Consider the following 72,089-nt stretch of genomic DNA (forward strand, 5'->3'; position numbering starts at 1 on the left):
TAACCACTACACCATGGAACTCCTTGCTTTAATGCTCTCATGGGATGGTAAATATTTATTGGTAAATCCTAATAAGACCAGATTCAGAATACCTTAAAATAACGCCCTCGGGTTATCTCGCAAAATCTCGAACTTCCAAAACGATGCATTCACTTGTAAGAGAACAATCCAAATGTCAGAACTTAGCCTGGAGGATTTACATTGTTTAAAACGTCAAAGAATTAAAAGAAAACTTCAATCTGTTTAGCGTCAGCAGACAAATGGCTATGATAGTGTCGCGTACGTACACCCTAATTTGCAGGAAAAGTATGCATCATAGTTGTAAAAAAGAATGATTTTATTTTAAATTAAAACAATAAAAAAAATTGAATAAATTGACTTTAAATTAAACGAACAAAGCTATAGAATATTGTAGTTTCTTTAAATTAACTTCCAATACAATAGAATAATATTATACCGAAACTATCCAATAATGTTAAGTTAATTAAAATACCAAAAAACAATCGAATACTGTTTTAAAATTTAAATGTCAAAACTAAAGGAAAATTTTTTTTTAAAATTAAAATTGTTTAGATAATTGTCAGACTTAGATCCAGGATACTGAAAATCGGTTTATGTAGACATTTTCAGGGTTTTGAAACTAACATTATTACATTGGAGACTAGTAGATATCACTAAAGACGAAAGTTGGTCTTAGTCCAGTGGGACTAAGGGGAAATTGGATATTAATTTAAGTTCAACAGAAAGGGTGGGAGGTGAGGTCTGCTGTCTTCTGAATTTGCAAGAAGTGTTTTTTTTTCCCACTGCATTTAGTTAAAGTTTATTTAAATTCCATACCTGAAACATTGCTTTGATAGCAAAACTGTCTATACCTCTAAACATGCATTAATAGCTAAATTGTATATGCCACTAAACACGCTTGATAGATAAACTGTATATATCTCTAAAAGATGATTTGATGCATATTACTAAAGCTTCAAAGAGCTTGTTTAATTGGCTTGGTGCAAAAGAAGATAAAATACATTCTTAAAAATTTTTTTCAGTATAAAATCAATTTCAATGAGATATTTTTATTTTGCTTGTCTATGCATGTTATTTTTTATAAATCTACTGGGGGAAATAGCATTGACGCCCGCAAAAAGGGGAAATTGTCCCCACTCCCTGGATTTCATCGCGAAAGAAGATTTGGCCTACATCCGTAAAACTTAATTGCTGATCACTATAAGTTTGCCTCCTCACCCAAAAAATAATTCTGCGATCGCCCTTGCATGAATATTATTGTTATTATTTATTATTATTATTATCATTATTATTATTATTATTTTGAATGCTCATATTTTTTATCAACATTAAAGTACATGTACACGATTTCATGATATTATTCAGACTTTCCAACTCCGATCTCCACTTCCAAGTAAATATATAGAACATTCATCAAGCAGTGATAGTCCCGTTTTGAGTTTTAGCGTCCGATATCAGGAGCGGCAACTTGTCCGTAAAGGGTATTGTGAAAGGGGTCCATTGTAAATTCAGATTTGTTAAATTTCTCATTAAAGAGTAGCAGAATCCAAAGCTACTACAACTTTCTAACATCAAATGTAAATACGTCACTGCATTACAGTTGAAAATTTTATCAAGGCAATCACACGCACTTTCTTCTGACTGGTTTCGTCTCAGGTACCGTTATACACATCCTCTGTATGATGAACTTAAAATAGTGTCTCCGTCTGGAGGCGATGTTTGTCGGAAAGCGGACAAGGAAATAGCCAAGATGGATTTGAAGAAAAGAAACAATTTTAAAACATTTTTTACATTATATTTTAAGTTATCAAACTCACAATAAACACAACATCGATCAGTTAGGAATTTTGTTCATAAAATTGTTCAATTTTGGTGTTATTTGCCTCATTTTCTAACAGTCATACAATTTCACAGCCTGGAGCTCAAAATACAAATTCTTCTTAGCCTAGTACCTTAGCGTCCTATGATGCTCCGATAAGGCAATTTCAGTACAACTCTACGGGAAAATGATATTTATTTTCAATGGAATTTTCACGTAATATTTTGTATGACGTATATTTTTTTGTCTGTATTGGACATGTAAGGCACGAGTTTATCTTGAGTTTCCCAACACTATTGAATTCCATGCATGAAATATTAATAGAAATACAACAAGCCGTTATATGCAGCGGCTTTTCTTTTTTAATTTAGTTATGATATTGATAGCGTGCTACCTTGGCCTCCCATAATGTTCCGCTCACGAGGTCAGGCACGCACAGATGAATGGCTGATAAAAGTGGAAAAATTCAAGATGGCGAAAGTAACACGTAAAAGTGCTGGCAATAAAGGAATAACAATGAGACGGTTATTTCCAGCTATATCGCCACCAGCTTTCTCGTTGTATTAGTCACAGCTATACCAGTTAAAGTAATACTGAGTGTTTGATGAGTCACTATGGAGTACTGTCATTTTTAGCCATTATGTGTGAGTTGATGGGGAATTGGTATGGTGAGAAATTCCGGAAATATATGGATGTACTTTTTGCGCGCCTGTGTGTGAAGAATAGAAGCCTTATTTAAATGAAAGTTTCGTGGATTATGTCTTACCTTTATTTTACATAATGTTTCAATATTTTCTAATTTACCGAATGTTTTGGTCATGAAGCATTCTTGTATTTTGAAATGCAATGATAGAACAGATAATGGGGTCGGCCTGGGTAGGATTTGTTTGGTAATGAAGTAGATACCCATTTATGGAATGCAATTTTTGGAGCTTTACACTTTTGACGTTTCTATCTATCCTGCTTAGAATATTAATAGTTTGCTATTTACGATATGATAGCCACGACTGGGAATCTGTATATGTCAAATATTAATATTGGTTCTATTTGAAAAATATGCTCAGAAAATAGATTTATATCTGAAATCGCTGAATAATTTGACATAGGAATCATTAGATTTATGAAGCGTTTACTTGAGCAATGTTATCATGAAAAGGTGTGCTCTCTTCTAAGGTAGATGCTAGGTTTTCCTGGTCGCTGTTAAACATTGACGATCTAAAGAGATTTTTTTCCTCACATAACTCATCTCGGATATCAAAAATATTTTCCTTCCTAATTTAGTCAGGCATTTATGACATATTTGCCTCAGATTATAGATTACTTGTTGTAAAGCATTATTAACAATTTTAACCTTCTGTTTAATTGTACATTGAAATGTGTAACTGGTCAAATATGAAGGAATCTTACAGTTGCCTATGACCTATCAGAACTGCTGCTGTAAGTGTGACAATGAAAGGCTGTTTCACAATGGTACTCGTGCAGCTCTAAGAATTTTTAAAGACGTACAACTAGTATCTAACGCTCAGTTTACTGGCTTGGATGTGGCCTATTGCTGTTAGAATATTGAGCTTGTCGTTTTGGAGCTATTGCTAAACACACACACACACACACACACACACACACATACACACACACACACACACACACACATATATGATGCCTGTCAATGAATCATTCCTGACAAATTGATTATTTTATCGTCATAGTGATTTTGAAGTTTCAGTTTAAGATTATCTAAATCAATTTAGATGAATCAATTGCACAGTTTGAAGATGAGATAATTCACCTGTTTAAACAGATTGGCTTCCGTTGTGTTATGATGCAGTGCAAAAGATTCGAAGAAAGTAATCTCTAAAAATGTTTGCGAATCAGCGACAGGAGAAAATCTCAGTGACCATAGGGACCACAAGTTATTAATTGATGAACACCAAAAGCACACATAAATTAATACTGTACATGTATGCGTTGACACATTTTGCTTTCATAACCATTGTATTTAGCGTTATTTGAGAATACAGTACATGGTACCGATCATGCGTTAGAGAATGCATGTATGTATGTATGTATGTATGTATGTATGTATGTATGAATGGATGTATGGATGTATGTATGTATGTATGTATGTATGTATGTATACACCATCTATATCCTAATATACCATAATATATATTAAGATTTTGTGCCTACTTTTAGCGATAAATACAGACATATTTAGTGTGCGCTTTTGAGTCAGTATAATGTATCGGCTTAAATTCCAATAATCACGCACCTTTCATGTATTGATCGTGTTTATGTCACAGATTGACGATACGAAAGACATTCATGCCGTTGTGTGTGTGTGTGTGTGTGTGTGTGTGTGTGTGTGTGTGTGTGTGTGTGTGTGTGTACATAGTCTGCACTGATGAATATTTCTCAGAGTATGTGTATCAACTCCGTTAAATACAACTAAAATGTTACATTTATCTCTGATCACTTTAGGTATTTGTGTATATCGTTGAGTGACATAAATTTTATCCGTATTTTTATGTCTGCCTCTGGAAAATATTCTAGCTGGACTTGATTGTTTATCCAGCATCACATCACCGAGATTATTATCAAATCAATCTAATTCATCAATTGTCAACACTCAGTGCTTCATCAATATCGGTTATAAAATTAATAATGTCGTCACCATCTTCATTTAACAATTTTGCATTTTCATTAAAATCTTTAAGTACATCATAACATCTCTTATCATCGACTAATGGTGCAACTAAATACAACTTGTCCCACTTTAACCATCTCATTATAAGATTAAGCAGTCATTGCGTTTTACCGGACCCAGATGGACCTATTATAATCATTCTGATAGAATAAGGTAATGCTGAAATATGTTTTACTGGCTCTTGCTTTCGTGTCGCTGAGAATCAATTACATCCATATTATAAATATACGTGAATCTATATTGTTTACGTTGTAGTGTTAAAACTCCAACCACTGATTTGGCCACTGTTACAACAAAAAAATGGAAAAAATAGAATATGGTAGAAAATGTGCAATAAGTAACAGAATATTTTTTTCGTTTTTACCTAAAATTCAACGTAAGGATAATAATAAATAATAATAATGAGGACTTTGTATAGCGCCTAATCTTTAGAAGCTCTAAGCGCTTTACAACATTAGACAACACCTATAAGATAAAAAACATATAATAATATTATTACAAAAACAAACACCGTGAAATTAGAAAAACATTAAAAAATCAAAAACATGCTGAGAATATTTCAAGTAGTAAACATTATTAGGTCTTTAAGTTTGTTCTTGCAGTCGAAATAAGTGAGTTTTGAGAGCCCTCTTGAATGTGATCACTGTGTCTTTGTGTCTAAGTTCAGTGGGCAATAAATTCCACGTTGCTGGGCCCTGGTATGCAAAAGAACGCTGTCCATATGACTTTGTTTTCATAGTGGGAATAATGAGTATACGATTGTCAGAAAAGGAACGTAAGTATCTTGCTGGTGTGTACACATGGGTGAGGGCGGATAGGTATGTTGTACTAGAGTCCGACAGTGAAACGTAGCACAGAGAACAAATTTTGTGTTTGGTTCTGGATCGAATGGATAGCCAGTTTAGGGTACAGAGCAGCGGGGAGGTGTGCTCTGATCGTGATACTCTAAGTATGATCCGAGCAGCTGTGTTTTGAACTTTTTGAAGTTTCTGGAGTAGATATTGAGATGAACCAGACAGAATTGAGTTCCAATAGTCCAGTATTGAAAGTACTAATGAACACACAAGTGTTTTAGTGGCATCAACTGAAAGATATTTGCGAACTGAGCTGATGCGTCTCAACTCAAGATATGCAGCCTTGCATATGTTCATGACATGTTGGTGCAATGTGAGAGTACTGTCCAGAGTAACACCTAGGTTTCGTACTGATTGTGTGAATTTAATGTTGGCCTTGCTGATATTTATTGTTTGAGGTCAAGGATGTAAATGAGAAAGTCTTTTTATTGTGATCAGAATGGCCTCAGTTTTATCATCATTCATCTGCAGCTTGTTACATGTCATCCATGATTTCACATCAGAAATGCACTTCTCTATACCTTGGATGGTAGCATCAACTTCAGTTGGATGGCTAGATTTGTACATTTTGGTGTCATCAGCGTACAATTGGAGAGACACTGGATGATGATCTATGACACTTGAGAGCGACTGAGTGTACAGAATGAAGAGAACAGGTCCAAGAACAGACCAATGTGGAACACCACAACATAGATCAACTGGGCTGGAGTGTATCCCATTTGCAGATACAATTTGTGTCCTGTTGACCAAGTATGAATTGAACCACGGTAAGGCTGTATCATGAATGCCAAATGCATGCTGGAGACGGTGAAGTAATATAGCATGGTCTATTGTGTCAAATGCTGCAGACAAATCAAGGAGGGTGAGGACTGTAATCTTTCCGCTATCCAAAGCAGAGAGAATGTCATTAACCACTTTTAGAAGAGTAGTTTCAGTACTGTGGCAAGGGTGACATGCAGATTGCACATTGCTGAAAAGACTGTTTGAATTTAGATGAGATACAAGCTGGGATAGAACAACCTTTTCTAAGATTTTTTATATGACTGGGAGATTAGAAACTGGGCGGTAATTCTTCAAATCGTTATGGTCTAGTGTTGGTTTCTTCAGCAGAGGCTTTAGAATGGCAGTTTTGAAAAATGATGGGAATTCCCCGGATGAGAGAGAGGTATTAATAACATCAGTTAGTGAAGGCAATAATGGCTCTAAGCACTCAAGCAGCAAAATGGACTGACCTTTGCTCAAGTGTGAGTGTGGTTTGGACTAGTTCAAACGATGTGTGGTCGAAATTGAATGTTGTGGTGTAGTTAAGACGTTTTATCATGGAGTTCTTTGTGATGACAGCAATTCCACCTCCGCGAGAATTACGAGGGAACGACTTGATGGAGTAAGAGTGGGTGTTAGATCCGCACACTTGGGCTCATCTTTAACCATTCATATGGAGACAATTCAACAAAAGCTGTCAAAATTTTCAGGAACTCCTTGGGCTAAATACCCAGGAGAAAAACGCATTCTGCTGCTGCAAAATGGTTAGCACGACAGCAATCTGGCAAATTGTTATACCACCACCTAAACTAAATCATCATGCACGTTTTGATGTCAGCACTCCTAAGGAAGTTCTTCAAGCAGATATTCTATTTTTACCACACGATACTATCAAAAATTGGGAGACGTCAATTAACATACAAATACGCGTTGACTGTCGTTGACTTTGCATGTAGATATAAGGAAGCAGAGCCATTATCAACTAAAACAGCTGCTGAAGTTGTAGCTGCTTTGAACGAATTTATCAACGAGGACCCTTACGATGGCCACAACTATTATAGGTTGATCCTGGCAAGGAATTTCCTGGTGCAGTATCATCTCTGATGAAAAAACATAATGTCGAACATAATAGACAAGAACATACCATAATTAGACGAGGACATACAGCAATTCATCGTGATCAGGCAATTGTTGAACGATTTAATTGAACACTTGCTGAGCGGTTATTTGGATATCAGTATGCGAAGGAAGTAATTCAAGATACGAGTTCTCGTGAATGGGTTGCAAGATTACCATGTGTGATAGCTGCATTAAATAATGAAATTATTCGAACAACCGCCATGAAACCTATTAATGCAATTACAAAGAGAAATATACCAATAAACGACATGATTTTTCAAAACAACCAGTATTAGGTAAGGTTACTATCAGATGTTTATATGAACCTGGTGAACATGAAGTTGGTAAATAAGAGCGACTGATTCTATTTGAGTGTAACGACACATAAAATATCTAGCGTGGTACGATCAACGGGTAGACCTGCAATCTACAGATTAGATTCAACTGCTCCTCAACGTGGATTTGAAAGTGAACAATTACAAGCAATTCCTGAAGACACACAATTACCACCGCATTCACTTTTGTAAACTATCACCTTGACGTCGATTACATTCAAGACAGGTCACCTTTACATTTTCGCGTTTATGACCAAACTTACTATTAATTCTGTCTACGGTAAATTGTCTTGGATCATTACTCGAGTATCGCCACAACATTATTGTATTACAGCTCGCACAATGATTATTTTGCTGTTGTTTCGGCATCATTATAAATTCAGTACTAAGGTCAAATTCGCGCTTATTATTTGCACACTGTTTATAACTATTTTTTTTTCTTATTATATTTTTGTCAATAACATCGCCAGTGGTTTCTGTAACGTCTATAATAACCGTCCGCAACTGAGATATTTGTCTAACTCTAGACACTGTGAGATAAACTAAATTTGACAATTCGATACGATCATCGACGATCCAAACTCGCGTATCAGAAATGGTTAACCCCTGAGATGAATGAATCGTCATTGCGTATGCTAGCGTCCATGGAGTTTTTTCCATTTTGAGCGCATCTTCAACATCATTGACAAGAACCGAAACGATATCAATTAATACAAGATTTTATTTTTCTGACGATCCTGGTATATCAACGTCGATATTCTGCCATCGCGTATCAACCGGTCGATAACATAATGGTACGGGTAGATTTGAAAACCTTTCTTTATGTAGCATAAAAAATTGTTGTTAAAGTGTATCACGAACTATCTTTCTACTTGCCATTATCAAATCATTTGGTCTCCATAAGTTCCAAACGTTGCTCATAGGATTTCTGAAATTATATCACGCATTATTTCACATTGAACTTTATTCGGCTGTAGTTTGATTAATTTCTTAAACTCGCTTAATTCTGGATCAAGAGATCTATGATCAGCAGCTATTTCTTCATAACAATCAACAAAATTCTTTAACCATTCATGTGGAGACAATTCAACAAAAGTTATCAGTTGACCATGATCGCCACACCTTATAACAGCAGTATTTTTTGTTAATAACCAATCAAGAAATGTTTTTAATGTTTCTTTAGAGACTGTACATATTTCATCACAAACGATAATATTTGGAATGTATTTTTCGCCCATTCCATCAGGAGTCCATGCTTCTCCTTTCCATCGAGAAAAGCTGTGATAAGTACATGATCTAATATTTCTTTCTCTTATTTCCCTTGCAAGTCTGTGTGTATGGGTTAAAACGATCATATCAAAATTCCGAAATAGTTCAATCACACGAGTTGTTTTACAAGAACCCCAGGTCCATTAAGATAAACTGTTTTATGTCTAGCTACGGGATCATACACTGACGGTGCAGATGATAGCTTTAATGTCTGATCAAGTATATATGGGATAACAGGCAATCATATCAACCGATATAACATCTCTGTGATCATATTAACTATTCCACAATACATCGTTTCTGTATTCGACACAATTCGATATTATATCATTGAGAAAATCAAATCGAATTGGTTTCCACGAATTTTTCTCTCTAACAAAATGAGCCGCAACTGACGAAACAGTAAAACAATTACTCAGTAATCGTTCAGCATCATCGGTATATTTAACGCAAGATTTTTCATTTCTTCGTGGAGAGATTCTGTACGATAAATAACGCCATTAGGTCGTACAAACTGATCATAGTTTTCATCATCAGAACGTTGAAATAGCCACACTGATACAGGATCGTTTTTACTTATTTCGTTAATAAAATCAAATATATTTTCGTGGTAAAATTTAACAGTTCGATTTCATGGAAATATTGTTACTCATTAGTCCACGCACGCGCATTATGATCAATAATTTCAATCGAAGCTCCTTTTGATTTATATTTTGATTCGTACAAAATCTCTGCGGTCATAGATTTTAGTCTTCCTGGGAATATTAGTTTCTTTTCTAGCTCAGCGACATCTTTGACGGACGCTCCGATATCTTGAACTATTTCTCCCCACTCATTTATTATTTTACGTCTTTTATCCGTTGGACCGTTTCCACGAGTCGAAACGGTAAAATGTTCCGTTACTCGTTCGGTTACATATTTCAGTCTTGAAAATTATTAGAGTATTAACGCTGGGGTTATCATTTATCGGATAAATTCCATAAATAACTGCAGTTACAGGATACGCTCTTTCATAATACAGTTTGTCAATACCAGTCAACATTCTTGGTTTGGAATTTTTACTCAGTGTGGCAATTTTTTCATTATGAAGGACAGGATCATATTTGTCACGAATAATCCAATTGTCTGTTTCTGCTAATACAACAAATTTTACTTTCAAAAACTATTTTCGATTGTGGAGATAATTAATGATAGTTGCAGCTCGTTTGTCGTTCATCTTAGCATCGACACCATCTGTGATTTTAAATGTTGACCACACATGAGATGCGCCATCTTTGCTAAAAAAAAATCTTGGCGTCGTGAATTTCATTAATCAAGGTTTTATTCTTCGGATCAACCTGACCTTTTATCGGTATGTCAGGGGATATTCTGTCAAGATTAAATTTATCTTTAGATGGCTTAATCGTAGATACTCTCTCAAGTTCATCCATTTTTAATGATAGTTTCCTTGACTCCTTGTAACAAAGCTTGCGTAAACGAATTCTGCGGACATGATTTGCAAAGCGTTCGTAATGGAAGTCTAGGTCCAAAATCGTGTTTGAAATGCAATGTTGGATTTAGAGGAAAAACGCAATTGTCTTTGCAATGTGATGGTAAACAATACAGAGATCTGAAAAGATATTATGATAAAAAAAATATTAATGACAGTGACAGGGTTATAAAATATAGAAGATTATCTGATAAGATTCTCAAAGTAATGATTTAGCCAAATTATTATTTAAACAAATGGTATTATATAAAAATGAACCAAAAAGACTTTGTCAATCATCCAAGGTAAGACTTTGCTAAACACACCATTATTAAAAATTATGAAACAAATCGTGATGGTGTAATCAGACACTGTCGACGAAAAATACCAGTTGGTATTCTCATTAATACTGGTTATCCTAATGATGGGAAGAAATAGTACTTCTGCCATAAATATATATTCGAATTTTTCAACGGAGTACTCGAAGACGGTCTTGTAATCGCTTATATCAGCGGTATAAAAATCGATAATAATTTAACTAATCTGAGAGCTATCACGCAGAGTCAAAATTGCAAATTTGGAAACACTGGTAGATGTAAACAAATGGAAAAAGGGCGTTAAATCTACACATGCAGAGACTGATTAAGAAACAATATTTCAATCAATGAATGCAGCTGCCAAATATTTGGATCTTCAATCAAAATCAGTATATTTTGTCACAAATAATATCACTAGATCTGCTCTCTCTAAGAAATATAAACAAAATAAAATCATTTCCCAGTATTGTTAAGAGAGATAAATCTCTCTCTCTTTCTCTCTCTCTCTCTCTCTCTCTCTCTCTCTCTCTCTCTCTGGTAGAGGTATTACCTGGTTGTGCCCCTTATATTTACTAAACTAATTTTTATTTTATTTGTTTTTTGGTATCATCATAACCATTGTTAAAATAATTATGATACTGTTACTCTGAGACTTTCGGTATGAAAATGCGCTCAAAATCCCTATTCATATAGTACTGCTCCTTCCTTTCTTAAGGTCCATGACCTGAAGGAAGATAAATAACTTTGTAGTAGATATTTCTGCGTAGATCTAAATTCATTTTGTCATGGTAATTAATTAACCATCTGTGTCATAATTAATATCAGTGAAGTAACATAATTATATAACAGTTCAAATTAGTAAAGGGATATTTATGATTTCTAACTTACAACGAAATCAAGGCGATACATGTAAGTTATTTTTCGATCTGTAAACATGCAATAATTTAACTATGTGCGTAACAATTAACACACGTAATTTAAGAAAATATTTCACTTACCTCCTGTCCACTTCAAAATGCAAATTTCCAGTCTGACAGAGAGATTCACGGACTTTTATAGCCAAACATTTTGGGAGAACCCAATATCCCAGAACGACTTAATCAGATGATTCTCTAGAATGTTCTGGACTTGTGGGTTTTCCCAGACGGGTTTTCCAGAATGACTTGATCACATGATTCTCCCGAATATTCTGGACTTATGGGTTTTCCCAGAATGTTTGACTATAAAAGAAGCCAGAATATCTATATCCCCAGTCGGACTGCAGCTGTATTGGAGACAACAGGTAAGTTAAACATTTATTCAGTAGTCAAGATGTTGTGTTTGCACTATATTACATAATTGTACTATATCGTCCTGGTTGAGGAATATAATTTAAATATATATTTTATGATATATATAATAAAATGAATTTTGAAAATATTAATGATATTATTTCTACAAAAAAAGAATTAGAAAAAGACGGTATAAAGATTCAACTTGATCCTGAAAAAATTATGTCTGATTTTGAATCATTACGAAATCGTAGTTTGAAAGTGGATACACATTATCGACCGAATATCGATGGTTACAATCTTTATCAGCAGTGAAAGATATAGAAGTGGAAACATTCATACCACTTTCTATCGAGATTGACAACATTAGATCAAAATTATCTAACGAATATGAAACAAAAAATCATCAATACATGCGTAAGACAATTAAAAAAGATTATATCAGATCGTGAAAACGAAACTGCTGTCACTTATGAAAGCGAGAGTAAAAGTGAAAGTAGCGATGAATGAAAACTAGTGAGAATCAATATTTTTTAAAAATTATGTTATAATATATTTTTTATTTTTTAAAATATACCAAATCAGGTTTTTTGTTCAGAATTAGACAAGATTTTTTATGCTGATCAAATTTAATACAGGAATGTGCATAATTCAGAATCTGACCTCTATCACATGTGATCATATAAATATGTTCTCGCCGTAGTTGATTTAATTGTTCTGCGTCAATAAAAAGTCTTCGTTGCCGTATTCATCAATAACTATATTAGCACTAAAATTGTTCTGAGCTGACCGGAGCCTGTGTCATTATTGTTCTGATGACATTTTCAAGTACCTCCCCCTTGCTGTGTATAAAAAAACTCACGTGCTGGTACATTATATAATATACCTCTTGATTAACTGTAAAACACTCTGCAAAAATATCTCGTTAAGATCTTACGTATAAATTTAAATACAGATTTTCATTTCTTAAATCATTTAAGTGTCAGTAAGTTTGACATTTATTCTTGATAATAACGGATTATGAAATCGTAGATAAACAGGATTAATAGATTCTTGTACAATCAAATATCCAGGAGGTACTTGCGGTGTAAATTTATATAAAATATATCCTTGCTGAGCCTGATTTATTTCAAAGTTGCCACAATTACATCGCATACAAGATTGACTGCAATAGTTGAAGTTTTATTAACGATTCCTGGTGAAATAAGACGACCTTCACCGTACGGATTAGTATTGTGTTTAAGAATAGTTGGAGGTGGTGCTATTTTTCTCCATGACTCGAGTATTTTGGGAAAGGTTTCATTAATAAGATCGTTGAGTGATTTATTTAGCTCGTCAGTTCTAAATTCTGGTATCACAAACGTTGGTAATTGTTCTTCTCTCTTGTCTTAGAAACAGCTGTTTAAGGGTTATTGTACGGGGTCGTCCATAGTAATCAACAGATTCACTACCCAGGCGATTCCTATTCCAAATGATACTTTTATTCATATAATCCAAATCTGATATAACCTGATTCAGTTATTGTATCGTTGTAATAATCTCTTGTTTTATATCATCGTTGTAGTATTGTGTAACGCCAGAAAATAAATTGCGTAATTGGTTGATTAACCGTTTAAACTCAGAGTTAATGTTGATCGAAACATGACTTGATCAATTGTTCATGGACAATCGGATTTAATGTATCATCATGGGTATATAAATCACCTATTATTGTAGGAAAGTTACTCCCCCAATATATCCACGGATAGTTTCTCTGATATTCTGGTTCCGTTATGTATTTCTCTTCGTCGGTGAAAACATCAGCCCGCGCTGGTTCTAGTGGTCCTTCATATTTTGGTGGGATTTCAGGCCATCCTAAAACATTTCTGATTGATGATTGATAAATATCAACGATGTAATCTGGAGAATTTATCTCTATCGTAGCCGATAGTGTTGGTTCGTGATCTGAAATAGCTATTTTCGATTCTCTTTCGGTTACTGATTTGATTCTGCGTTGAAATTCATCTTTGATTTGTTCGATTTGATAACTTCCTGTATGAATAGAAACAACATTCCATTCAGGTGTTCCATCATCTTTATTTTTATTTACAAATACTAGTGAATTATTCGCCTGTAATTTACCAAATGATTTTAATCTGTTGTTTGGTCAGCTGTAATAATATACTCGTAATTGTGCTAGTGCGATTTCTTTTACTGGAATCGCAGTTGAAATATTAATACTAAATTCTGCATTAGTTGAGCTTACCGATATCATTGATGTTTTTGACGGAGTCGTATTCGTTACGATTTGTTGTAGTAGCTCGCTTGGCGATGTCAGTGGAATTGACATTGTTATTTAAATCCTGATTTTCTAAATCAATCACTGTCATTGCTTCTTGTAGATTTTGATCTTCTCCGTGAACTCAAAATCTGATATTTTTCCATCACTAAGGCTCGTTGATAATAACGAGGATAATTTGGAGTATGCTAGCGTTGCTGTATGTAATTTTATTATATAATCATGTAATTCTGCATTCGTGCACGTGCATATTTCTTTTGGCAACGATATTAAGAATACCGGCAATCGTTGTTGCAGTTGAAACACAAATTGTTACAACTGCTGGTGCCATAATTGTTATTGTCGATAATAACACGCCGGTTCCAGCAATAAAAGCAAATGCTGAATAAAAACTTATACCAACAATAACTACGCGTCTGCGATAATTTTTATTTATTTTCACTACATTCTCGTCAACGATATTTTTCAATTTTGTTTGCCATTCACGTGCTTGATTGTACCTGAATTTTTTAATGTTGATTGAAATGCTCATTATACTTTATATAGTAACCAATTGAGGTGTTTCAGCCACAAATTCCAGTCACCACCAGTAAGACGTTGCGGTTACGTTTTTATCAGATGCTTCCAGTATAAAGGTTTCTTCGTCTCCTTTATTTAAGATAATAGACACAACTCCAGAAAAAGTTTCGGTTGAATGACGCCAGGGTAACGTAGTAAATATCTGAAATTTTGCAGCGCTGAACACAGACAGTCTATACACACCAGTGACTGCTACAGTATGTTTGGGATCGTTATTTTGCTGTGACCATGTTGAGAATCTTGATGACACCGTGTTTACTATGTTGGTAATCTGCCCGTGGAGGATTTTAATTAGATTAATTTTTTTAACGATCTCAGGAATCCCAATTGTAACATTTTCTAGTCTGTGTCTGATAGTTTCAATATCTGATATAGCTGTTTTAATATCGCCAAGTTTTGCGTTAATATGAACGAGTTTTACGTTAACAGTCAACTGGGTGCCAAAATAAATCATTTGCGATTTCATTACGTTTTTGACAGTTTCTACGAAGTACTAGTAAACGCGCTTACGTGAGAATCATAATCAGCTCGTAGCGTGCATAATATAGTATCTACTGTCTCTACATATCTTTTGTTGCAGCATCTTCATCAGATGTTGGATCTCTTTAAACATTCATGATGAGTTCGCCTGTCATTGTATCACCGGTGTTCCGCGAACGATTAGAAACGCTTCATGCAATTTCATTTCTAATAGTTGCGAATGATATATTTGAGTCTCTGATTCTACCACCGTCAGTAAATGTTATTCCTAGTAGCACCGAGAACTCTACGAACTATCTCATTCCATTTGATGTTGCTCGTCTTTAAAACACCGCATTTATCCTGAAAAATAACAACTTCACATCGGTCAACTCCAGAGAGGTTCATAATATCGCCAAGTTTATCTTTAGTCGCGTAATTTGACAAATCAATAACATCTTTTTTTTTTCTTGCCCTTAGTGGTGCCACTAAGAGAAGGTCTTCCATAAATATCAACCATTTTACTTTGAGATCCGTTTCAAACGACGCGGTTACTTGTAAAATTATGCACGACTTTATGAGGTTATGCATTGGAAGATTTTGATATAGCGTAAAGTACATTAATTAGTTCACGACGACATATCGGTGGATCAGTTAGTGTTTGTATTGGTAATGTTGAATACCAGAGTAGAGTGTTTTATTGTGTTTATATATTTTAAAAATTCATTTGGTGGAGCCAACCCATACGAATCGAAATAAACGATTCTACGTGGATCAATTGCGTATGCCATCCAATGAGTACCAGACCCTTAATTATCATCAAGATTAATAATACCTGTTTCAAAATTGTTTGGTTGTTTTGGTAACTGATCACGCATAAAAACACCTCCGAAATTTTATATATTTAATTTTTAGCAGCATCAAGTTAATCAAAGTTAGGCATTGGAAGAATTAGCAAAGTGTTCCTGGAAGTCTCAGACCTTTTCCGTACCGATAAGGGGTTCCCGGTAATCTTAGACCCCTTCCCTTTTTACATCCCTTTCCTGCTATTTTATCAACAAGCATACTAACAATTTTTCCGGCAGTACCGCTTAAAACGCCGAGTGCAACTGTTTTTGCGATGGCTGGAGCTTGAGAGGCTATTAAACCTGGTATAGCTCCAAGAAGTGGAAATATACCACCTGCTTTAATCGAGTCTTTAATAGCGTTCGGAGAAAGATGAAGTTGAACTTTTTTTATTCTAAGGCCTAATTAATATGTTTGAGTTGAGTCTTGGTTAATGATAATTTGTTTGGACCACCACTAGAAGTTTGATCTTATTTCAGTGATATTTCTATTCTGCATTTATTTGCGAGTTTTGATTGTAATTGTTTCACCTGACCGGAAGCCAGTAACATTTACGTGACTATACGAAACTTTTATAATATGGTGAGCAATTTCATTACATGTTTTCTACTGGTGCATCAATCAGTCGCATTCTTCCACCAGCACCTTCAAGTAAAATTGCTTTATCTGAAAGAATAACTGCAATTGCTCTGTAAGCTTCATGAAAAATTGGTGGACCAACTACAGCAACAAGATGTTACTTGAGCTTGAAAGTGAATATCAACGACAGATTGTCTAGATAAATCAAGATGCTCCAGGGAAAAGTAATAAATCGGATACAGCGTCGTAAAATCTAATTGTCATATTTGCAACCCTGTGTCTATGTTTTGATCACGTCCCATAAATGTCATCAGATGATGATATGCACGAGCTACATGATTTTGATCAAAATTTGACAATATATCCTCAGCTGATTCTTGATGTCCGTTTATCCGTAAAGAAACTTCATTAACTCCAAGTTTGTCAAATATCATATGGCCACGTGTTTGTGAATTTATTCGCTCAAAATCTTGAAAAGCAACAAATATATGTCGTGGTGCGGAAACACCCTGCTGTGATACTATGTACCATGTAAATAAACCACTAACACTAGTTTGAACACTGTCTGTGGTCACTGTCAACCATGTTAGTAATGATTGACCACCTGAATCCATCAAAGAAAGTAGTTTTTGTTCTTCGGCAATCGTTGGAGTCATTATTGGCATCCACAACGAAGCCTTGTTAGTATTACTTTACCAGCATCACCAGCAGGTCGCCAAATTGCATCATCATCAGTTGCCTTTATTACAAGTGCAACTGTATGTCTAGCTCCAAAGATACCTTTTCTTACATTTCTGCAAAATCCAAAAATATGTGACAGTGGAATGCGCATGAAAATCTTCTACGAACATCTTTCAGCATTAAAAATCCAAAGTTGTAATCTTGATTAGCACCATGAGACACCGGCCACACCGCAGCATCAGCAGTGTCTTTCTTTGACCGTTGAAAATACTTTACCGACAAGATTACCAATATCATTAATACCTTTTATCACGAACAGCATCAATAGCCTTCATTCCTAGTTGTTTTGCAATCGGTATTACCTTTGGAGCTATCCTTTTGAATAAACTCATAACATTATCACCGAGTGTATCTCCATGAATCGCTTTGTGAGTTGGTACTAGTGAGTTCACTACCCTGACCATTACAGGTCCACGTTGAGCATGATGTATAATCATTTTTAAATTACATACTGACTAATTAGTTGTATTTTAGTCGCTGTGATAATCATCAGCAATTTCATCAATAAGATAACGATACATTTTGTGATCAATAATACTGCCTGTAAATAATCTTCGACAAATAGCAGAAATTTCATTAATTATTTCCGGCGCATTGTTTCCTGCGCGTTTTCCTCCGATCCGAACTTCTAATCTATCTACGTCAGAAAGAACACTGTTAGGACAAGCAAAAAGACCGCTTCCTTGGGTAGAAAAACCACTTCCTGTAGCGCCTGACTTAGGTTCGTTAATTTCACCAGGGTCATTAAGTCGCTGTTTAGCTTCTTCAACGGTCACATTTGCTTCTTTAGCTAGTTTTTCATATAGTTCATCTCTATGTATCACTGCTTCTCGTTTAAAGTCAATAAATCCTGACTAGTAGTATCTAAAGAATATCGATTTCTGTGGGCGGCATATACTGTAGCAATCCATTTTTCAGGTTTTACCCGTTCAACAGAATCTTAATACACGAATTTCGCTCCTTTTTAAAAATAATCAGCAATACCTGCTGACTCTCCTCGATCATTGAGTAATTTATAATTATCTTTAACAAATATATTTCTATAAGCTCCAGGTGTTTGCTAAGGGGGTTGGTTTTTTGTTGTCGTTCTACTGAAACTCCTCAACTTCGAATATCGAACAAACTTCTATCCCAAATTTCAATTTTACGCTTAAAAACCCCCATAAACCGAAGCTTAATTTAAAACTAGGCATGTGGCCTCGCTTTCAATGCTTTGCCGACGGAGACTGACACAACAATATCCTAAAAGTCAGATTCACTCAATGACAAAACCTGGAGTTTTAGTTCTTGTACAGAGATTAAAAATTTCCTTAGGTGCTAAGGATGAGCATAATGGTTTCAGTATAAGAGATGGAGTTGTTAATACAACCATATTAGTTATAGAAATATCTAAGAAACAAACTAGACAATGCTCCATACATTTCTGAAACGAAGACCTTGAACTGTGAACAATATTAAATATACCGAGTATTTATTTATACGTTGTAGGGTATCATTCGTATTTTTAAAGGACTTGTATTAAAGTTAAAAAGTATCTCATTCTTCCGATGTTTTAAGTGAAGAACACTGTATTTCTGTATGAACATCTCTCTCTCTCTCTCTCTCTCTCTCTCTCCACAATTGCACGTACATTTGCAATATCGTCAGTAAACCTAATACTTATATGAACGGAAAAATTGGGGAGGATGTCCAAAGGGGTTTCGGTGTTGAGGGGTTCCACTGTGCATATATATTAGCATATCTATGTCTATGTATAGATTATCCCATTTTGATGAGATTGAAAGATCTCTGATCCCCAATGAGATTGTTATGAAACGAGAAGAAATGAAATAAGAATAAAAGAAACTAAATGAGAATAAATGAAAAAAATAAATAAATAGATAAATAAATAATAAATAAATAAATGAATTATTAATAAATAAAACACGTACATAAATAGATATTTAAATAAATAATATATCAATAATAAATAAAAAATTAAAACTAAATAACAAATAAATAATACATTAAACATTTATAAATTTATCATGAATAAATACATAATAAACAGTTTTCAGATAATGATTAATAATTAATGCATACTAAATAATAAATAAATAAATAAATAAATAAATAAATCAACGTTGTGTTGTTATTTCTTGTTGTTTAACGTTTCTAAGTATAATAAAATAATAAATTCTGCTGTCGTTGTTTGAAAATAAGTTGTTTATTGTTATTATTAATATGTGACCTACGCATCAAAAGTACAGTATAGTTCCACTGGGGATTGAACCCAGGACTTCTGCGTGTAAAGCAGACGTGATAACCACTTCACCATGGAACTCCTTGCTTTAATGCTCTCATGGGATGGTAAATATATATTGGTAAATCCTAATAAGACCAGATTCAGAATACCTTAAAATAACGCCCTCGGGTTATCTCGCAAAATCTCGAACTTCCAAAACGATGCATTCACTTGTAAGAGAACAATCCAAATGTCAGAACTTAGCCTGGAGGATTTACATTGTTTAAAACGTCAAAGAATTAAAAGAAAACTTCAATCTGTTTAGCGTCAGCAGACAAATGGCTATGATAGTGTCGCGTACGTACACCCTAATTTGCAGGAAAAGTATGCATCATAGTTGTAAAAAAGAATGATTTTATTTTAAATTAAAATAATAAAATAAATTGAATAAATTGACTTTAAATTAAACGAACAAAGCTATAGAATATTGTAGTTTCTTTAAATTAACTTCCAATACAATAGAATAATATTATACCGAAACTATCCAATAATGTTAAGTTAATTAAAATACCAAAAAACAATCGAATACTGTTTTAAAATTTAAATGTCAAAACTAAAGGAAAATTTTTTTTTAAAATTAAAATTGTTTAGATAATTGTCAGACTTAGATCCAGGATACTGAAAATCGGTTTATGTAGACATTTTCAGGGTTTTGAAACTAACATTATTACATTGGAGACTAGTAGATATCACTAAAGACGAAAGTTGGTCTTAGTCCAGTGGGACTAAGGGGAAATTGGATATTAATTTAAGTTCAACAGAAAGGGTGGGAGGTGAGGTCTGCTGTCTTCTGAATTTGCAAGAAGTGTTTTTTTTTCCCACTGCATTTAGTTAAAGTTTATTTAAATTCCATACCTGAAACATTGCTTTGATAGCAAAACTGTCTATACCTCTAAACATGCATTAATAGCTAAATTGTATATGCCACTAAACACGCTTGATAGATAAACTGTATATATCTCTAAAAGATGATTTGATGCATATTACTAAAGCTTCAAAGAGCTTGTTTAATTGGCTTGGTGCAAAAGAAGATAAAATACATTCTTAAAAATTTTTTTCAGTATAAAATCAATTTCAATGAGATATTTTTATTTTGCTTGTCTATGCATGTTATTTTTTATAAATCTACTGGGGGAAATAGCATTGACGCCCGCAAAAAGGGGAAATTGTCCCCACTCCCTGGATTTCATCGCGAAAGAAGATTTGGCCTACATCCGTAAAACTTAATTGCTGATCACTATAAGTTTGCCTCCTCACCCAAAAATAATTCTGCGATCGCCCTTGCATGAATATTATTGTTATTATTTATTATTATTATTATCATTATTATTATTATTATTTTGAATGCTCATATTTTTTATCAACATTAAAGTACATGTACACGATTTCATGATATTATTCAGACTTTCCAACTCCGATCTCCACTTCCAAGTAAATATATAGAACATTCATCAAGCAGTGATAGTCCCGTTTTGAGTTTTAGCGTCCGATATCAGGAGCGGCAACTTGTCCGTAAAGGGTATTGTGAAAGGGGTCCATTGTAAATTCAGATTTGTTAAATTTCTCATTAAAGAGTAGCAGAATCCAAAGCTACTACAACTTTCTAACATCAAATGTAAATACGTCACTGCATTACAGTTGAAAATTTTATCAAGGCAATCACACGCACTTTCTTCTGACTGGTTTCGTCTCAGGTACCGTTATACACATCCTCTGTATGATGAACTTAAAATAGTGTCTCCGTCTGGAGGCGATGTTTGTCGGAAAGCGGACAAGGAAATAGCCAAGATGGATTTGAAGAAAAGAAACAATTTTAAAACATTTTTTACATTATATTTTAAGTTATCAAACTCACAATAAACACAACATCGATCAGTTAGGAATTTTGTTCATAAAATTGTTCAATTTTGGTGTTATTTGCCTCATTTTCTAACAGTCATACAATTTCACAGCCTGGAGCTCAAAATACAAATTCTTCTTAGCCTAGTACCTTAGCGTCCTATGATGCTCCGATAAGGCAATTTCAGTACAACTCTACGGGAAAATGATATTTATTTTCAATGGAATTTTCACGTAATGTTTTGTATGACGTATATTTTTTTGTCTGTATTGGACATGTAAGGCACGAGTTTATCTTGAGTTTCCCAACACTATTGAATTCCATGCATGAAATATTAATAGAAATACAACAAGCCGTTATATGCAGCGGCTTTTCTTTTTTAATTTAGTTATGATATTGATAGCGTGCTACCTTGGCCTCCCATAATGTTCCGCTCACGAGGTCAGGCACGCACAGATGAATGGCTGATAAAAGTGGAAAAATTCAAGATGGCGAAAGTAACACGTAAAAGTGTTGGCAATAAAGGAATAACAATGAGACGGTTATTTCCAGCTATATCGCCACCAGCTTTTTCGTTGTATTAGTCACAACTATACCAGTTAAAGTAATACTGAGTGTTTGATGAGTCACTATGGAGTACTGTCATTTTTAGCCATTATGTGTGAGTTGATGGGGAATTGGTATGGTGAGAAATTCCGGAAATTTATGGATGTACTTTTTGCGCGCCTGTGTGTGAAGAATAGAAGCCTTATTTAAATGAAAGTTTCGTGGATTATGTCTTACCTTTATTTTACATAATGTTTCAATATTTTCTAATTTACCGAATGTTTTGGTCATGAAGCATTCTTGTATTTTGAAATGCAATGATAGAACAGATAATGGGGTCGGCCTGGGTAGGATTTGTTTGGTAATGAAGTAGATACCCATTTATGGAATGCAATTTTTGGAGCTTTACACTTTTGACGTTTCTATCTATCCTGCTTAGAATATTAATAGTTTGCTATTTACGATATGATAGCCACGACTGGGAATCTGTATATGTCAAATATTAATATTGGTTCTATTTGAAAAATATGCTCAGAAAATAGATTTATATCTGAAATCGCTGAATAATTTGACATAGGAATCATTAGATTTATGAAGCGTTTACTTGAGCAATGTTATCATGAAAAGGTGTGCTCTCTTCTAAGGTAGATGCTAGGTTTTCCTGGTCGCTGTTAAACATTGACGATCTAAAGAGATTTTTTTCCTCACATAACTCATCTCGGATATCAAAAATATTTTCCTTCCTAATTTAGTCAGGCATTTATGACATATTTGCCTCAGATTATAGATTACTTGTTGTAAAGCATTATTAACAATTTTAACCTTCTGTTTAATTGTACATTGAAATGTGTAACTGGTCAAATATGAAGGAATCTTACAGTTGCCTATGACCTATCAGAACTGCTGCTGTAAGTGTGACAATAAAAGGCTGTTTCACAATGGTACTCGTGCAGCTCTAAGAATTTTTAAAGACGTACAACTAGTATCTAACGCTCAGTTTACTGGCTTGGATGTGGCCTATTGCTGTTAGAATATTGAGCTTGTCGTTTTGGAGCTATTGCTAAACACACACACACACACACACACACACACACATACACACACAAACACACACACACATATATGATGCCTGTCAATGAATCATTCCTGACAAATTGATTATTTTATCGTCATAGTGATTTTGAAGTTTCAGTTTAAGATTATCTAAATCAATTTAGATGAATCAATTGCACAGTTTGAAGATGAGATAATTCACCTGTTTAAACAGATTGGCTTCCATTGTGTTATGATGCAGTGCAAAAGATTCGAAGAAAGTAATCTCTAAAAATGTTTGCGAATCAGCGACAGGAGAAAATCTCAGTGACCATAGGGACCACAAGTTATTAATTGATGAACACCAAAAGCACACATAAATTAATACTGTACATGTATGCGTTGACACATTTTGCTTTCATAACCATTGTATTTAGCGTTATTTGAGAATACAGTACATGGTACCGATCATGCGTTAGAGAATGCATGTATGTATGTATGTATGTATGTATGTATGTATGTATGTATGAATGGATGTATGGATGTATGTATGTATGTATGTATGTATGTATGTATACACCATCTATATCCTAATATACCATAATATATATTAAGATTTTGTGCCTACTTTTAGCGATAAATACAGACATATTTAGTGTGCGCTTTTGAGTCAGTATAATGTATCGGCTTAAATTCCAATAATCACGCACCTTTCATGTATTGATCGTGTTTATGTCACAGATTGACGATACGAAAGACATTCATGCCGTTTGTGTGTGTGTGTGTGTGTGTGTGTGTGTGTGTGTGTGTACATAGTCTGCACTGATGAATATTTCTCAGAGTATGTGTATCAACTCCGTTAAATACAACTAAAATGTTACATTTATCTCTGATCACTTTAGGTATTTGTGTATATCGTTGAGTGACATAAATTTTATCCGTATTTTTATGTCTGCCTCTGGAAAATATTCTAGCTGGACTTGATTGTTTATCCAGCATCACATCACCGAGATTATTATCAAATCAATCTAATTCATCAATTGTCAACACTCAGTGCTTCATCAATATCGGTTATAAAATTAATAATGTCGTCACCATCTTCATTTAACAATTTTGCATTTTCATTAAAATCTTTAAGTACATCATAACATCTCTTATCATCGACTAATGGTGCAACTAAATACAACTTGTCCCACTTTAACCATCTCATTATAAGATTAAGCAGTCATTGCGTTTTACCGGACCCAGATGGACCTATTATAATCATTCTGATAGAATAAGGTAATGCTGAAATATGTTTTACTGGCTCTTGCTTTCGTGTCGCTGAGAATCAATTACATCCATATTATAAATATACGTGAATCTATATTGTTTACGTTGTAGTGTTAAAACTCCAACCACTGATTTGGCCACTGTTACAACAAAAAAATGGAAAAAATAGAATATGGTAGAAAATGTGCAATAAGTAACAGAATATTTTTTTCGTTTTTACCTAAAATTCAACGTAAGGATAATAATAAATAATAATAATGAGGACTTTGTATAGCGCCTAATCTTTAGAAGCTCTAAGCGCTTTACAACATTAGACAACACCTATAAGATGAAAAACATATAATAATATTATTACAAAAACAAACACCGTGAAATTAGAAAAACATTAAAAAATCAAAAACATGCTGAGAATATTTCAAGTAGTAAACATTATTAGGTCTTTAAGTTTGTTCTTGCAGTCGAAATAAGTGAGTTTTGAGAGCCCTCTTGAATGTGATCACTGTGTCTTTGTGTCTAAGTTCAGTGGGCAATAAATTCCACGTTGCTGGGCCCTGGTATGCAAAAGAACGCTGTCCATATGACTTTGTTTTCATAGTGGGAATAATGAGTATACGATTGTCAGAAAAGGAACGTAAGTATCTTGCTGGTGTGTACACATGGGTGAGGGCGGATAGGTATGTTGTACTAGAGTCCGACAGTGAAACGTAGCACAGAGAACAAATTTTGTGTTTGGTTCTGGATCGAATGGATAGCCAGTTTAGGGTACAGAGCAGCGGGGAGGTGTGCTCTGATCGTGATACTCTAAGTATGATCCGAGCAGCTGTGTTTTGAACTTTTTGAAGTTTCTGGAGTAGATATTGAGATGAACCAGACAGAATTGAGTTCCAATAGTCCAGTATTGAAAGTACTAATGAACACACAAGTGTTTTAGTGGCATCAACTGAAAGATATTTGCGAACTGAGCTGATGCGTCTCAACTCAAGATATGCAGCCTTGCATATGTTCATGACATGTTGGTGCAATGTGAGAGTACTGTCCAGAGTAACACCTAGGTTTCGTACTGATTGTGTGAATTTAATGTTGGCCTTGCTGATATTTATTGTTTGAGGTCAAGGATGTAAATGAGAAAGTCTTTTTATTGTGATCAGAATGGCCTCAGTTTTATCATCATTCATCTGCAGCTTGTTACATGTCATCCATGATTTCACATCAGAAATGCACTTCTCTATACCTTGGATGGTAGCATCAACTTCAGTTGGATGGCTAGATTTGTACATTTTGGTGTCATCAGCGTACAATTGGAGAGACACTGGATGATGATCTATGACACTTGAGAGCGACTGAGTGTACAGAATGAAGAGAACAGGTCCAAGAACAGACCAATGTGGAACACCACAACATAGATCAACTGGGCTGGAGTGTATCCCATTTGCAGATACAATTTGTGTCCTGTTGACCAAGTATGAATTGAACCACGGTAAGGCTGTATCATGAATGCCAAATGCATGCTGGAGACGGTGAAGTAATATAGCATGGTCTATTGTGTCAAATGCTGCAGACAAATCAAGGAGGGTGAGGACTGTAATCTTTCCGCTATCCAAAGCAGAGAGAATGTCATTAACCACTTTTAGAAGAGTAGTTTCAGTACTGTGGCAAGGGCGACATGCAGATTGCACATTGCTAAAAAGACTGTTTGAATTTAGATGAGATACAAGCTGGGATAGAACAACCTTTTCTAAGATTTTTGATATGACTGGGAGATTAGAAACTGGGCGGTAATTCTTCAAATCGTTATGGTCTAGTGTTGGTTTCTTCAGCAGAGGCTTTAGAATGGCAGTTTTGAAAAATGATGGGAATTCCCCGGATGAGAGAGAGGTATTAATAACATCAGTTAGTGAAGGCAATAATGGCTCTAAGCACTCAAGCAGCAAAATGGACTGACCTTTGCTCAAGTGTGAGTGTGGTTTGGACTAGTTCAAACGATGTGTGGTCGAAATTGAATGTTGTGGTGTAGTTAAGACGTTTTATCATGGAGTTCTTTGTGATGACAGCAATTCCACCTCCGCGAGAATTACGAGGGAACGACTTGATGGAGTAAGAGTGGGTGTTAGGTCCGCACACTTGGGCTCATCTTTAACCATTCATATGGAGACAATTCAACAAAAGCTGTCAAAATTTTCAGGAACTCCTTGGGCTAAATACCCAGGAGAAAAACGCATTCTGCTGCTGCAAAATGGTTAGCACGACAGCAATCTGGCAAATTGTTATACCACCACCTAAACTAAATCATCATGCACGTTTTGATGTCAGCACTCCTAAGGAAGTTCTTCAAGCAGATATTCTATTTTTACCACACGATACTATCAAAAATTGGGAGACGTCAATTAACATACAAATACGCGTTGACTGTCGTTGACTTTGCATGTAGATATAAGGAAGCAGAGCCATTATCAACTAAAACAGCTGCTGAAGTTGTAGCTGCTTTGAACGAATTTATCAACGAGGACCCTTACGATGGCCACAACTATTATAGGTTGATCCTGGCAAGGAATTTCCTGGTGCCGTATCATCTCTGATGAAAAAACATAATGTCGAACATAATAGACAAGAACATACCATAATTAGACGAGGACATACAGCAATTCATCGTGATCAGGCAATTGTTGAACGATTTAATTGAACACTTGCTGAGCGGTTATTTGGATATCAGTATGCGAAGGAAGTAATTCAAGATACGAGTTCTCGTGAATGGGTTGCAAGATTACCATATGTGATAGCTGCATTAAATAATGAAATTATTCGAACAACCGCCATGAAACCTATTAATGCAATTACAAAGAGAAATATACCAATAAACGACATGATTTTTCAAAACAACCAGTATTAGGTAAGGTTACTATCAGATGTTTATATGAACCTGGTGAACATGAAGTTGGTAAATAAGAGCGACTGATCCTATTTGAGTGTAACGACACATAAAATATCTAGCGTGGTACGATCAACGGGTAGACCTGCAATCTACAGATTAGATTCAACTGCTCCTCAACGTGGATTTGAAAGTGAACAATTACAAGCAATTCCTGAAGACACACAATTACCACCGCATTCACTTTTGTAAACTATCACCTTGACGTCGATTACATTCAAGACAGGTCACCTTTACATTTTCGCGTTTATGACCAAACTTACTATTAATTCTGTCTACGGTAAATTGTCTTGGATCATTACTCGAGTATCGCCACAACATTATTGTATTACAGCTCGCACAATGATTATTTTGCTGTTGTTTCGGCATCATTATAAATTCAGTACTAAGGTCAAATTCGCGCTTATTATTTGCACACTGTTTATAACTATTTTTTTTCTTATTATATTTTTGTCAATAACATCGCCAGTGGTTTCTGTAACGTCTATAATAACCGTCCGCAACTGAGATATTTGTCTAACTCTAGACACTGTGAGATAAACTAAATTTGACAATTCGATACGATCATCGACGATCCAAACTCGCGTATCAGAAATGGTTAACCCCTGAGATGAATGAATCGTCATTGCGTATGCTAGCGTCCATGGAGTTTTTTCCATTTTGAGCGCATCTTCAACATCATTGACAAGAACCGAAACGATATCAATTAATACAAGATTTTATTTTTCTGACGATCCTGGTATATCAACGTCGATATTCTGCCATCGCGTATCAACCGGTCGATAACATAATGGTACGGGTAGATTTGAAAACCTTTCTTTACGTAGCATAAAAAATTGTTGTTAAAGTGTATCACGAACTATCTTTCTACTTGCCATTATCAAATCATTTGGTCTCCATAAGTTCCAAACGTTGCTCATAGGATTTCTGAAATTATATCACGCATTATTTCACATTGAACTTTATTCGGCTGTAGTTTGATTAATTTCTTAAACTCGCTTAATTCTGGATCAAGAGATCTATGATCAGCAGCTATTTCTTCATAACAATCAACAAAATTCTTTAACCATTCATGTGGAGACAATTCAACAAAAGTTATCAGTTGACCATGATCGCCACACCTTATAACAGCAGTATTTTTTGTTAATAACCAATCAAGAAATGTTTTTAATGTTTCTTTAGACACTGTACATATTTCATCACAAACGATAATATTTGGAATGTATTTTTCGCCCATTCCATCAGGAGTCCATGCTTCTCCTTTCCATCGAGAAAAGCTGTGATAAGTACATGATCTAATATTTCTTTCTCTTATTTCCTTTGCAAGTCTGTGTGTATGGGTTAAAACGATCATATCAAAATTCCGAAATAGTTCAATCACACGAGTTGTTTTACAAGAACCCCAGGTCCATTAAGATAAACTGTTTTATGTCTAGCTACGGGATCATACACTGACGGTGCAGATGATAGCTTTAATGTCTGATCAAGTATATATGGGATAACAGGCAATCATATCAACCGATATAACATCTCTGTGATCATATTAACTAGTCCACAATCCATCGTTTCTGTATTCGACACAATTCGATATTATATCATTGAGAAAATCAAATCGAGTTGGTTTCCACGAATTTTTCTCTCTAACAAAATGAGCCGCAACTGACGAAACAGTAAAACAATTACTCAGTAATCGTTCAGCATCATCGGTATATTTAACGCAAGATTTTTCATTTCTTCGTGGAGAGATTCTGTACGATAAATAACGCCATTAGGTCGTACAAACTGATCATAGTTTTCATCATCAGAACGTTGAAATAGCCACACTGATACAGGATCGTTTTTACTTATTTCGTTAATAAAATCAAATATATTTTCGTGGTAAAATTTAACAGTTCGATTTCATGGAAATATTGTTACTCATTAGTCCACGCACGCGCATTATGATCAATAATTTCAATCGAAGCTCCTTTTGATTTATATTTTGATTCGTACAAAATCTCTGCGGTCATAGATTTTAGTCTTCCTGGGAATATTAGTTTCTTTTCTAGCTCAGCGACATCTTTGACGGACGCTCCGATATCTTGAACTATTTCTCCCCACTCATTTATTATTTTACGTCTTTTATCCGTTGGACCGTTTCCACGAGTCGAAACGGTAAAATGTTCCGTTACTCGTTCGGTTACACATTTCAGTCTTGAAAATTATTAGATTATTAACGCTGGGGTTATCATTTATCGGATAAATTCCATAAATAACTACAGTTACAGGATACGCTCTTTCATAATACAGTTTGTCAATACCAGTCAACATTCTTGGTTTGGAATTTTTACTCAGTATGGCAATTTTTTCATTATGAAGGACAGGATCATATTTGTCACGAATAATCCAATTGTCTGTTTCTGCTAATACAACAAATTTTACTTTCAAAAACTATTTTCGATTGTGGAGATAATTAATGATAGTTGCAGCTCGTTTGTCGTTCATCTTAGCATCGACACCATCTGTGATTTTAAATGTTGACCACACATGAGATGCGCCATCTTTGCTAAAAAAAAATCTTGGCGTCGTGAATTTCATTAATCAAGGTTTTATTCTTCGGATCAACCTGAGCTTTTATCGGTATGTCAGGGGATATTCTGTCAAGATTAAATTTATCTTTAGATGGCTTAATCGTAGATACTCTCTCAAGTTCATCCATTTTTAATGATAGTTTCCTTGACTCCTTGTAACAAAGCTTGCGTAAACGAATTCTGCGGACATGATTTGCAAAGCGTTCGTAATGGAAGTCTAGGTCCAAAATCGTGTTTGAAATGCAATGTTGGATTTAGAGGAAAAACGCAATTGTCTTTGCAATGTGATGGTAAACAATACAGAGATCTGAAAAGATATTATGATAAAAAAAATATTAATGACAGTGACAGGGTTATAAAATATAGAAGATTATCTGATAAGATTCTCAAAGTAATGATTTAGCCAAATTATTATTTAAACAAATGGTATTATATAAAAATGAACCAAAAAGACTTTGTCAATCATCCAAGGTAAGACTTTGCTAAACACACCATTATTAAAAATTATGAAACAAATCGTGATGGTGTAATCAGACACTGTCGACGAAAAATACCAGTTGGTATTCTCATTAATACTGGTTATCCTAATGATGGGAAGAAATAGTACTTCTGCCATAAATATATATTCGAATTTTTCAACGGAGTACTCGAAGACGGTCTTGTAATCGCTTATATCAGCGGTATAAAAATCGATAATAATTTAACTAATCTGAGAGCTATCACGCAGAGTCAAAATTGCAAATTTGGAAACACTGGTAGATGTAAACAAATGGAAAAAGGGCGTTAAATCTACACATGCAGAGACTGATTAAGAAACAATATTTCAATCAATGAATGCAGCTGCCAAATATTTGGATCTTCAATCAAAATCAGTATATTTTGTCACAAATAATATCACTAGATCTGCTCTCTCTAAGAAATATAAACAAAATAAAATCATTTCCCAGTATTGTTAAGAGAGATAAATCTCTCTCTCTTTCTCTCTCTCTCTCTCTCTCTCTCTCTCTCTCTCTCTCTGGTAGAGGTATTACCTGGTTGTGCCCCTTATATTTACTAAACTATTTTTTATTTTATTTGTTTTTTGGTATCATCATAACCATTGTTAAAATAATTATGATACTGTTACTCTGAGACCTTCGGTATGAAAATGCGCTCAAAATCCCTATTCATATAGTACTGCTCCTTCCTTTCTTAAGGTCCATGACCTGAAGGAAGATAAATAACTTTGTAGTAGATATTTCTGCGTAGATCTAAATTCATTTTGTCATGGTAATTAATTAACCATCTGTGTCATAATTAATATCAGTGAAGTAACATAATTATATAACAGTTCAAATTAGTAAAGGGATATTTATGATTTCTAACTTACAACGAAATCAAGGCGATACATGTAAGTTATTTTTCGATCTGTAAACATGCAATAATTTAACTATGTGCGTAACAATTAACACACGTAATTTAAGAAAATATTTCACTTACCTCCTGTCCACTTCAAAATGCAAATTTCCAGTCTGACAGAGAGATTCACGGACTTTTATAGCCAAACATTTTGGGAGAACCCAATATCCCAGAACGACTTAATCAGATGATTCTCTAGAATGTTCTGGACTTGTGGGTTTTCCCAGACGGGTTTTCCAGAATGACTTGATCACATGATTCTCCCGAATATTCTGGACTTATGGGTTTTCCCAGAATGTTTGACTATAAAAGAAGCCAGAATATCTATATCCCCAGTCGGACTGCAGCTGTATTGGAGACAACAGGTAAGTTAAACATTTATTCAGTAGTTAAGATGTTGTGTTTGCACTATATTACATAATTGTACTATATCGTCCTGGTTGAGGAATATAATTTAAATATATATTTTATGATATATATAATAAAATGAATTTTGAAAATATTAATGATATTATTTCTACAAAAAAAGAATTAGAAAAAGACGGTATAAAGATTCAACTTGATCCTGAAAAAATTATGTCTGATTTTGAATCATTACGAAATCGTAGTTTGAAAGTGGATACACATTATCGACCGAATATCGATGGTTACAATCTTTATCAGCAGTGAAAGATATAGAAGTGGAAACATTCATACCACTTTCTATCGCGATTGACAACATTAGATCAAAATTATCTAACGAATATGAAACAAAAAATCATCAATACATGCGTAAGACAATTAAAAAAGATTATATCAGATCGTGAAAACGAAACTGCTGTCACTTATGAAAGCGAGAGTAAAAGTGAAAGTAGCGATGAATGAAAACTAGTGAGAATCAATATTTTTTAAAAATTATGTTATAATATATTTTTTATTTTTTAAAATATACCAAATCAGGTTTTTTGTTCAGAATTAGACAAGATTTTTTATGCTGATCAAATTTAATACAGGAATGTGCATAATTCAGAATCTGACCTCTATCACATGTGATCATATAAATATGTTCTCGCCGTAGTTGATTTAATTGTTCTGCGTCAATAAAAAGTCTTCGTTGCCGTATTCATCAATAACTATATTAGCACTAAAATTGTTCTGAGCTGACCGGAGCCTGTGTCATTATTGTTCTGATGACATTTTCAAGTACCTCCCCCTTGCTGTGTATAAAAAAACTCACGTGCTGGTACATTATATAATATACCTCTTGATTAACTGTAAAACACTCTGCAAAAATATCTCGTTAAGATCTTACGTATAAATTTAAATACAGATTTTCATTTCTTAAATCATTTAAGTGTCAGTAAGTTTGACATTTATTCTTGATAATAACGGATTATGAAATCGTAGATAAACAGGATTAATAGATTCTTGTACAATCAAATATCCAGGAGGTACTTGCGGTGTAAATTTATATAAAATATATCCTTGCTGAGCCTGATTTATTTCAAAGTTGCCACAATTACATCGCATACAAGATTGACTGCAATAGTTGAAGTTTTATTAACGATTCCTGGTGAAATAAGACGACCTTCACCGTACGGATTAGTATTGTGTTTAAGAATAGTTGGAGGTGGTGCTATTTTTCTCCATGACTCGAGTATTTTGGGAAAGGTTTCATTAATAAGATCGTTGAGTGATTTATTTAGCTCGTCAGTTCTAAATTCTGGTATCACAAACGTTGGTAATTGTTCTTCTCTCTTGTCTTAGAAACAGCTGTTTAAGGGTTATTGTACGGGGTCGTCCATAGTAATCAACAGATTCACTACCCAGGCGATTCCTATTCCAAATGATACTTTTATTCATATAATCCAAATCTGATATAACCTGATTCAGTTATTGTATCGTTGTAATAATCTCTTGTTTTATATCATCGTTGTAGTATTGTGTAACGCCAGAAAATAAATTGCGTAATTGGTTGAATAACCGTTTAAACTCAGAGTTAATGTTGATCGAAACATGACTTGATCAATTGTTCATGGACAATCGGATTTAATGTATCATCATGGGTATATAAATCACCTATTATTGTAGGAAAGTTACTCCCCCAATATATCCACGGATAGTTTCTCTGATATTCTGGTTCCGTTATGTATTTCTCTTCGTCGGTGAAAACATCAGCCCGCGCTGGTTCTAGTGGTCCTTCATATTTTGGTGGGATTTCAGGCCATCCTAAAACATTTCTGATTGATGATTGATAAATATCAACGATGTAATCTGGAGAATTTATCTCTATCGTAGCCGATAGTGTTGGTTCGTGATCTGAAATAGCTATTTTTGATTCTCTTTCGGTTACTGATTTGATTCTGCGTTGAAATTCATCTTTGATTTGTTCGATTTGATAACTTCCTGTATGAATAGAAACAACATTCCATTCAGGTGTTCCATCATCTTTATTTTTATTTACAAATACTAGTGAATTATTCGCCTGTAATTTACCAAATGATTTTAATCTGTTGTTTGGTCAGCTGTAATAATATACTCGTAATTGTGCTAGTGCGATTTCTTTTACTGGAATCGCAGTTGAAATATTAATACTAAATTCTGCATTAGTTGAGCTTACCGATATCATTGATGTTTTTGACGGAGTCGTATTCGTTACGATTTGTTGTAGTAGCTCGCTTGGCGATGTCAGTGGAATTGACATTGTTATTTAAATCCTGATTTTCTAAATCAATCACTGTCATTGCTTCTTGTAGATTTTGATCATCTCCGTGAACTCAAAATCTGATATTTTTCCATCACTAAGGCTCGTTGATAATAACGAGGATAATTTGGAGTATGCTAGCGTTGCTGTATGTAATTTTATTATATAATCATGTAATTCTGCATTCGTGCACGTGCATATTTTTTTTGGCAACGATATTAAGAATACCGGCAATCGTTGTTGCAGTTGAAACACAAATTGTTACAACTGCTGGTGCCATAATTGTTATTGTCGATAATAACACGCCGGTTCCAGCAATAAAAGCAAATGCTGAATAAAAACTTATACCAACAATAACTACGCGTCTGCGATATTTTTTATTTATTTTCACTACATTCTCGTCAACGATATTTTTCAATTTTGTTTGCCATTCACGTGCTTGATTGTACCTGAATTTTTGAATGTTGATTGAAATGCTCATTATACTTTATATAGTAACCAATTGAGGTGTTTCAGCCACAAATTCCAGTCACCACCAGTAAGACGTTGCGGTTACGTTTTTATCAGATGCTTCCAGTATAAAGGTTTCTTCGTCTCCTTTATTTAAGATAATAGACACAACTCCAGAAAAAGTTTCGGTTGAATGACGCCAGGGTAACGTAGTAAATATCTGAAATTTTGCAGCGCTGAACACATACAGTCTATACACACCAGTGACTGCTACAGTATGTTTGGGATCGTTATTTTGCTGTGACCATGTTGAGAATCTTGATGACACCGTGTTTACTATGTTGGTAATCTGCCCGTGGAGGATTTTAATTAGATTAATTTTTTTAACGATCTCAGGAATCCCAATTGTAACATTTTCTAGTCTGTGTCTGATAGTTTCAATATCTGATATAGCTGTTTTAATATCGCCAAGTTTTGCGTTAATATGAACGAGTTTTACGTTAACAGTCAACTGGGTGCCAAAATAAATCATTTGCGATTTCATTACGTTTTTGACAGTTTCTACGAAGTACTAGTAAACGCGCTTACGTGAGAATCATAATCAGCTCGTAGCGTGCATAATATAGTATCTACTGTCTCTACATATCTTTTGTTGCAGCATCTTCATCAGATGTTGGATCTCTTTAAACATTCATGATGAGTTCGCCTGTCATTGTATCACCGGTGTTCCGCGAAGGATTAGAAACGCTTCATGCAATTTCATTTCTAATAGTTGCGAATGATATATTTGAGTCTCTGATTCTACCACCGTCAGTAAATGTTATTCCTAGTAGCACCGAGAACTCTACGAACTATCTCATTCCATTTGATGTTGCTCGTCTTTAAAACACCGCATTTATCCTGAAAAATAACAACTTCACATCGGTCAACTCCAGAGAGGTTCATAATATCGCCAAGTTTATCTTTAGTCGCGTAATTTGACAAATCAATAACATCTTTTTTTTTCTTGCCCTTAGTGGTGCCACTAAGAGGAGGTCTTCCATAAATATCAACCATTTTACTTTGAGATCCGTTTCAAACGACGCGGTTACTTGTAAAATTATGCACGACTTTATGAGGTTATGCATTGGAAGATTTTGATATAGCGTAAAGTACATTAATTAGTTCACGATGACATATCGGTGGATCAGTTAGTGTTTGTATTGGTAATGTTGAATACCAGAGTAGAGTGTTTTATTGTGTTTATATATTTTAAAAATTCATTTGGTGGAGCCAACCCATACGAATCGAAATAAACGATTCTACGTGGATCAATTGCGTATGCCATCCAATGAGTACCAGACCCTTAATTATCATCAAGATTAATAATACCTGTTTCAAAATTGTTTGGTTGTTTTGGTAACTGATCACGCATAAAAACACCTCCGAAATTTTATATATTTAATTTTTAGCAGCATCAAGTTAATCAAAGTTAGGCATTGGAAGAATTAGCAAAGTGTTCCTGGAAGTCTCAGACCTTTTCCGTACCGATAAGGGGTTCCCGGTAATCTTAGACCCCTTACCTTTTTACATCCCTTTCCTGCTATTTTATCAACAAGCATACTAACAATTTTTCCGGCAGTACCGCTTAAAACGCCGAGTGCAACTGTTTTTGCGATGGCTGGAGCTTGAGAGGCTATTAAACCTGGTATAGCTCCAAGAAGTGGAAATATACCACCTGCTTTAATCGAGTCTTTAATAGCGTTCGGAGAAAGATGAAGTTGAACTTTTTTTATTCTAAGGCCTAATTAATATGTTTGAGTTGAGTCTTGGTTAATGATAATTTGTTTGGACCACCACTAGAAGTTTGATCTTATTTCAGTGATATTTCTATTCTGCATTTATTTGCGAGTTTTGATTGTAATTGTTTCACCTGACCGGAAGCCAGTAACATTTACGTGACTATACGAAACTTTTATAATATGGTGAGCAATTTCATTACATGTTTTCTACTGGTGCATCAATCAGTCGCATTCTTCCACCAGCACCTTCAAGTAAAATTGCTTTATCTGAAAGAATAACTGCAATTGCTCTGTAAGCTTCATGAAAAATTGGTGGACCAACTACAGCAACAAGATGTTACTTGAGCTTGAAAGTGAATATCAACGACAGATTGTCTAGATAAATCAAGATGCTCCAGGGAAAAGTAATAAATCGGATACAGCGTCGTAAAATCTAATTGTCATATTTGCAACCCTGTGTCTATGTTTTGATCACGTCCCATAAATGTCATCAGATGATGATATGCACGAGCTACATGATTTTGATCAAAATTTGACAATATATCCTCAGCTGATTCTTGATGTCCGTTTATCCGTAAAGAAACTTCATTAACTCCAAGTTTGTCAAATATCATATGGCCACGTGTTTGTGAATTTATTCGCTCAAAATCTTGAAAAGCAACAAATATATGTCGTGGTGCGGAAACACCCTGCTGTGATACTATGTACCATGTAAATAAACCACTAACACTAGTTTGAACACTGTCTGTGGTCACTGTCAACCATGTTAGTAATGATTGACCACCTGAATCCATCAAAGAAAGTAGTTTTTGTTCTTCGGCAATCGTTGGAGTCATTATTGGCATCCACAACGAAGCCTTGTTAGTATTACTTTACCAGCATCACCAGCAGGTCGCCAAATTGCATCATCATCAGTTGCCTTTATTACAAGTGCAACTGTATGTCTAGCTCCAAAGATACCTTTTCTTACATTTCTGCAAAATCCAAAAATATGTGACAGTGGAATGCGCATGAAAATCTTCTACGAACATCTTTCAGCATTAAAAATCCAAAGTTGTAATCTTGATTAGCACCATGAGACACCGGCCACACCGCAGCATCAGCAGTGTCTTTCTTTGACCGTTGAAAATACTTTACCGACAAGATTACCAATATCATTAATACCTTTTATCACGAACAGCATCAATAGCCTTCATTCCTAGTTGTTTTGCAATCGGTATTACCTTTGGAGCTATCCTTTTGAATAAACTCATAACATTATCACCGAGTGTATCTCCATGAATCGCTTTGTGAGTTGGTACTAGTGAGTTCACTACCCTGACCATTACAGGTCCACGTTGAGCATGATGTATAATCATTTTTAAATTACATACTGACTAATTAGTTGTATTTTAGTCGCTGTGATAATCATCAGCAATTTCATCAATAAGATAACGATACATTTTGTGATCAATAATACTGCCTGTAAATAATCTTCGACAAATAGCAGAAATTTCATTAATTATTTCCGGCGCATTGTTTCCTGCGCGTTTTCTTCCGATCCGAACTTCTAATCTATCTACGTCAGAAAGAACACTGTTAGGACAAGCAAAAAGACCGCTTCCTTGGGTAGAAAAACCACTTCCTGTAGCGCCTGACTTAGGTTCGTTAATTTCACCAGGGTCATTAAGTCGCTGTTTAGCTTCTTCAACGGTCACATTTGCTTCTTTAGCTAGTTTTTCATATAGTTCATCTCTATGTATCACTGCTTCTCGTTTAAAGTCAATAAATCCTGACTAGTAGTATCTAAAGAATATCGATTTCTGTGGGCGGCATATACTGTAGCAATCCATTTTTCAGGTTTTACCCGTTCAACAGAATCTTAATACACGAATTTCGCTCCTTTTTAAAAATAATCAGCAATACCTGCTGACTCTCCTCGATCATTGAGTAATTTATAATTATCTTTAACAAATATATTTCTATAAGCTCCAGGTGTTTGCTAAGGGGGTTGGTTTTTTGTTGTCGTTCTACTGAAACTCCTCAACTTCGAATATCGAACAAACTTCTATCCCAAATTTCAATTTTACGCTTAAAAACCCCCATAAACCGAAGCTTAATTTAAAACTAGGCATGTGGCCTCGCTTTCAATGCTTTGCCGACGGAGACTGACACAACAATATCCTAAAAGTCAGATTCACTCAATGACAAAACCTGGAGTTTTAGTTCTTGTACAGAGATTAAAAATTTCCTTAGGTGCTAAGGATGAGCATAATGGTTTCAGTATAAGAGATGGAGTTGTTAATACAACCATATTAGTTATAGAAATATCTAAGAAACAAACTAGACAATGCTCCATACATTTCTGAAACGAAGACCTTGAACTGTGAACAATATTAAATATACCGAGTATTTATTTATACGTTGTAGGGTATCATTCGTATTTTTAAAGGACTTGTATTAAAGTTAAAAAGTATCTCATTCTTCCGATGTTTTAAGTGAAGAACACTGTATTTCTGTATGAACATCTCTCTCTCTCTCTCTCTCTCTCTCTCCACAATTGCACGTACATTTGCAATATCGTCAGTAAACCTAATACTTATATGAACGGAAAAATTGGGGAGGATGTCCAAAGGGGTTTCGGTGTTGAGGGGTTCCACTGTGCATATATATTAGCATATCTATGTCTATGTATAGATTATCCCATTTTGATGAGATTGAAAGATCTCTGATCCCCAATGAGATTGTTATGAAACGAGAAGAAATGAAATAAGAATAAAAGAAACTAAATGAGAATAAATGAAAAAAATAAATAAATAGATAAATAAATAATAAATAAATAAATGAATTATTAATAAATAAAACACGTACATAAATAGATATTTAAATAAATAATATATCAATAATAAATAAAAAATTAAAACTAAATAACAAATAAATAATACATTAAACATTTATAAATTTATCATGAATAAATACATAATAAACAGTTTTCAGATAATGATTAATAATTAATGCATACTAAATAATAAATAAATAAATAAATAAATAAATAAATCAACGTTGTGTTGTTATTTCTTGTTGTTTAACGTTTCTAAGTATAATAAAATAATAAATTCTGCTGTCGTTGTTTGAAAATAAGTTGTTTATTGTTATTATTAATATGTGACCTACGCATCAAAAGTACAGTATAGTTCCACTGGGGATTGAACCCAGGACTTCTGCGTGTAAAGCAGACGTGATAACCACTTCACCATGGAACTCCTTGCTTTAATGCTCTCATGGGATGGTAAATATATATTGGTAAATCCTAATAAGACCAGATTCAGAATACCTTAAAATAACGCCCTCGGGTTATCTCGCAAAATCTCGAACTTCCAAAACGATGCATTCACTTGTAAGAGAACAATCCAAATGTCAGAACTTAGCCTGGAGGATTTACATTGTTTAAAACGTCAAAGAATTAAAAGAAAACTTCAATCTGTTTAGCGTCAGCAGACAAATGGCTATGATAGTGTCGCGTACGTACACCCTAATTTGCAGGAAAAGTATGCATCATAGTTGTAAAAAAGAATGATTTTATTTTAAATTAAAATAATAAAATAAATTGAATAAATTGACTTTAAATTAAACGAACAAAGCTATAGAATATTGTAGTTTCTTTAAATTAACTTCCAATACAATAGAATAATATTATACCGAAACTATCCAATAATGTTAAGTTAATTAAAATACCAAAAAACAATCGAATACTGTTTTAAAATTTAAATGTCAAAACTAAAGGAAAATTTTTTTTTAAAATTAAAATTGTTTAGATAATTGTCAGACTTAGATCCAGGATACTGAAAATCGGTTTATGTAGACATTTTCAGGGTTTTGAAACTAACATTATTACATTGGAGACTAGTAGATATCACTAAAGACGAAAGTTGGTCTTAGTCCAGTGGGACTAAGGGGAAATTGGATATTAATTTAAGTTCAACAGAAAGGGTGGGAGGTGAGGTCTGCTGTCTTCTGAATTTGCAAGAAGTGTTTTTTTTTCCCACTGCATTTAGTTAAAGTTTATTTAAATTCCATACCTGAAACATTGCTTTGATAGCAAAACTGTCTATACCTCTAAACATGCATTAATAGCTAAATTGTATATGCCACTAAACACGCTTGATAGATAAACTGTATATATCTCTAAAAGATGATTTGATGCATATTACTAAAGCTTCAAAGAGCTTGTTTAATTGGCTTGGTGCAAAAGAAGATAAAATACATTCTTAAAAATTTTTTTCAGTATAAAATCAATTTCAATGAGATATTTTTATTTTGCTTGTCTATGCATGTTATTTTTTATAAATCTACTGGGGGAAATAGCATTGACGCCCGCAAAAAGGGGAAATTGTCCCCACTCCCTGGATTTCATCGCGAAAGAAGATTTGGCCTACATCCGTAAAACTTAATTGCTGATCACTATAAGTTTGCCTCCTCACCCAAAAAATAATTCTGCGATCGCCCTTGCATGAATATTATTGTTATTATTTATTATTATTATTATCATTATTATTATTATTATTTTGAATGCTCATATTTTTTATCAACATTAAAGTACATGTACACGATTTCATGATATTATTCAGACTTTCCAACTCCGATCTCCACTTCCAAGTAAATATATAGAACATTCATCAAGCAGTGATAGTCCCGTTTTGAGTTTTAGCGTCCGATATCAGGAGCGGCAACTTGTCCGTAAAGGGTATTGTGAAAGGGGTCCATTGTAAATTCAGATTTGTTAAATTTCTCATTAAAGAGTAGCAGAATCCAAAGCTACTACAACTTTCTAACATCAAATGTAAATACGTCACTGCATTACAGTTGAAAATTTTATCAAGGCAATCACACGCACTTTCTTCTGACTGGTTTCGTCTCAGGTACCGTTATACACATCCTCTGTATGATGAACTTAAAATAGTGTCTCCGTCTGGAGGCGATGTTTGTCGGAAAGCGGACAAGGAAATAGCCAAGATGGATTTGAAGAAAAGAAACAATTTTAAAACATTTTTTACATTATATTTTAAGTTATCAAACTCACAATAAACACAACATCGATCAGTTAGGAATTTTGTTCATAAAATTGTTCAATTTTGGTGTTATTTGCCTCATTTTCTAACAGTCATACAATTTCACAGCCTGGAGCTCAAAATACAAATTCTTCTTAGCCTAGTACCTTAGCGTCCTATGATGCTCCGATAAGGCAATTTCAGTACAACTCTACGGGAAAATGATATTTATTTTCAATGGAATTTTCACGTAATGTTTTGTATGACGTATATTTTTTTGTCTGTATTGGACATGTAAGGCACGAGTTTATCTTGAGTTTCCCAACACTATTGAATTCCATGCATGAAATATTAATAGAAATACAACAAGCCGTTATATGCAGCGGCTTTTCTTTTTTAATTTAGTTATGATATTGATAGCGTGCTACCTTGGCCTCCCATAATGTTCCGCTCACGAGGTCAGGCACGCACAGATGAATGGCTGATAAAAGTGGAAAAATTCAAGATGGCGAAAGTAACACGTAAAAGTGTTGGCAATAAAGGAATAACAATGAGACGGTTATTTCCAGCTATATCGCCACCAGCTTTTTCGTTGTATTAGTCACAACTATACCAGTTAAAGTAATACTGAGTGTTTGATGAGTCACTATGGAGTACTGTCATTTTTAGCCATTATGTGTGAGTTGATGGGGAATTGGTATGGTGAGAAATTCCGGAAATTTATGGATGTACTTTTTGCGCGCCTGTGTGTGAAGAATAGAAGCCTTATTTAAATGAAAGTTTCGTGGATTATGTCTTACCTTTATTTTACATAATGTTTCAATATTTTCTAATTTACCGAATGTTTTGGTCATGAAGCATTCTTGTATTTTGAAATGCAATGATAGAACAGATAATGGGGTCGGCCTGGGTAGGATTTGTTTGGTAATGAAGTAGATACCCATTTATGGAATGCAATTTTTGGAGCTTTACACTTTTGACGTTTCTATCTATCCTGCTTAGAATATTAATAGTTTGCTATTTACGATATGATAGCCACGACTGGGAATCTGTATATGTCAAATATTAATATTGGTTCTATTTGAAAAATATGCTCAGAAAATAGATTTATATCTGAAATCGCTGAATAATTTGACATAGGAATCATTAGATTTATGAAGCGTTTACTTGAGCAATGTTATCATGAAAAGGTGTGCTCTCTTCTAAGGTAGATGCTAGGTTTTCCTGGTCGCTGTTAAACATTGACGATCTAAAGAGATTTTTTTCCTCACATAACTCATCTCGGATATCAAAAATATTTTCCTTCCTAATTTAGTCAGGCATTTATGACATATTTGCCTCAGATTATAGATTACTTGTTGTAAAGCATTATTAACAATTTTAACCTTCTGTTTAATTGTACATTGAAATGTGTAACTGGTCAAATATGAAGGAATCTTACAGTTGCCTATGACCTATCAGAACTGCTGCTGTAAGTGTGACAATAAAAGGCTGTTTCACAATGGTACTCGTGCAGCTCTAAGAATTTTTAAAGACGTACAACTAGTATCTAACGCTCAGTTTACTGGCTTGGATGTGGCCTATTGCTGTTAGAATATTGAGCTTGTCGTTTTGGAGCTATTGCTAAACACACACACACACACACACACACACACACATACACACACACACACACACACACATATATGATGCCTGTCAATGAATCATTCCTGACAAATTGATTATTTTATCGTCATAGTGATTTTGAAGTTTCAGTTTAAGATTATCTAAATCAATTTAGATGAATCAATTGCACAGTTTGAAGATGAGATAATTCACCTGTTTAAACAGATTGGCTTCCATTGTGTTATGATGCAGTGCAAAAGATTCGAAGAAAGTAATCTCTAAAAATGTTTGCGAATCAGCGACAGGAGAAAATCTCAGTGACCATAGGGACCACAAGTTATTAATTGATGAACACCAAAAGCACACATAAATTAATACTGTACATGTATGCGTTGACACATTTTGCTTTCATAACCATTGTATTTAGCGTTATTTGAGAATACAGTACATGGTACCGATCATGCGTTAGAGAATGCATGTATGTATGTATGTATGTATGTATGTATGTATGTATGAATGGATGTATGGATGTATGTATGTATGTATGTATGTATGTATGTATGTATACACCATCTATATCCTAATATACCATAATATATATTAAGATTTTGTGCCTACTTTTAGCGATAAATACAGACATATTTAGTGTGCGCTTTTGAGTCAGTATAATGTATCGGCTTAAATTCCAATAATCACGCACCTTTCATGTATTGATCGTGTTTATGTCACAGATTGACGATACGAAAGACATTCATGCCGTTTGTGTGTGTGTGTGTGTGTGTGTGTGTGTGTGTGTGTGTGTGTGTGTACATAGTCTGCACTGATGAATATTTCTCAGAGTATGTGTATCAACTCCGTTAAATACAACTAAAATGTTACATTTATCTCTGATCACTTTAGGTATTTGTGTATATCGTTGAGTGACATAAATTTTATCCGTATTTTTATGTCTGCCTCTGGAAAATATTCTAGCTGGACTTGATTGTTTATCCAGCATCACATCACCGAGATTATTATCAAATCAATCTAATTCATCAATTGTCAACACTCAGTGCTTCATCAATATCGGTTATAAAATTAATAATGTCGTCACCATCTTCATTTAACAATTTTGCATTTTCATTAAAATCTTTAAGTACATCATAACATCTCTTATCATCGACTAATGGTGCAACTAAATACAACTTGTCCCACTTTAACCATCTCATTATAAGATTAAGCAGTCATTGCGTTTTACCGGACCCAGATGGACCTATTATAATCATTCTGATAGAATAAGGTAATGCTGAAATATGTTTTACTGGCTCTTGCTTTCGTGTCGCTGAGAATCAATTACATCCATATTATAAATATACGTGAATCTATATTGTTTACGTTGTAGTGTTAAAACTCCAACCACTGATTTGGCCACTGTTACAACAAAAAAATGGAAAAAATAGAATATGGTAGAAAATGTGCAATAAGTAACAGAATATTTTTTTCGTTTTTGCCTAAAATTCAACGTAAGGATAATAATAAATAATAATAATGAGGACTTTGTATAGCGCCTAATCTTTAGAAGCTCTAAGCGCTTTACAACATTAGACAACACCTATAAGATGAAAAACATATAATAATATTATTACAAAAACAAACACCGTGAAATTAGAAAAACATTAAAAAATCAAAAACATGCTGAGAATATTTCAAGTAGTAAACATTATTAGGTCTTTAAGTTTGTTCTTGCAGTCGAAATAAGTGAGTTTTGAGAGCCCTCTTGAATGTGATCACTGTGTCTTTGTGTCTAAGTTCAGTGGGCAATAAATTCCACGTTGCTGGGCCCTGGTATGCAAAAGAACGCTGTCCATATGACTTTGTTTTCATAGTGGGAATAATGAGTATACGATTGTCAGAAAAGGAACGTAAGTATCTTGCTGGTGTGTACACATGGGTGAGGGCGGATAGGTATGTTGTACTAGAGTCCGACAGTGAAACGTAGCACAGAGAACAAATTTTGTGTTTGGTTCTGGATCGAATGGATAGCCAGTTTAGGGTACAGAGCAGCGGGGAGGTGTGCTCTGATCGTGATACTCTAAGTATGATCCGAGCAGCTGTGTTTTGAACTTTTTGAAGTTTCTGGAGTAGATATTGAGATGAACCAGACAGAATTGAGTTCCAATAGTCCAGTATTAAAAGTACTAATGAACACACAAGTGTTTTAGTGGCATCAACTGAAAGATATTTGCGAACTGAGCTGATGCGTCTCAACTCAAGATATGCAGCCTTGCATATGTTCATGACATGTTGGTGCAATGTGAGAGTACTGTCCAGAGTAACACCTAGGTTTCGTACTGATTGTGTGAATTTAATGTTGGCCTTGCTGATATTTATTGTTTGAGGTCAAGGATGTAAATGAGAAAGTCTTTTTATTGTGATCAGAATGGCCTCAGTTTTATCATCATTCATCTGCAGCTTGTTACATGTCATCCATGATTTCACATCAGAAATGCACTTCTCTATACCTTGGATGGTAGCATCAACTTCAGTTGGATGGCTAGATTTGTACATTTTGGTGTCATCAGCGTACAATTGGAGAGACACTGGATGATGATCTATGACACTTGAGAGCGACTGAGTGTACAGAATGAAGAGAACAGGTCCAAGAACAGACCAATGTGGAACACCACAACATAGATCAACTGGGCTGGAGTGTATCCCATTTGCAGATACAATTTGTGTCCTGTTGACCAAGTATGAATTGAACCACGGTAAGGCTGTATCATGAATGCCAAATGCATGCTGGAGACGGTGAAGTAATATAGCATGGTCTATTGTGTCAAATGCTGCAGACAAATCAAGGAGGGTGAGGACTGTAATCTTTCCGCTATCCAAAGCAGAGAGAATGTCATTAACCACTTTTAGAAGAGTAGTTTCAGTACTGTGGCAAGGGCGACATGCAGATTGCACATTGCTAAAAAGACTGTTTGAATTTAGATGAGATACAAGCTGGGATAGAACAACCTTTTCTAAGATTTTTGATATGACTGGGAGATTAGAAACTGGGCGGTAATTCTTCAAATCGTTATGGTCTAGTGTTGGTTTCTTCAGCAGAGGCTTTAGAATGGCAGTTTTGAAAAATGATGGGAATTCCCCGGATGAGAGAGAGGTATTAATAACATCAGTTAGTGAAGGCAATAATGGCTCTAAGCACTCAAGCAGCAAAATGGACTGACCTTTGCTCAAGTGTGAGTGTGGTTTGGACTAGTTCAAACGATGTGTGGTCGAAATTGAATGTTGTGGTGTAGTTAAGACGTTTTATCATGGAGTTCTTTGTGATGACAGCAATTCCACCTCCGCGAGAATTACGAGGGAACGACTTGATGGAGTAAGAGTGGGTGTTAGGTCCGCACACTTGGGCTCATCTTTAACCATTCATATGGAGACAATTCAACAAAAGCTGTCAAAATTTTCAGGAACTCCTTGGGCTAAATACCCAGGAGAAAAACGCATTCTGCTGCTGCAAAATGGTTAGCACGACAGCAATCTGGCAAATTGTTATACCACCACCTAAACTAAATCATCATGCACGTTTTGATGTCAGCACTCCTAAGGAAGTTCTTCAAGCAGATATTCTATTTTTACCACACGATACTATCAAAAATTGGGAGACGTCAATTAACATACAAATACGCGTTGACTGTCGTTGACTTTGCATGTAGATATAAGGAAGCAGAGCCATTATCAACTAAAACAGCTGCTGAAGTTGTAGCTGCTTTGAACGAATTTATCAACGAGGACCCTTACGATGGCCACAACTATTATAGGTTGATCCTGGCAAGGAATTTCCTGGTGCCGTATCATCTCTGATGAAAAAACATAATGTCGAACATAATAGACAAGAACATACCATAATTAGACGAGGACATACAGCAATTCATCGTGATCAGGCAATTGTTGAACGATTTAATTGAACACTTGCTGAGCGGTTATTTGGATATCAGTATGCGAAGGAAGTAATTCAAGATACGAGTTCTCGTGAATGGGTTGCAAGATTACCATATGTGATAGCTGCATTAAATAATGAAATTATTCGAACAACCGCCATGAAACCTATTAATGCAATTACAAAGAGAAATATACCAATAAACGACATGATTTTTCAAAACAACCAGTATTAGGTAAGGTTACTATCAGATGTTTATATGAACCTGGTGAACATGAAGTTGGTAAATAAGAGCGACTGATCCTATTTGAGTGTAACGACACATAAAATATCTAGCGTGGTACGATCAACGGGTAGACCTGCAATCTACAGATTAGATTCAACTGCTCCTCAACGTGGATTTGAAAGTGAACAATTACAAGCAATTCCTGAAGACACACAATTACCACCGCATTCACTTTTGTAAACTATCACCTTGACGTCGATTACATTCAAGACAGGTCACCTTTACATTTTCGCGTTTATGACCAAACTTACTATTAATTCTGTCTACGGTAAATTGTCTTGGATCATTACTCGAGTATCGCCACAACATTATTGTATTACAGCTCGCACAATGATTATTTTGCTGTTGTTTCGGCATCATTATAAATTCAGTACTAAGGTCAAATTCGCGCTTATTATTTGCACACTGTTTATAACTATTTTTTTTCTTATTATATTTTTGTCAATAACATCGCCAGTGGTTTCTGTAACGTCTATAATAACCGTCCGCAACTGAGATATTTGTCTAACTCTAGACACTGTGAGATAAACTAAATTTGACAATTCGATACGATCATCGACGATCCAAACTCGCGTATCAGAAATGGTTAACCCCTGAGATGAATGAATCGTCATTGCGTATGCTAGCGTCCATGGAGTTTTTTCCATTTTGAGCGCATCTTCAACATCATTGACAAGAACCGAAACGATATCAATTAATACAAGATTTTATTTTTCTGACGATCCTGGTATATCAACGTCGATATTCTGCCATCGCGTATCAACCGGTCGATAACATAATGGTACGGGTAGATTTGAAAACCTTTCTTTACGTAGCATAAAAAATTGTTGTTAAAGTGTATCACGAACTATCTTTCTACTTGCCATTATCAAATCATTTGGTCTCCATAAGTTCCAAACGTTGCTCATAGGATTTCTGAAATTATATCACGCATTATTTCACATTGAACTTTATTCGGCTGTAGTTTGATTAATTTCTTAAACTCGCTTAATTCTGGATCAAGAGATCTATGATCAGCAGCTATTTCTTCATAACAATCAACAAAATTCTTTAACCATTCATGTGGAGACAATTCAACAAAAGTTATCAGTTGACCATGATCGCCACACCTTATAACAGCAGTATTTTTTGTTAATAACCAATCAAGAAATGTTTTTAATGTTTCTTTAGACACTGTACATATTTCATCACAAACGATAATATTTGGAATGTATTTTTCGCCCATTCCATCAGGAGTCCATGCTTCTCCTTTCCATCGAGAAAAGCTGTGATAAGTACATGATCTAATATTTCTTTCTCTTATTTCCTTTGCAAGTCTGTGTGTATGGGTTAAAACGATCATATCAAAATTCCGAAATAGTTCAATCACACGAGTTGTTTTACAAGAACCCCAGGTCCATTAAGATAAACTGTTTTATGTCTAGCTACGGGATCATACACTGACGGTGCAGATGATAGCTTTAATGTCTGATCAAGTATATATGGGATAACAGGCAATCATATCAACCGATATAACATCTCTGTGATCATATTAACTAGTCCACAATCCATCGTTTCTGTATTCGACACAATTCGATATTATATCATTGAGAAAATCAAATCGAGTTGGTTTCCACGAATTTTTCTCTCTAACAAAATGAGCCGCAACTGACGAAACAGTAAAACAATTACTCAGTAATCGTTCAGCATCATCGGTATATTTAACGCAAGATTTTTCATTTCTTCGTGGAGAGATTCTGTACGATAAATAACGCCATTAGGTCGTACAAACTGATCATAGTTTTCATCATCAGAACGTTGAAATAGCCACACTGATACAGGATCGTTTTTACTTATTTCGTTAATAAAATCAAATATATTTTCGTGGTAAAATTTAACAGTTCGATTTCATGGAAATATTGTTACTCATTAGTCCACGCACGCGCATTATGATCAATAATTTCAATCGAAGCTCCTTTTGATTTATATTTTGATTCGTACAAAATCTCTGCGGTCATAGATTTTAGTCTTCCTGGGAATATTAGTTTCTTTTCTAGCTCAGCGACATCTTTGACGGACGCTCCGATATCTTGAACTATTTCTCCCCACTCATTTATTATTTTACGTCTTTTATCCGTTGGACCGTTTCCACGAGTCGAAACGGTAAAATGTTCCGTTACTCGTTCGGTTACACATTTCAGTCTTGAAAATTATTAGATTATTAACGCTGGGGTTATCATTTATCGGATAAATTCCATAAATAACTACAGTTACAGGATACGCTCTTTCATAATACAGTTTGTCAATACCAGTCAACATTCTTGGTTTGGAATTTTTACTCAGTATGGCAATTTTTTCATTATGAAGGACAGGATCATATTTGTCACGAATAATCCAATTGTCTGTTTCTGCTAATACAACAAATTTTACTTTCAAAAACTATTTTCGATTGTGGAGATAATTAATGATAGTTGCAGCTCGTTTGTCGTTCATCTTAGCATCGACACCATCTGTGATTTTAAATGTTGACCACACATGAGATGCGCCATCTTTGCTAAAAAAAAATCTTGGCGTCGTGAATTTCATTAATCAAGGTTTTATTCTTCGGATCAACCTGAGCTTTTATCGGTATGTCAGGGGATATTCTGTCAAGATTAAATTTATCTTTAGATGGCTTAATCGTAGATACTCTCTCAAGTTCATCCATTTTTAATGATAGTTTCCTTGACTCCTTGTAACAAAGCTTGCGTAAACGAATTCTGCGGACATGATTTGCAAAGCGTTCGTAATGGAAGTCTAGGTCCAAAATCGTGTTTGAAATGCAATGTTGGATTTAGAGGAAAAACGCAATTGTCTTTGCAATGTGATGGTAAACAATACAGAGATCTGAAAAGATATTATGATAAAAAAAATATTAATGACAGTGACAGGGTTATAAAATATAGAAGATTATCTGATAAGATTCTCAAAGTAATGATTTAGCCAAATTATTATTTAAACAAATGGTATTATATAAAAATGAACCAAAAAGACTTTGTCAATCATCCAAGGTAAGACTTTGCTAAACACACCATTATTAAAAATTATGAAACAAATCGTGATGGTGTAATCAGACACTGTCGACGAAAAATACCAGTTGGTATTCTCATTAATACTGGTTATCCTAATGATGGGAAGAAATAGTACTTCTGCCATAAATATATATTCGAATTTTTCAACGGAGTACTCGAAGACGGTCTTGTAATCGCTTATATCAGCGGTATAAAAATCGATAATAATTTAACTAATCTGAGAGCTATCACGCAGAGTCAAAATTGCAAATTTGGAAACACTGGTAGATGTAAACAAATGGAAAAAGGGCGTTAAATCTACACATGCAGAGACTGATTAAGAAACAATATTTCAATCAATGAATGCAGCTGCCAAATATTTGGATCTTCAATCAAAATCAGTATATTTTGTCACAAATAATATCACTAGATCTGCTCTCTCTAAGAAATATAAACAAAATAAAATCATTTCCCAGTATTGTTAAGAGAGATAAATCTCTCTCTCTTTCTCTCTCTCTCTCTCTCTCTCTCTCTCTCTCTCTCTCTCTCTCTCTCTCTCTCTCTCTGGTAGAGGTATTACCTGGTTGTGCCCCTTATATTTACTAAACTATTTTTTATTTTATTTGTTTTTTGGTATCATCATAACCATTGTTAAAATAATTATGATACTGTTACTCTGAGACCTTCGGTATGAAAATGCGCTCAAAATCCCTATTCATATAGTACTGCTCCTTCCTTTCTTAAGGTCCATGACCTGAAGGAAGATAAATAACTTTGTAGTAGATATTTCTGCGTAGATCTAAATTCATTTTGTCATGGTAATTAATTAACCATCTGTGTCATAATTAATATCAGTGAAGTAACATAATTATATAACAGTTCAAATTAGTAAAGGGATATTTATGATTTCTAACTTACAACGAAATCAAGGCGATACATGTAAGTTATTTTTCGATCTGTAAACATGCAATAATTTAACTATGTGCGTAACAATTAACACACGTAATTTAAGAAAATATTTCACTTACCTCCTGTCCACTTCAAAATGCAAATTTCCAGTCTGACAGAGAGATTCACGGACTTTTATAGCCAAACATTTTGGGAGAACCCAATATCCCAGAACGACTTAATCAGATGATTCTCTAGAATGTTCTGGACTTGTGGGTTTTCCCAGACGGGTTTTCCAGAATGACTTGATCACATGATTCTCCCGAATATTCTGGACTTATGGGTTTTCCCAGAATGTTTGACTATAAAAGAAGCCAGAATATCTATATCCCCAGTCGGACTGCAGCTGTATTGGAGACAACAGGTAAGTTAAACATTTATTCAGTAGTTAAGATGTTGTGTTTGCACTATATTACATAATTGTACTATATCGTCCTGGTTGAGGAATATAATTTAAATATATATTTTATGATATATATAATAAAATGAATTTTGAAAATATTAATGATATTATTTCTACAAAAAAAGAATTAGAAAAAGACGGTATAAAGATTCAACTTGATCCTGAAAAAATTATGTCTGATTTTGAATCATTACGAAATCGTAGTTTGAAAGTGGATACACATTATCGACCGAATATCGATGGTTACAATCTTTATCAGCAGTGAAAGATATAGAAGTGGAAACATTCATACCACTTTCTATCGCGATTGACAACATTAGATCAAAATTATCTAACGAATATGAAACAAAAAATCATCAATACATGCGTAAGACAATTAAAAAAGATTATATCAGATCGTGAAAACGAAACTGCTGTCACTTATGAAAGCGAGAGTAAAAGTGAAAGTAGCGATGAATGAAAACTAGTGAGAATCAATATTTTTTAAAAATTATGTTATAATATATTTTTTATTTTTTAAAATATACCAAATCAGGTTTTTTGTTCAGAATTAGACAAGATTTTTTATGCTGATCAAATTTAATACAGGAATGTGCATAATTCAGAATCTGACCTCTATCACATGTGATCATATAAATATGTTCTCGCCGTAGTTGATTTAATTGTTCTGCGTCAATAAAAAGTCTTCGTTGCCGTATTCATCAATAACTATATTAGCACTAAAATTGTTCTGAGCTGACCGGAGCCTGTGTCATTATTGTTCTGATGACATTTTCAAGTACCTCCCCCTTGCTGTGTATAAAAAAACTCACGTGCTGGTACATTATATAATATACCTCTTGATTAACTGTAAAACACTCTGCAAAAATATCTCGTTAAGATCTTACGTATAAATTTAAATACAGATTTTCATTTCTTAAATCATTTAAGTGTCAGTAAGTTTGACATTTATTCTTGATAATAACGGATTATGAAATCGTAGATAAACAGGATTAATAGATTCTTGTACAATCAAATATCCAGGAGGTACTTGCGGTGTAAATTTATATAAAATATATCCTTGCTGAGCCTGATTTATTTCAAAGTTGCCACAATTACATCGCATACAAGATTGACTGCAATAGTTGAAGTTTTATTAACGATTCCTGGTGAAATAAGACGACCTTCACCGTACGGATTAGTATTGTGTTTAAGAATAGTTGGAGGTGGTGCTATTTTTCTCCATGACTCGAGTATTTTGGGAAAGGTTTCATTAATAAGATCGTTGAGTGATTTATTTAGCTCGTCAGTTCTAAATTCTGGTATCACAAACGTTGGTAATTGTTCTTCTCTCTTGTCTTAGAAACAGCTGTTTAAGGGTTATTGTACGGGGTCGTCCATAGTAATCAACAGATTCACTACCCAGGCGATTCCTATTCCAAATGATACTTTTATTCATATAATCCAAATCTGATATAACCTGATTCAGTTATTGTATCGTTGTAATAATCTCTTGTTTTATATCATCGTTGTAGTATTGTGTAACGCCAGAAAATAAATTGCGTAATTGGTTGATTAACCGTTTAAACTCAGAGTTAATGTTGATCGAAACATGACTTGATCAATTGTTCATGGACAATCGGATTTAATGTATCATCATGGGTATATAAATCACCTATTATTGTAGGAAAGTTACTCCCCCAATATATCCACGGATAGTTTCTCTGATATTCTGGTTCCGTTATGTATTTCTCTTCGTCGGTGAAAACATCAGCCCGCGCTGGTTCTAGTGGTCCTTCATATTTTGGTGGGATTTCAGGCCATCCTAAAACATTTCTGATTGATGATTGATAAATATCAACGATGTAATCTGGAGAATTTATCTCTATCGTAGCCGATAGTGTTGGTTCGTGATCTGAAATAGCTATTTTTGATTCTCTTTCGGTTACTGATTTGATTCTGCGTTGAAATTCATCTTTGATTTGTTCGATTTGATAACTTCCTGTATGAATAGAAACAACATTCCATTCAGGTGTTCCATCATCTTTATTTTTATTTACAAATACTAGTGAATTATTCGCCTGTAATTTACCAAATGATTTTAATCTGTTGTTTGGTCAGCTGTAATAATATACTCGTAATTGTGCTAGTGCGATTTCTTTTACTGGAATCGCAGTTGAAATATTAATACTAAATTCTGCATTAGTTGAGCTTACCGATATCATTGATGTTTTTGACGGAGTCGTATTCGTTACGATTTGTTGTAGTAGCTCGCTTGGCGATGTCAGTGGAATTGACATTGTTATTTAAATCCTGATTTTCTAAATCAATCACTGTCATTGCTTCTTGTAGATTTTGATCATCTCCGTGAACTCAAAATCTGATATTTTTCCATCACTAAGGCTCGTTGATAATAACGAGGATAATTTGGAGTATGCTAGCGTTGCTGTATGTCATTTTATTATATAATCATGTAATTCTGCATTCGTGCACGTGCATATTTTTTTTGGCAACGATATTAAGAATACCGGCAATCGTTGTTGCAGTTGAAACACAAATTGTTACAACTGCTGGTGCCATAATTGTTATTGTCGATAATAACACGCCGGTTCCAGCAATAAAAGCAAATGCTGAATAAAAACTTATACCAACAATAACTACGCGTCTGCGATATTTTTTATTTATTTTCACTACATTCTCGTCAACGATATTTTTCAATTTTGTTTGCCATTCACGTGCTTGATTGTACCTGAATTTTTGAATGTTGATTGAAATGCTCATTATACTTTATATAGTAACCAATTGAGGTGTTTCAGCCACAAATTCCAGTCACCACCAGTAAGACGTTGCGGTTACGTTTTTATCAGATGCTTCCAGTATAAAGGTTTCTTCGTCTCCTTTATTTAAGATAATAGACACAACTCCAGAAAAAGTTTCGGTTGAATGACGCCAGGGTAACGTAGTAAATATCTGAAATTTTGCAGCGCTGAACACATACAGTCTATACACACCAGTGACTGCTACAGTATGTTTGGGATCGTTATTTTGCTGTGACCATGTTGAGAATCTTGATGACACCGTGTTTACTATGTTGGTAATCTGCCCGTGGAGGATTTTAATTAGATTAATTTTTTTAACGATCTCAGGAATCCCAATTGTAACATTTTCTAGTCTGTGTCTGATAGTTTCAATATCTGATATAGCTGTTTTAATATCGCCAAGTTTTGCGTTAATATGAACGAGTTTTACGTTAACAGTCAACTGGGTGCCAAAATAAATCATTTGCGATTTCATTACGTTTTTGACAGTTTCTACGAAGTACTAGTAAACGCGCTTACGTGAGAATCATAATCAGCTCGTAGCGTGCATAATATAGTATCTACTGTCTCTACATATCTTTTGTTGCAGCATCTTCATCAGATGTTGGATCTCTTTAAACATTCATGATGAGTTCGCCTGTCATTGTATCACCGGTGTTCCGCGAAGGATTAGAAACGCTTCATGCAATTTCATTTCTAATAGTTGCGAATGATATATTTGAGTCTCTGATTCTACCACCGTCAGTAAATGTTATTCCTAGTAGCACCGAGAACTCTACGAACTATCTCATTCCATTTGATGTTGCTCGTCTTTAAAACACCGCATTTATCCTGAAAAATAACAACTTCACATCGGTCAACTCCAGAGAGGTTCATAATATCGCCAAGTTTATCTTTAGTCGCGTAATTTGACAAATCAATAACATCTTTTTTTTTCTTGCCCTTAGTGGTGCCACTAAGAGGAGGTCTTCCATAAATATCAACCATTTTACTTTGAGATCCGTTTCAAACGACGCGGTTACTTGTAAAATTATGCACGACTTTATGAGGTTATGCATTGGAAGATTTTGATATAGCGTAAAGTACATTAATTAGTTCACGATGACATATCGGTGGATCAGTTAGTGTTTGTATTGGTAATGTTGAATACCAGAGTAGAGTGTTTTATTGTGTTTATATATTTTAAAAATTCATTTGGTGGAGCCAACCCATACGAATCGAAATAAACGATTCTACGTGGATCAATTGCGTATGCCATCCAATGAGTACCAGACCCTTAATTATCATCAAGATTAATAATACCTGTTTCAAAATTGTTTGGTTGTTTTGGTAACTGATCACGCATAAAAACACCTCCGAAATTTTATATATTTAATTTTTAGCAGCATCAAGTTAATCAAAGTTAGGCATTGGAAGAATTAGCAAAGTGTTCCTGGAAGTCTCAGACCTTTTCCGTACCGATAAGGGGTTCCCGGTAATCTTAGACCCCTTACCTTTTTACATCCCTTTCCTGCTATTTTATCAACAAGCATACTAACAATTTTTCCGGCAGTACCGCTTAAAACGCCGAGTGCAACTGTTTTTGCGATGGCTGGAGCTTGAGAGGCTATTAAACCTGGTATAGCTCCAAGAAGTGGAAATATACCACCTGCTTTAATCGAGTCTTTAATAGCGTTCGGAGAAAGATGAAGTTGAACTTTTTTTATTCTAAGGCCTAATTAATATGTTTGAGTTGAGTCTTGGTTAATGATAATTTGTTTGGACCACCACTAGAAGTTTGATCTTATTTCAGTGATATTTCTATTCTGCATTTATTTGCGAGTTTTGATTGTAATTGTTTCACCTGACCGGAAGCCAGTAACATTTACGTGACTATACGAAACTTTTATAATATGGTGAGCAATTTCATTACATGTTTTCTACTGGTGCATCAATCAGTCGCATTCTTCCACCAGCACCTTCAAGTAAAATTGCTTTATCTGAAAGAATAACTGCAATTGCTCTGTAAGCTTCATGAAAAATTGGTGGACCAACTACAGCAACAAGATGTTACTTGAGCTTGAAAGTGAATATCAACGACAGATTGTCTAGATAAATCAAGATGCTCCAGGGAAAAGTAATAAATCGGATACAGCGTCGTAAAATCTAATTGTCATATTTGCAACCCTGTGTCTATGTTTTGATCACGTCCCATAAATGTCATCAGATGATGATATGCACGAGCTACATGATTTTGATCAAAATTTGACAATATATCCTCAGCTGATTCTTGATGTCCGTTTATCCGTAAAGAAACTTCATTAACTCCAAGTTTGTCAAATATCATATGGCCACGTGTTTGTGAATTTATTCGCTCAAAATCTTGAAAAGCAACAAATATATGTCGTGGTGCGGAAACACCCTGCTGTGATACTATGTACCATGTAAATAAACCACTAACACTAGTTTGAACACTGTCTGTGGTCACTGTCAACCATGTTAGTAATGATTGACCACCTGAATCCATCAAAGAAAGTAGTTTTTGTTCTTCGGCAATCGTTGGAGTCATTATTGGCATCCACAACGAAGCCTTGTTAGTATTACTTTACCAGCATCACCAGCAGGTCGCCAAATTGCATCATCATCAGTTGCCTTTATTACAAGTGCAACTGTATGTCTAGCTCCAAAGATACCTTTTCTTACATTTCTGCAAAATCCAAAAATATGTGACAGTGGAATGCGCATGAAAATCTTCTACGAACATCTTTCAGCATTAAAAATCCAAAGTTGTAATCTTGATTAGCACCATGAGACACCGGCCACACCGCAGCATCAGCAGTGTCTTTCTTTGACCGTTGAAAATACTTTACCGACAAGATTACCAATATCATTAATACCTTTTATCACGAACAGCATCAATAGCCTTCATTCCTAGTTGTTTTGCAATCGGTATTACCTTTGGAGCTATCCTTTTGAATAAACTCATAACATTATCACCGAGTGTATCTCCATGAATCGCTTTGTGAGTTGGTACTAGTGAGTTCACTACCCTGACCATTACAGGTCCACGTTGAGCATGATGTATAATCATTTTTAAATTACATACTGACTAATTAGTTGTATTTTAGTCGCTGTGATAATCATCAGCAATTTCATCAATAAGATAACGATACATTTTGTGATCAATAATACTGCCTGTAAATAATCTTCGACAAATAGCAGAAATTTCATTAATTATTTCCGGCGCATTGTTTCCTGCGCGTTTTCTTCCGATCCGAACTTCTAATCTATCTACGTCAGAAAGAACACTGTTAGGACAAGCAAAAAGACCGCTTCCTTGGGTAGAAAAACCACTTCCTGTAGCGCCTGACTTAGGTTCGTTAATTTCACCAGGGTCATTAAGTCGCTGTTTAGCTTCTTCAACGGTCACATTTGCTTCTTTAGCTAGTTTTTCATATAGTTCATCTCTATGTATCACTGCTTCTCGTTTAAAGTCAATAAATCCTGACTAGTAGTATCTAAAGAATATCGATTTCTGTGGGCGGCATATACTGTAGCAATCCATTTTTCAGGTTTTACCCGTTCAACAGAATCTTAATACACGAATTTCGCTCCTTTTTAAAAATAATCAGCAATACCTGCTGACTCTCCTCGATCATTGAGTAATTTATAATTATCTTTAACAAATATATTTCTATAAGCTCCAGGTGTTTGCTAAGGGGGTTGGTTTTTTGTTGTCGTTCTACTGAAACTCCTCAACTTCGAATATCGAACAAACTTCTATCCCAAATTTCAATTTTACGCTTAAAAACCCCCATAAACCGAAGCTTAATTTAAAACTAGGCATGTGGCCTCGCTTTCAATGCTTTGCCGACGGAGACTGACACAACAATATCCTAAAAGTCAGATTCACTCAATGACAAAACCTGGAGTTTTAGTTCTTGTACAGAGATTAAAAATTTCCTTAGGTGCTAAGGATGAGCATAATGGTTTCAGTATAAGAGATGGAGTTGTTAATACAACCATATTAGTTATAGAAATATCTAAGAAACAAACTAGACAATGCTCCATACATTTCTGAAACGAAGACCTTGAACTGTGAACAATATTAAATATACCGAGTATTTATTTATACGTTGTAGGGTATCATTCGTATTTTTAAAGGACTTGTATTAAAGTTAAAAAGTATCTCATTCTTCCGATGTTTTAAGTGAAGAACACTGTATTTCTGTATGAACATCTCTCTCTCTCTCTCTCTCTCTCTCTCTCTCTCTCTCTCCACAATTGCACGTACATTTGCAATATCGTCAGTAAACCTAATACTTATATGAACGGAAAAATTGGGGAGGATGTCCAAAGGGGTTTCGGTGTTGAGGGGTTCCACTGTGCATATATATTAGCATATCTATGTCTATGTATAGATTATCCCATTTTGATGAGATTGAAAGATCTCTGATCCCCAATGAGATTGTTATGAAACGAGAAGAAATGAAATAAGAATAAAAGAAACTAAATGAGAATAAATGAAAAAAATAAATAAATAGATAAATAAATAATAAATAAATAAATGAATTATTAATAAATAAAACACGTACATAAATAGATATTTAAATAAATAATATATCAATAATAAATAAAAAATTAAAACTAAATAACAAATAAATAATACATTAAACATTTATAAATTTATCATGAATAAATACATAATAAACAGTTTTCAGATAATGATTAATAATTAATGCATACTAAATAATAAATAAATAAATAAATAAATAAATAAATCAACGTTGTGTTGTTATTTCTTGTTGTTTAACGTTTCTAAGTATAATAAAATAATAAATTCTGCTGTCGTTGTTTGAAAATAAGTTGTTTATTGTTATTATTAATATGTGACCTACGCATCAAAAGTACAGTATAGTTCCACTGGGGATTGAACCCAGGACTTCTGCGTGTAAAGCAGACGTGATAACCACTTCACCATGGAACTCCTTGCTTTAATGCTCTCATGGGATGGTAAATATATATTGGTAAATCCTAATAAGACCAGATTCAGAATACCTTAAAATAACGCCCTCGGGTTATCTCGCAAAATCTCGAACTTCCAAAACGATGCATTCACTTGTAAGAGAACAATCCAAATGTCAGAACTTAGCCTGGAGGATTTACATTGTTTAAAACGTCAAAGAATTAAAAGAAAACTTCAATCTGTTTAGCGTCAGCAGACAAATGGCTATGATAGTGTCGCGTACGTACACCCTAATTTGCAGGAAAAGTATGCATCATAGTTGTAAAAAAGAATGATTTTATTTTAAATTAAAATAATAAAATAAATTGAATAAATTGACTTTAAATTAAACGAACAAAGCTATAGAATATTGTAGTTTCTTTAAATTAACTTCCAATACAATAGAATAATATTATACCGAAACTATCCAATAATGTTAAGTTAATTAAAATACCAAAAAACAATCGAATACTGTTTTAAAATTTAAATGTCAAAACTAAAGGAAAATTTTTTTTTAAAATTAAAATTGTTTAGATAATTGTCAGACTTAGATCCAGGATACTGAAAATCGGTTTATGTAGACATTTTCAGGGTTTTGAAACTAACATTATTACATTGGAGACTAAAGACGAAAGTTGGTCTTAGTCCAGTGGGACTAAGGGGAAATTGGATATTAATTTAAGTTCAACAGAAAGGGTGGGAGGTGAGGTCTGCTGTCTTCTGAATTTGCAAGAAGTGTTTTTTTTCCCACTGCATTTAGTTAAAGTTTATTTAAATTCCATACCTGAAACATTGCTTTGATAGCAAAACTGTCTATACCTCTAAACATGCATTAATAGCTAAATTGTATATGCCACTAAACACGCTTGATAGATAAACTGTATATATCTCTAAAAGATGATTTGATGCATATTACTAAAGCTTCAAAGAGCTTGTTTAATTGGCTTGGTGCAAAAGAAGATAAAATACATTCTTAAAAATTTTTTTCAGTATAAAATCAATTTCAATGAGATATTTTTATTTTGCTTGTCTATGCATGTTATTTTTTATAAATCTACTGGGGGAAATAGCATTGACGCCCGCAAAAAGGGGAAATTGTCCCCACTCCCTGGATTTCATCGCGAAAGAAGATTTGGCCTACATCCGTAAAACTTAATTGCTGATCACTATAAGTTTGCCTCCTCACCCAAAAATAATTCTGCGATCGCCCTTGCATGAATATTATTGTTATTATTTATTATTATTATTATCATTATTATTATTATTATTTTGAATGCTCATATTTTTTATCAACATTAAAGTACATGTACACGATTTCATGATATTATTCAGACTTTCCAACTCCGATCTCCACTTCCAAGTAAATATATAGAACATTCATCAAGCAGTGATAGTCCCGTTTTGAGTTTTAGCGTCCGATATCAGGAGCGGCAACTTGTCCGTAAAGGGTATTGTGAAAGGGGTCCATTGTAAATTCAGATTTGTTAAATTTCTCATTAAAGAGTAGCAGAATCCAAAGCTACTACAACTTTCTAACATCAAATGTAAATACGTCACTGCATTACAGTTGAAAATTTTATCAAGGCAATCACACGCACTTTCTTCTGACTGGTTTCGTCTCAGGTACCGTTATACACATCCTCTGTATGATGAACTTAAAATAGTGTCTCCGTCTGGAGGCGATGTTTGTCGGAAAGCGGACAAGGAAATAGCCAAGATGGATTTGAAGAAAAGAAACAATTTTAAAACATTTTTTACATTATATTTTAAGTTATCAAACTCACAATAAACACAACATCGATCAGTTAGGAATTTTGTTCATAAAATTGTTCAATTTTGGTGTTATTTGCCTCATTTTCTAACAGTCATACAATTTCACAGCCTGGAGCTCAAAATACAAATTCTTCTTAGCCTAGTACCTTAGCGTCCTATGATGCTCCGATAAGGCAATTTCAGTACAACTCTACGGGAAAATGATATTTATTTTCAATGGAATTTTCACGTAATGTTTTGTATGACGTATATTTTTTTGTCTGTATTGGACATGTAAGGCACGAGTTTATCTTGAGTTTCCCAACACTATTGAATTCCATGCATGAAATATTAATAGAAATACAACAAGCCGTTATATGCAGCGGCTTTTCTTTTTTAATTTAGTTATGATATTGATAGCGTGCTACCTTGGCCTCCCATAATGTTCCGCTCACGAGGTCAGGCACGCACAGATGAATGGCTGATAAAAGTGGAAAAATTCAAGATGGCGAAAGTAACACGTAAAAGTGTTGGCAATAAAGGAATAACAATGAGACGGTTATTTCCAGCTATATCGCCACCAGCTTTTTCGTTGTATTAGTCACAACTATACCAGTTAAAGTAATACTGAGTGTTTGATGAGTCACTATGGAGTACTGTCATTTTTAGCCATTATGTGTGAGTTGATGGGGAATTGGTATGGTGAGAAATTCCGGAAATTTATGGATGTACTTTTTGCGCGCCTGTGTGTGAAGAATAGAAGCCTTATTTAAATGAAAGTTTCGTGGATTATGTCTTACCTTTATTTTACATAATGTTTCAATATTTTCTAATTTACCGAATGTTTTGGTCATGAAGCATTCTTGTATTTTGAAATGCAATGATAGAACAGATAATGGGGTCGGCCTGGGTAGGATTTGTTTGGTAATGAAGTAGATACCCATTTATGGAATGCAATTTTTGGAGCTTTACACTTTTGACGTTTCTATCTATCCTGCTTAGAATATTAATAGTTTGCTATTTACGATATGATAGCCACGACTGGGAATCTGTATATGTCAAATATTAATATTGGTTCTATTTGAAAAATATGCTCAGAAAATAGATTTATATCTGAAATCGCTGAATAATTTGACATAGGAATCATTAGATTTATGAAGCGTTTACTTGAGCAATGTTATCATGAAAAGGTGTGCTCTCTTCTAAGGTAGATGCTAGGTTTTCCTGGTCGCTGTTAAACATTGACGATCTAAAGAGATTTTTTTCCTCACATAACTCATCTCGGATATCAAAAATATTTTCCTTCCTAATTTAGTCAGGCATTTATGACATATTTGCCTCAGATTATAGATTACTTGTTGTAAAGCATTATTAACAATTTTAACCTTCTGTTTAATTGTACATTGAAATGTGTAACTGGTCAAATATGAAGGAATCTTACAGTTGCCTATGACCTATCAGAACTGCTGCTGTAAGTGTGACAATAAAAGGCTGTTTCACAATGGTACTCGTGCAGCTCTAAGAATTTTTAAAGACGTACAACTAGTATCTAACGCTCAGTTTACTGGCTTGGATGTGGCCTATTGCTGTTAGAATATTGAGCTTGTCGTTTTGGAGCTATTGCTAAACACACACACACACACACACACACACATACACACACACACACACACACACATATATGATGCCTGTCAATGAATCATTCCTGACAAATTGATTATTTTATCGTCATAGTGATTTTGAAGTTTCAGTTTAAGATTATCTAAATCAATTTAGATGAATCAATTGCACAGTTTGAAGATGAGATAATTCACCTGTTTAAACAGATTGGCTTCCGTTGTGTTATGATGCAGTGCAAAAGATTCGAAGAAAGTAATCTCTAAAAATGTTTGCGAATCAGCGACAGGAGAAAATCTCAGTGACCATAGGGACCACAAGTTATTAATTGATGAACACCAAAAGCACACATAAATTAATACTGTACATGTATGCGTTGACACATTTTGCTTTCATAACCATTGTATTTAGCGTTATTTGAGAATACAGTACATGGTACCGATCATGCGTTAGAGAATGCATGTATGTATGTATGTATGTATGTATGTATGTATGTATGTATGTATGTATGTATGTATGTATGTATGAATGGATGTATGGATGTATGTATGTATGTATGTATGTATGTATACACCATCTATATCCTAATATACCATAATATATATTAAGATTTTGTGCCTACTTTTAGCGATAAATACAGACATATTTAGTGTGCGCTTTTGAGTCAGTATAATGTATCGGCTTAAATTCCAATAATCACGCACCTTTCATGTATTGATCGTGTTTATGTCACAGATTGACGATACGAAAGACATTCATGCCGTTTGTGTGTGTGTGTGTGTGTGTGTGTGTGTGTGTGTGTGTGTGTGTGTGTGTGTACATAGTCTGCACTGATGAATATTTCTCAGAGTATGTGTATCAACTCCGTTAAATACAACTAAAATGTTACATTTATCTCTGATCACTTTAGGTATTTGTGTATATCGTTGAGTGACATAAATTTTATCCGTATTTTTATGTCTGCCTCTGGAAAATATTCTAGCTGGACTTGATTGTTTATCCAGCATCACATCACCGTATACTACGAGATTATTATCAAATCAATCTAATTCATCAATTGTCAACACTCAGTGCTTCATCAATATCGGTTATAAAATTAATAATGTCGTCACCATCTTCATTTAACAATTTTGCATTTTCATTAAAATCTTTAAGTACATCATAACATCTCTTATCATCGACTAATGGTGCAACTAAATACAACTTGTCCCACTTTAACCATCTCATTATAAGATTAAGCAGTCATTGCGTTTTACCGGACCCAGATGGACCTATTATAATCATTCTGATAGAATAAGGTAATGCTGAAATATGTTTTACTGGCTCTTGCTTTCGTGTCGCTGAGAATCAATTACATCCATATTATAAATATACGTGAATCTATATTGTTTACGTTGTAGTGTTAAAACTCCAACCACTGATTTGGCCACTGTTACAACAAAAAAATGGAAAAAATAGAATATGGTAGAAAATGTGCAATAAGTAACAGAATATTTTTTTCGTTTTTACCTAAAATTCAACGTAAGGATAATAATAAATAATAATAATGAGGACTTTGTATAGTGCCTAATCTTTAGAAGCTCTAAGCGCTTTACAACATTAGACAACACCTATAAGATAAAAAACATATAATAATATTATTACAAAAACAAACACCGTGAAATTAGAAAAACATTAAAAAATCAAAAACATGCTGAGAATATTTCAAGTAGGAAACATTATTAGGTCTTTAAGTTTGTTCTTGCAGTCAAAATAAGTGAGTTTTGAGAGCCCTCTTGAATGTGATCACTGTGTCTTTGTGTCTAAGTTCAGTGGGCAATAAATTCCACGTTGCTGGGCCCTGGTATGCAAAAGAACGCTGTCCATATGACTTTGTTTTCATAGTGGGAATAATGAGTATACGATTGTCAGAAAAGGAACGTAAGTATCTTGCTGGTGTGTACACATGGGTGAGGGCGGATAGGTATGTTGTACTAGAGTCCGACAGTGAAACGTAGCACAGAGAACAAATTTTGTGTTTGGTTCTGGATCGAATGGATAGCCAGTTTAGGGTACAGAGCAGCGGGGAGGTGTGCTCTGATCGTGATACTCTAAGTATGATCCGAGCAGCTGTGTTTTGAACTTTTTGAAGTTTCTGGAGTAGATATTGAGATGAACCAGACAGAATTGAGTTCCAATAGTCCAGTATTGAAAGTACTAATGAACACACAAGTGTTTTAGTGGCATCAACTGAAAGATATTTGCGAACTGAGCTGATGCGTCTCAACTCAAGATATGCAGCCTTGCATATGTTCATGACATGTTGGTGCAATGTGAGAGTACTGTCCAGAGTAACACCTAGGTTTCGTACTGATTGTGTGAATTTAATGTTGGCCTTGCTGATATTTATTGTTTGAGGTCAAGGATGTAAATGAGAAAGTCTTTTTATTGTGATCAGAATGGCCTCAGTTTTATCATCATTCATCTGCAGCTTGTTACATGTCATCCATGATTTCACATCAGAAATGCACTTCTCTATACCTTGGATGGTAGCATCAACTTCAGTTGGATGGCTAGATTTGTACATTTTGGTGTCATCAGCGTACAATTGGAGAGACACTGGATGATGATCTATGACACTTGAGAGCGACTGAGTGTACAGAATGAAGAGAAAAGGCCAAGAACAGACCAGTGTGGAACACCACAACATAGATCAACTGGGCTGGAGTGTATCCCATTTGCAGATACAATTTGTGTCCTGTTGACCAAGTATGAATTGAACCACGGTAAGGCTGTATCATGAATGCCAAATGCATGCTGGAGACGGTGAAGTAATATAGCATGGTCTATTGTGTCAAATGCTGCAGACAAATCAAGGAGGGTGAGGACTGTAATCTTTCCGCTATCCAAAGCAGAGAGAATGTCATTAACCACTTTTAGAAGAGTAGTTTCAGTACTGTGGCAAGGGCGACATGCAGATTGCACATTGCTAAAAAGACTGTTTGAATTTAGATGAGATACAAGCTGGGATAGAACAACCTTTTCTAAGATTTTTGATATGACTGGGAGATTAGAAACTGGGCGGTAATTCTTCAAATCGTTATGGTCTAGTGTTGGTTTCTTCAGCAGAGGCTTTAGAATGGCAGTTTTGAAAAATGATGGGAATTCCCCGGATGAGAGAGAGGTATTAATAACATCAGTTAGTGAAGGCAATAATGGCTCTAAGCACTCAAGCAGCAAAATGGACTGACCTTTGCTCAAGTGTGAGTGTGGTTTGGACTAGTTCAAACGATGTGTGGTCGAAATTGAATGTTGTGGTGTAGTTAAGACGTTTTATCATGGAGTTCTTTGTGATGACAGCAATTCCACCTCCGCGAGAATTACGAGGGAACGACTTGATGGAGTAAGAGTGGGTGTTAGGTCCGCACACTTGGGCTCATCTTTAACCATTCATATGGAGACAATTCAACAAAAGCTGTCAAAATTTTCAGGAACTCCTTGGGCTAAATACCCAGGAGAAAAACGCATTCTGCTGCTGCAAAATGGTTAGCACGACAGCAATCTGGCAAATTGTTATACCACCACCTAAACTAAATCATCATGCACGTTTTGATGTCAGCACTCCTAAGGAAGTTCTTCAAGCAGATATTCTATTTTTACCACACGATACTATCAAAAATTGGGAGACGTCAATTAACATACAAATACGCGTTGACTGTCGTTGACTTTGCATGTAGATATAAGGAAGCAGAGCCATTATCAACTAAAACAGCTGCTGAAGTTGTAGCTGCTTTGAACGAATTTATCAACGAGGACCCTTACGATGGCCACAACTATTATAGGTTGATCCTGGCAAGGAATTTCCTGGTGCAGTATCATCTCTGATGAAAAAACATAATGTCGAACATAATAGACAAGAACATACCATAATTAGACGAGGACATACAGCAATTCATCGTGATCAGGCAATTGTTGAACGATTTAATTGAACACTTGCTGAGCGGTTATTTGGATATCAGTATGCGAAGGAAGTAATTCAAGATACGAGTTCTCGTGAATGGGTTGCAAGATTACCATATGTGATAGCTGCATTAAATAATGAAATTATTCGAACAACCGCCATGAAACCTATTAATGCAATTACAAAGAGAAATATACCAATAAACGACATGATTTTTCAAAACAACCAGTATTAGGTAAGGTTACTATCAGATGTTTATATGAACCTGGTGAACATGAAGTTGGTAAATAAGAGCGACTGATCCTATTTGAGTGTAACGACACATAAAATATCTAGCGTGGTACGATCAACGGGTAGACCTGCAATCTACAGATTAGATTCAACTGCTCCTCAACGTGGATTTGAAAGTGAACAATTACAAGCAATTCCCGAAGACACACAATTACCACCGCATTCACTTTTGTAAACTATCACCTTGACGTCGATTACATTCAAGACAGGTCAGCTTTACATTTTCGCGTTTATGACCAAACCTACTATTAATTCTGTCTACGGTAAATTGTCTTGGATCATTACTCGAGTATCGCCACAACATTATTGTATTACAGCTCGCACAATGATTATTTTGCTGTTGTTTCGGCATCATTATAAATTCAGTACTAAGGTCAAATTCGCGCTTATTATTTGCACACTGTTTATAACTATTTTTTTTCTTATTATATTTTTGTCAATAACATCGCCAGTGGTTTCTGTAACGTCTATAATAACCGTCCGCAACTGAGATATTTGTCTAACTCTAGACACTGTGAGATAAACTAAATTTGACAATTCGATACGATCATCGACGATCCAAACTCGCGTATCAGAAATGGTTAACCCCTGAGATGAATGAATCGTCATTGCGTATGCTAGCGTCCATGGAGTTTTTTCCATTTTGAGCGCATCTTCAACATCATTGACAAGAACCGAAACGATATCAATTAATACAAGATTTTATTTTTCTGACGATCCTGGTATATCAACGTCGATATTCTGCCATCGCGTATCAACCGGTCGATAACATAATGGTACGGGTAGATTTGAAAACCTTTCTTTATGTAGCATAAAAAATTGTTGTTAAAGTGTATCACGAACTATCTTTCTACTTGCCATTATCAAATCATTTGGTCTCCATAAGTTCCAAACGTTGCTCATAGGATTTCTGAAATTATATCACGCATTATTTCACATTGAACTTTATTCGGCTGTAGTTTGATTAATTTCTTAAACTCGCTTAATTCTGGATCAAGAGATCTATGATCAGCAGCTATTTCTTCATAACAATCAACAAAATTCTTTAACCATTCATGTGGAGACAATTCAACAAAAGTTATCAGTTGACCATGATCGCCACACCTTATAACAGCAGTATTTTTTGTTAATAACCAATCAAGAAATGTTTTTAATGTTTCTTTAGAGACTGTACATATTTCATCACAAACGATAATATTTGGAATGTATTTTTCGCCCATTCCATCAGGAGTCCATGCTTCTCCTTTCCATCGAGAAAAGCTGTGATAAGTACATGATCTAATATTTCTTTCTCTTATTTCCCTTGCAAGTCTGTGTGTATGGGTTAAAACGATCATATCAAAATTCCGAAATAGTTCAATCACACGAGTTGTTTTACAAGAACCCCAGGTCCATTAAGATAAACTGTTTTATGTCTAGCTACGGGATCATACACTGACGGTGCAGATGATAGCTTTAATGTCTGATCAAGTATATATGGGATAACAGGCAATCATATCAACCGATATAACATCTCTGTGATCATATTAACTATTCCACAATCCATCGTTTCTGTATTCGACACAATTCGATATTATATCATTGAGAAAATCAAATCGAGTTGGTTTCCACGAATTTTTCTCTCTAACAAAATGAGCCGCAACTGACGAAACAGTAAAACAATTACTCAGTAATCGTTCAGCATCATCGGTATATTTAACGCAAGATTTTTCATTTCTTCGTGGAGAGATTCTGTACGATAAATAACGCCATTAGGTCGTACAAACTGATCATAGTTTTCATCATCAGAACGTTGAAATAGCCACACTGATACAGGATCGTTTTTACTTATTTCGTTAATAAAATCAAATATATTTCCGTGGTAAAATTTAACAGTTCGATTTCATGAAAATATTGTTACTCATTAGTCCACGCATGCGCATTATGATCAATAATTTCAATCGAAGCTCCTTTTGATTTATATTTTGATTCGTACAAAATCTCTGCGGTCATAGATTTTAGTCTTCCTGGGAATATTAGTTTCTTTTCTAGCTCAGCGACATCTTTGACGGACGCTCCGATATCTTGAACTATTTCTCCCCACTCATTTATTATTTTACGTCTTTTATCCGTTGGACCGTTTCCACGAGTCGAAACGGTAAAATGTTCCGTTACTCGTTCGGTTACACATTTCAGTCTTGAAAATTATTAGATTATTAACGCTGGGGTTATCATTTATCGGATAAATTCCATAAATAACTGCAGTTACAGGATACGCTCTTTCATAATACAGTTTGTCAATACCAGTCAACATTCTTGGTTTGGAATTTTTACTCAGTATGGCAATTTTTTCATTATGAAGGACAGGATCATATTTGTCACGAATAATCCAATTGTCTGTTTCTGCTAATACAACAAATTTTACTTTCAAAAACTATTTTCGATTGTGGAGATAATTAATGATAGTTGCAGCTCGTTTGTCGTTCATCTTAGCATCGACACCATCTGTGATTTTAAATGTTGACCACACATGAGATGCGCCATCTTTGCTAAAAAAAAATCTTGGCGTCGTGAATTTCATTAATCAAGGTTTTATTCTTCGGATCAACCTGAGCTTTTATCGGTATGTCAGGGGATATTCTGTCAAGATTAAATTTATCTTTAGATGGCTTAATCGTAGATACTCTCTCAAGTTCATCCATTTTTAATGATAGTTTCCTTGACTCCTTGTAACAAAGCTTGCGTAAACGAATTCTGCGGACATGATTTGCAAAGCGTTCGTAATGGAAGTCTAGGTCCAAAATCGTGTTTGAAATGCAATGTTGGATTTAGAGGAAAAACGCAATTGTCTTTGCAATGTGATGGTAAACAATACAGAGATCTGAAAAGATATTATGATAAAAAAAATATTAATGACAGTGACAGGGTTATAAAATATAGAAGATTATCTGATAAGATTCTCAAAGTAATGATTTAGCCAAATTATTATTTAAACAAATGGTATTATATAAAAATGAACCAAAAAGACTTTGTCAATCATCCAAGGTAAGACTTTGCTAAACACACCATTATTAAAAATTATGAAACAAATCGTGATGGTGTAATCAGACACTGTCGACGAAAAATACCAGTTGGTATTCTCATTAATACTGGTTATCCTAATGATGGGAAGAAATAGTACTTCTGCCATAAATATATATTCGAATTTTTCAACGGAGTACTCGAAGACGGTCTTGTAATCGCTTATATCAGCGGTATAAAAATCGATAATAATTTAACTAATCTGAGAGCTATCACGCAGAGTCAAAATTGCAAATTTGGAAACACTGGTAGATGTAAACAAATGGAAAAAGGGCGTTAAATCTACACATGCAGAGACTGATTAAGAAACAATATTTCAATCAATGAATGCAGCTGCCAAATATTTGGATCTTCAATCAAAATCAGTATATTTTGTCACAAATAATATCACTAGATCTGCTCTCTCTAAGAAATATTAACAAAATAAAATCATTTCCCAGTATTGTTAAGAGAGATAAATCTCTCTCTCTCTCTCTCTCTCTCTCTCTCTCTCTCTCTCTCTCTCTCTCTCTCTCTCTCTCTCTCTCTCTGGTAGAGGTATTACCTGGTTGTGCCCCTTATATTTACTAAACTAATTTTTATTTTATTTGTTTTTTGGTATCATCATAACCATTGTTAAAATAATTATGATACTGTTACTCTGAGACTTTCGGTATGAAAATGCGCTCAAAATCCCTATTCATATAGTACTGCTCCTTCCTTTCTTAAGGTCCATGACCTGAAGGAAGATAAATAACTTTGTAGTAGATATTTCTGCGTAGATCTAAATTCATTTTGTCATGGTAATTAATTAACCATCTGTGTCATAATTAATATCAGTGAAGTAACATAATTATATAACAGTTCAAATTAGTAAAGGGATATTTATGATTTCTAACTTACAACGAAATCAAGGCGATACATGTAAGTTATTTTTCGATCTGTAAACATGCAATAATTTAACTATGTGCGTAACAATTAACACACGTAATTTAAGAAAATATTTCACTTACCTCCTGTCCACTTCAAAATGCAAATTTCCAGTCTGACAGAGAGATTCACGGACTTTTATAGCCAAACATTTTGGGAGAACCCAATATCCCAGAACGACTTAATCAGATGATTCTCTAGAATGTTCTGGACTTGTGGGTTTTCCCAGACGGGTTTTCCAGAATGACTTGATCACATGATTCTCCCGAATATTCTGGACTTATGGGTTTTCCCAGAATGTTTGACTATAAAAGAAGCCAGAATATCTATATCCCCAGTCGGACTGCAGCTGTATTGGAGACAACAGGTAAGTTAAACATTTATTCAGTAGTCAAGATGTTGTGTTTGCACTATATTACATAATTGTACTATATCGTCCTGGTTGAGGAATATAATTTAAATATATATTTTATGATATATATAATAAAATGAATTTTGAAAATATTAATGATATTATTTCTACAAAAAAAGAATTAGAAAAAGACGGTATAAAGATTCAACTTGATCCTGAAAAAATTATGTCTGATTTTGAATCATTACGAAATCGTAGTTTGAAAGTGGATACACATTATCGACCGAATATCGATGGTTACAATCTTTATCAGCAGTGAAAGATATAGAAGTGGAAACATTCATACCACTTTCTATCGAGATTGACAACATTAGATCAAAATTATCTAACGAATATGAAACAAAAAATCATCAATACATGCGTAAGACAATTAAAAAAGATTATATCAGATCGTGAAAACGAAACTGCTGTCACTTATGAAAGCGAGAGTAAAAGTGAAAGTAGCGATGAATGAAAACTAGTGAGAATCAATATTTTTTAAAAATTATGTTATAATATATTTTTTATTTTTTAAAATATACCAAATCAGGTTTTTTGTTCAGAATTAGACAAGATTTTTTATGCTGATCAAATTTAATACAGGAATGTGCATAATTCAGAATCTGACCTCTATCACATGTGATCATATAAATATGTTCTCGCCGTAGTTGATTTAATTGTTCTGCGTCAATAAAAAGTCTTCGTTGCCGTATTCATCAATAACTATATTAGCACTAAAATTGTTCTGAGCTGACCGGAGCCTGTGTCATTATTGTTCTGATGACATTTTCAAGTACCTCCCCCTTGCTGTGTATAAAAAAACTCACGTGCTGGTACATTATATAATATACCTCTTGATTAACTGTAAAACACTCTGCAAAAATATCTCGTTAAGATCTTACGTATAAATTTAAATACAGATTT

The 72,089-nt window shown here is 34.4% G+C and overlaps 4 non-coding genes across 4 annotated transcripts in view; all 4 read right to left on the reverse strand.

The window, feature by feature from the left end:
• Positions 1–21, reverse strand: part of Trnav-uac (transfer RNA valine (anticodon UAC)) — a 72-nt gene extending 51 nt beyond the window's left edge. The window contains exon 1 of the tRNA in view: positions 1–21. This exon is cut by the window's left edge and continues 51 nt beyond it. This is a non-coding gene — a tRNA (tRNA-Val).
• A 19,651-nt stretch (positions 22–19,672) lies between these two features.
• On the reverse strand, positions 19,673–19,744 carry Trnav-uac (transfer RNA valine (anticodon UAC)). The gene has a single exon. It is a non-coding gene; the product is annotated as a tRNA-Val (tRNA).
• Positions 19,745–39,373: 19,629 nt separating this feature from the next.
• Trnav-uac (transfer RNA valine (anticodon UAC)) lies at positions 39,374–39,445 on the reverse strand. Its single transcript has one exon. It is a non-coding gene; the product is annotated as a tRNA-Val (tRNA).
• A 19,670-nt stretch (positions 39,446–59,115) lies between these two features.
• Trnav-uac (transfer RNA valine (anticodon UAC)) lies at positions 59,116–59,187 on the reverse strand. Its single transcript has one exon. It is a non-coding gene; the product is annotated as a tRNA-Val (tRNA).
• Positions 59,188–72,089: the final 12,902 nt, after the last annotated feature.

This window comes from Sinohyriopsis cumingii, chromosome 12, assembly GCF_028554795.1.
Source record: "Sinohyriopsis cumingii isolate HCF-2022 chromosome 12, ASM2855479v2, whole genome shotgun sequence".
In the NCBI taxonomy this organism is placed as follows: Eukaryota; Metazoa; Mollusca; class Bivalvia; order Unionida; family Unionidae; genus Sinohyriopsis; species Sinohyriopsis cumingii.